Below are 71,471 nucleotides of genomic sequence, written 5' to 3'. Positions count from 1 at the left end.
TGTGTTACTGGAGACATCTGAGTGGTGGCTACGTGTGCTCCAGAGGGAAGGCCTTTGTTCAGTGAGGACCTCCAGTGAGGACCTCGGCTTGTAAGTGCAGACACATCTCCTGACAGCCTTTGGAGTGTCTCCATGGAGCCCAGAGGACCTACCTGCTACCTATTCCTCAGTATCCTAAGCATCGGAGCCCACCGTCAGCTCCCCCTGCATATTTGTGAAGTTAAGAAGGTGGCTTGGAACTTTCTTCTCTCCTGAAAACTACACGTCCCTTTTATAAAGTTCACTTTTCCTGTTTTCTCCCCAGGTCCGAGTGACCTAAGTCTCTTGGTCCCTCTATCGGGCTCATAGAAACTCTCAGACCAGCCCTCCTTCCAGTGTCTAAACACAAGGGAAAATTAAAGCCAAGAGTGGAAAATGCAGCGCCTGGTGTGGAGGGGGGAGAGAATCTCCGATAGGTGAGGGCGGAGGCACCATGAGTGCCTGGCCTGGTCCGGATATTGTTTTTGCCAACCCTGCTGGACCCTAGACCAGGCAAGCCCCAGGGATGGGCTTCTGTTTCGGCAAGGTGGGAGGTGATTTCAGTGTTTTCAAAAGGCACTTGCTTCTGGCAAATAGGAAAAAATGAGTCAGACATAGCTCTTTGAACCTAGAGCCCCTGGCTTGAACTTCCAGGAGACAGGAAGGCACTCTGATTGTGTGGGGCTATGCTGCGAGGCAAGACCTGCTCATGTGTGTTAGCACCACAGGCCTCTCCATGGGCAGGTACCAGCACGCTCAGGAGCCATAGCATCCCAGAATGCTCTTCAAGCCCTCCGAAGACCATGGCTACCCACAATTATGGATAATAGAGGAGAATGGAGAGAATGGGAAGAGGTTGTGGGGGTTATTTAGCTGGTCTAGGACAAAGGGACAAGAGTTTTGTGAGCAGAGGACTCTCCCTATCCCTCTGCGTACATGGGAGGTGGAATCCTAAGGTCAGCTTTTCCCATGGGAGATGAAGAACCCAGAAGTGTTCATGTCCTTTGATATAACAGCTCCACTCTGGGAACTGACCCTAAAGAATTAAAGTTGATTTAATTGTTAAAAACTAAAATACCCAAACACCAAAGAAATACAAACAATTATAAGAACATACTATGAGCAACTCTATGCCAACAAATTTGACAATCTGGAAGAAATGGATGCATTCCTAGAGACATATAAACTACCACAACTGAACCAGGAAGAAATAGAAAACCTGAACAGACCCATAACCAGTAAGGAGATTGAAACAGCCATCAAAAATCTCCAAACAAACAAAAGCCCAGGGCCAGATGGCTTCCCAGGGGAATTCTACCAAACATTTAAAGAATAATCAATTCCTATTCTCCTGAAACTGTTCCAAAAATAGAAATGGAAGAAAAACCTCCAAACTCATTTTATGAGGCCAGCATCACCTTGATCCCCAAACCAGACAAGGATCCCATCAAAACAAAGAATTACAGACCAATATCCTTGATGAACACAGATGCAAAAATTCTCACCAAATTACTAGCCAATAGGATTCAACAGTATATTAAAAGGATTATTCACCACGACCAAGTAGAATTTATTCCAGGGCTGCAAGGTTAGTTCCACATGTGCAAACCAATCAATGTGATACAATACATTAATAAAAGAAAGATCAAGAACCATATGATACTCTCAATAGATGCTGAAAAAGCATTTGACAAAGTACAGCATCCCTTCCTGATCAAAATTCTTCGAAGTGTAGGGATAGAGTGCCCATACCTCAATATTATCAAAGCCATCTATGAAAAACACACTGCAAATATCATTCTCAATGGAGAAAAACTGTGAGCTTTTCTGCTAAGGCCAGGAACACGGTAGGGATGTCCATTATCATCACTGCTATTCAACATAGTACTAGAAGTCCTAGCCTCAGCAATCAGACAACAGAAAGAAATTAAAGGCATCCAAATCAGTGAAGAAGAAGTCAAACTATCACTCTTTGTAGATGATTTGATACTCTATGTGGAAAACCCAAAAGACTCCATTCCAAAACTGGTAGAACTTGTACAGGAATTCACTAAAGTGTCAGGATATAAAATCAATGGACAGAAATCAGTTGCATTTCCTTACTCCAACAACAAGACAGAAGAAAGAGAAATTAAGGAGTCAATCCCATTTACAATTGCACCCAAAACCATAAGATACCTAGGAATAAACCTAACCAAAGAGGCTAAGAATCTATACTCAGAAAACTATGAAGTACTCATGAAAGAAACTGAGGGAGACACAAAGAAATGGAAAAATGTTCCATGCTCCTGGATTGCAAGAACAAATATTGTGAAAGTGTCTATGCTACCTAAAGCAATCCACACATTTAATGCAATCCCTATCAAAATACCATCCATTTTTTTCCCAAATAAATGGGGCAAATAATCTTAAAATTTATATGGAACCAGAAAAGACCTCATATAGCCCAAGAAATATTGAAAAGGAAAGCCATAGTTGGTGGCATCACAATTTCGGACTTCAAGCTCTATTACAAAGCTGTCATCATCAAGACAGTATGGTACTGGCACAAAAACAGACACATAGATGAATGGAACAGAATAGAGAGCCCAGAAATAGACCCTCAACTCTATGGTCAATTAATCTTTGACAAAGCAGGAAAGAATGTCCAATGGAAAAAAGACAGCCTCTTCAACAAATGGTGTTGGGAAAATTGGACAGCCACATGCAGAAAAATGAAATTGGAGCATTTCCTTATACCACACACGAAAATAGACTCAAAATGGATGAAGGACCTCAATGTGAGAAAGGAATCCATCAAAATCCTTGAGAATAACACAGGCAGCAACCTCTCTGACCTCAGCTGCAGCAACTTCTTCCTAGGAACCTCACCAAAGGCAAGGGAAGCAAAGGCAAAAATGAACTATTGGGATTTCATCAAGATCAAAACTTTTGCACAGCAAAGGAAACAGTTAACAAAACCAAAAGACAACTGACAGAATGGGAGAAGATATTTGCAAACAACATATCAGATAAAGGGCTAGTATCCAAAATCTATAAAGAGCTTAGCAAACTCTATACCCAAAGAACAAAGAATCCAATCAAGAAATGGGCAGAGGACATGAATAGACATTTCTGCAAAGAAGACATCCAGATGGCCAACAGACACATCAAAAAATGCTCAATATCACTGATCATCAGGGAAATACAAGTCAAAACCACAATGAGATACCACCTCACACCAGTCAGAATGGCTAAAATTAACAAGTCAGGAAATGACAGATGCTGGCAAGAAAGGAGAACCCTCCTACACTGTTGGTGGGAATGCAAGCTGGTGCAACCACTCTGGAAAACAGCATGGAGGTTTCTCAAAAAGTTGAAAATAGAGCTACCTTACAACCCAGCAATTGCACTACTGGGTATTTACCCTAAAGATACAAACATAGTGATCTGAATGAGCACGTGCACCCAAATGTTTATAGAAGCAATGTCCACAATAACCAAACTATGGAAAGAACCTAGATGTCCATCAATGGATGAATGGATAAAGAAGATGTGATACACACACACACACACACACACACACAGACACACACACACACATACACACACTGGAATACTATGCAGCCATCAAAAGAAATGAAATCTTGCCATTTGCGATGATGTGGATGGAACTAGAGGGTATTATGCTTAGTAAAACAAGTCAATCGGAGAAAGACAACTATCATATGATCTCCCTGATATGAGGAAGTGGAGATGCCATGTAGGGGCTATGGGAGTAGGTAAAGAATAAATAAAACAAGATGGGATTGGGAGGGAGACAAACCATAAGAGGCTTTTAATCTCACAAAACAAACTGAGGGTTGCTGGGTGGAGGGGGTTTGGGAAAGGGTGGTGGGGTTATGGACATTGGGGAGGGTATGTGCTATGGTGAGTGCTGTGAAGTGTGTAAACCTGCAAATTCACAGACCTGGACACCTGGGGCTAATAATACATTATACATTTATAAAAAAATTAAAAATAAATTAAAATACCCAAAGATGGTCACTACATTATTATTTATAGCAGCCAAAGTTTGAAATGGATTAGTTAACCAACAATCAGGATTGGCTAAACTACTACATGTCCCCATCCACTGCCTGTGATATTTAGGGAACATTTGTAAAAAAAAAAAAAAATCCTGATATGAAAGTGCACAATTGCATAATTATAACTGTATAAAGAGACAAAAACACAAACAGGAAAAGTCAAGGATGGAATGCTGTCAAAATGTCATCAACACTGTGTGATAGGAATGATGATTATATTTTTTTTCTTTTTGGTATTTTCCAAACTGCCTCCAGTGAATGGATATGTCTGATAGTTTTTTGTTGTTTTGCAAGTAACTTTAGGCTTAAAGCAAGTCAGCAGCCTTTCTATGTCTCTGTAAATGGCCCCATGGAGGAGGAGCTGGTAATAGAGAAGCTTTTCAATGCAGGAATTTTGCACGTTGATGGAGTTTGATGGAACCTGAAGAGTCATAATCCATAGAAAGTTTCCTGAGGACAAAAGTGCTAGTTCCACAATATGTTCCAAGAGTCATAATCCATAGAAAGTTTCCTGAGGACAAAAGTGCTAGTTCCACAATAAGAGCTTCAGCTTGTCCTCCTGATAGGAGTCCCCTTAAGGCCCCAGAAAAAACTGACCATTCTCCAGGGGTGGTGCTCAGCCCCCATTGGCTGCCCTCCTGGGTGCCTCTGGATATAGATGGACAGACCCAGACAGTGAACTGATGTGTGTTCTTAATCCACCTGATCTCACCTCTCTGTCTTCATGTTGATGGCCTCAGAAAGAAAACTTCCTCACTCTTCCCATGGATCAGAGAGACACTATTGCCACATTGTCCCATTTACCATCCCCAGAGACCCTGACCATTGTTGGAGAGGAGTGACAAGATGACTCATGTGTGGCAGGACTTGGCACACTTCTTTGGTTTCTTCATCACCACTGTTATTTTCCTCTCATCCCCACCAAGAGAGGATGTTTTGTCCTTCAGTTGGGTGTGCTTCCGGACCCCGCAGACTTGTAAAAAAATAATATTATAGTCCCCAAAATAGGATCTGTCTCTTAAGGGATTAAGAACCATCAGCAAAGCCATTAGCTACAAAATCTCCTACTGATCAATGCAAAGACTCATTTCCAACTAGGACAGCTGGAGATCTGAGTGAGTGTGAGGCCCTTTGGGCCAGAGATCATTAGAGCTGCCTACTCGGGGCATCTTTATGCTGTGAACTTGCTTCTCTTATAGTTGGAGAAACTGAGACTTGGGAAGAGGGTAGTGGCTGGCTCAAATGCCTTAGAGAAGTAGGGCAGGGTCTAAGACGTATCCTACCCTTGCCATCCTGGGGACTGAAGGGCCACTGTTCACTTGCATGTAGTCCCGCAGGAACCCAGGGAACAGATACCTAGAACTTCATGTATCACTTCCGGATGGTGAAGTCTTTCCAGAATCATAGGCTCTTCAGAGCTCAAAGAGTTCCAGCTTTCACCCTGGAAGGTCTATCATTGGTAACCAGCCAGTGGGCCACTTACACCTTCCTTCCCTCCATGTAAGGACACATATAGGAAAGACATTCCTTATTCCTCCATCCTTATCCATAATGCTCAGACCCATGAGTTCCTGTGTGGAAACAAGCCCACCTTCTACTTGAAATCTGAAGGCCAGAGAGTTCCAACGGTGGGTCTGGAATCTGTGTCTGCCCCTGAGTAAGGGGATAGAACTGCTGGGAGAGATACCCCTAGATGCAACCCCAGCAGATGCTGCCTTGCAGTGGGTCACAGTGCCAGGACTGGGGCATGTCATAGACCTCTCCAGGATGGTGCTGAGAAGCTGGGTTATGTGTCCTTAATGGAAGGGAAAGAGCATCGCGTGAGCACCTACCTTCTGCCCCCTGGCTTGGGAAGGGGCAGTGTTACCATTTCCTTTTTTACTACTGGGAGAACTCAGGCCCAGAAAGGGTAGAGGACTTGGTCAAACTACCTAGCCTGCGTGTGGTAGGGCCAGACCCAAACCCTCCCATCCTGCCTCCCCGTAGCCAGCTGCCTCCAGGAGCGCATCACCTCCAAGTTAGGAAGAAAACGATGGGCTGTCCACTTCAATTGAACATGGTGGGTAGATGTGGCCTTGTGTCCACTTACTCCCCAAAATTCAAAAAAAAATGGCCAAAAAGAATGAAAGCCATCCACATATAAAGGAAAAAAAGAAAAAGGGATGATGATAGGTAGAGATGTCAATATAACTGGGGAAGTTAGAAAAGTGGAAAAATAAGAAATCCACTGATTTATCCCACAATAAAACATGGGGAAAGCTCTGGAACTGGGGGTCCTGGAAGAGTGAAGCTGGGGCTGAGGAGAGGGTCTTGAGGACAGGGGTACTGTGGAAACCCAGAAGGTTATATTGTCCCATCCTTGCCCCACCCAGCACAGCCAGAGGCCTTCCCTTAAAACACATGCCGTGTCCTCTCTGGGGAAACGGAGGGGAAGCAGCTCTGAATTCAGGGACAGCAGCCACGGCCACAGACTTGGGAGAGGCCCCTGACTGAAAGGGAGAAGACTTCTAGAGGTGAAGCTTTTCATCCTCAGCCCTTTCCCCCTCCACTTGCTCAGTCTTGGTGACCACCTGTGCCCATCCCCAAAGAGGGGATGAAGGCCCTCCTCATCTGTCCACGGGAAAGCGAATGGACTTTCTGGGTCCCCCAGGGTAACAGCCAGGTCTCTATGTGATCACACCACTTGGAAGGCCTTCCACTGACGAGCTCCAATCCTCACCCCCCCCACACACACCTTGTACTTAGAGTTTCTGATCGATTTTGGTGCCTCAGTCTGGGTGTTAATTTCATGTTTGGTTCTGATTTTAGAAAGACAAAGTTGAGTACATCAAACTCACCTGTCGAGAGCCCACCACGGGCCCATGCATGCCCCTCTTTGTGTCAGTCTGTTTTCCCTGCATCCACAATCCATAGTCTCTTTCCCCTACCCCATCCCCCCATAACAGCTGTTCTGATATGTTTAATATAAGTTCTATGTTTCACCCAGTCTCTGCAGGTCTCTCCTCCCCAGAGGGCCCCAGACCACCCAGCCACCGTCATGCTCCAACAGATGACCCTGATTCCAGCATTTCCTAGAGTCCACCCCACTGGAAAAGATCTTGTACTTTGTCTGCTTATCTCCACTGGAGGTCATGGGATGGGACCTTCTGCTTGTCTCAAGTTCTCAGGGCCCAGCATTGGCCATGGCCAGGGGGGTTGGAGAAATCTGGTTGAATGGCCAGATACCCTCCTGCACTAAGATGTTTGCAGCCCTGAAGCTCCCCATCTGCCTCAGGCCCCCAGAAGCCTGCCCTCTGCCTGCAGAAGAAGACAGGGCAAGTTCCCAGCTCCGGGCCTGCCCACTCCGCCTTCTCCACTCCTGGTGCTGGCTCAGAGTAGCCCTTTCATGAACAAATGGAAACAAGTATCTCAGGAGAGGAAAGCCATAGCCAGGGAGGTCTGGGAGAGCCTGGTGCCCTTATTCTGTGGCTGGGACACAGTGGGCTGGGCCTACTGGCGTGGCCCCAGGCCCTATGCTCTCTGTGCAGGCCCAGCCAGGAGTTCCAACAGAACCTGCAGCCACCCCTATGCCTTGTCAGACACAGATCCGCCTGGCCCCACCATAAAACCCTAACTAGGCACATAAGAGCCACTTGCCTGCCAGCCCACTGCTGGATGCCTCTGCTGGTTGCAGAGGCTCTGACCAGCCCTGGAGACAGGTGGTGAGGGTTGGGGACACAGTGGCACCCAGCTCTGAGGGATCCCCAGACACCTGGCATCTTGGCAAAGAAGGCTGCCAAGTTAAGGCTGCAGGGGCAGTTTTTGGGAATACCACCCAGCTGCCCTCTGTCCTGGAGGCAGAAGAGATCTGGCATCACCACAAGTGATTTCAAGAATTATGTGGCAAGCTTGGCATGCACCAGCAAGACACAGAGCTCACCAGACACACACTCACTGTGCTTGGGACGTTCAAGGTTGTCCAAAGTCACATGGGCAGCAAGCAGAGTTTTGTCCTCCAACCTTGGCTGTCTGATAGGGATGGCCATTCTCCCTACCTGCTCCCCTCCTTAGACCAGGCATCAGAGAACCTTCTGAGGGTCTGTGAGAGGCCAGACATCCTTCCCAGTGAGAGCAGAAAACTCTAGAATCCCAGTCCTTGATAAAGCTTTTGGGAGAGTGAATGGATGGCAAGACCAGACCCGAGTCCTGCTTCATGACCCCCTCAGTTCCCTGCCCTGCGGGAGGACCCCAGCTCCATGCCTCCACCCAAGAACAGTCCTTGTGTTCCTCTGAGATGTACTGCAAAGCTGCTCTCCGCTTCAGCAAATGCCGCATGCCGCCTCCTCCTTTCCCAGTGGCCCAACTTAGTGGTCCTGGTGGCTGTGATTGTTTGAAAGGTCTGCAAAGTCATGGGTACTCTTGCCTCTCACCTGACCCAGTTATTTGCCTTTCCTGGGAAGACCATGTCTATTCCCTCTGTCTCCCTGTATTCTGAACCCTTGACATGGAATGCTTTCTCTTCCTCTTTCCCTATGTTGCTTCCTTCTCAGCCCAGCCACCACCTCCTCCAGAAAGCCCTCCCAGACTTCACCTCAGCTCAGTTAGGGTCTCCCAGTGAGATAGCTATGCTTGCTCCTTACTCCACACCCACCTTTGTATCCTCACCTATGCCCCCTCCTGCTTAGAGCCTTGAGCTCCCTGCTCTTTGTTTCTGCACCCCCCGAACTGCCTGCCCCAGAGTTCAGCAGATTGCAGAACTTTGGAAAACATTGTCAAATGGATGTTAAGAAGGAAAAACCTCTAAATCCCATTGAGTGCAGTGAGAATCCAGAAGCAGGACTCCAAAGGGCCAGCCGGGGCGAGGGCAGGGCCAGCGCCAACCCAAGCTGCTCATGAGGGGCATTCTGGCACCCGCACACCAATCTCCTTTCGTCTGCTTGTGGGACCAGAGCTGATACTTTCCCCAGAACCCACACTGGCAGAGTGGCTGCCCAGGATTGAGGGGTGAGGGGACAGCCTGACTCCTCAGGGAGCTTTGGGTCCCCCAGGATGAGGCGGGGTGGAGGGAGGCAGAGAAGACAGGCTGACCACATCGGGGGAGGCCTCCTCTGCCACAAGGGTGTGTGGGCTGCCCCTTCCATGGCAGAGCTCTGCTGGAGGGCTCCATGGAGCATGGCTGCCTCTCGTCCTTCCTCACAACCCTGATAGGAAGGCCTCTGTGTCACCAGGGAGGACATGCAAAGGCTGAACGACGGGCTCAGAGGAGGGAATGTAGCTCAGGATGTCTGTTTCTGCCTGACCTCCATGGCCCAAGTAAGAGATAAGGCAGTGATCCCAGCCCACCGCCATACCTCACATGAGAAATCCCACCCAGACAGAACAGCAAGTGAAACAATATATAATAATACAAATGAAATAAAATCCACCACACAGGAAGAAAGTATAATTCAATATTTAACCCCTGTGGGGGTGAAGGGATGTGGCAGGCTTAGAAGCATCAATCGTACCAAAAGAACCAGACCTGATTTTATAAAAAATGTAAAATGTGGTACCTTAAAAAAACAAATCCTAGCAATGTCACTTTTGGGGGGGAAACATTTTAAAATATGTATAAGATCTGTAAATAATTTACTCTTTGATCAACTAATTCTACTTCTATAAATCTGTTATTTGGCATTATTGAGCAAATTACTTGCCAAAGCCACACGATTCTAAATGTGGGGAAAAATTTATTGCATAAAGATGTTCCTTTTGGTATTTTATATAGTAGGAAAAACTGCAGTAATCAATAAGGGAAGATTGGTCCACTAAACTGTGGTAAAGCTAACCAGTGAAGTACGCAGTCAACTAAAATCTGCTTTTGAAAAGTTTCTTGTGATATAAAGAATATTTAGTGACAAAGCAAAATCCGAAGACATGAATGTAGAAGGGTCTCAGCTGTGTGAAAAGGAAAACTTTCACAGAGTAAGGATGGAAGGGAATTGAACAACCCACCCACAATGACTTTGGGTGGTTCAAAAAAGGGCATTTCTTTTATCTCTGCTTTTTATATTTTCGGTGTGGTCTTCAGTGAGTTTTAAGTGTATCTACAATAAGCAAGCAAACACCATTTCTCAGCCAAGCTAAAAGGATTCTGCCCAAGTCAACATTTCTGCTTGACAGTCTGATGCTGTGCTGAGCTGGGACCAATACAGCCATGTGCTCCGGGTCCTTGGTCACACACCCCCACAAGCAGGGATGGACACACAGATTTGCGTCATGCACAAAAGCGAGCACAAGTGGGCATTAAACCACATAAAGGAATACATATTGAGAAACCCTACATCTGGTGGATTTTACTTGAAGTAGATGAAAGTATTAAATACTGGAGTTCTAGGTTGGGTAGAAACAAATGTTCACAAAGCAGACATCAGGGAAAAACTCCCAAGAGATTACCACCAATCTTGTGCGAGGTGATCCTCTCCCGTACCAAATGTTAACTTGACTAATTTGAATTTGAGTTGAGGGCACCTCTGGGCACACCAGCACCAGGATGGCCTGTGAGTCCAGTTTGCTCCAAGGGGCACTGGCTTTCACTCTGTCACACTCAGCCCTGGCAAGAGAGAAGGTGGGAGAAATTGAGGGCCTTGTAAACTGGTATAATGTGTGGAATTCGCAGCCCTCGACAGGTGCTGTGACCAGGGGAGGACAGAAGGCCTACAGTCTGAATCCTTTCCGGGGAGCAGGCAGTGGTGGTGAGGGGCAGTTCCTCATGACCTCCCTCCTGGAACCCCTGAGATCCAGGCTGTCTGCAGTCAGTCCTCCAAGCCCCTCCTAGTCAGCCCATCCCTGCTCACAAGCCTCCCATGGCTCTCACGTCCACAGAAGCTGCGGCCTGGCCTTGAGCTGCCTTGTCAGTCCAGCCCTTCCCAACCTGTTTCACCCAGGGCTCCCCATGTCAAGCCCACCAAGCCATCTCCTCTTCCCTGAAAATAGTCAGGCATCGCAGAAGAACCTAAATGGGTGTTATCAAGAACAGAAGGAATCCTGGGAGGCAGCACCTGCAGGAGAGGCAGGGGTACAGATGGAGCTTGGCTGGACAGACAGGTTGCACGATGCCTGACAATACAGTGGGATGCTGGGGAGGGAAGAGGGGTGGCTGGGAGGTGGTGGCTTCCAACAGCACATTCACCCTGTCTCCAGCAGGCAGGCCTGAGTGAGTGCCAGCATAAACACGGGGGGAGCCTGGACTTAGACTGGCCTCAGCCCCTCCAGCAGGGTGGATCCTCCTGAGACAGGCCAGACTGGAGGGAAAGCCAAGACTGAGTCTAGCACACAGAGACTACCAGACCATGGACTCTCTGGGATCTTAACTCAGCAGCCAGGGAGCCCTGGGATGGCCTGGGAAAGTCTCGAAGCTGGAAATGGGGGTGGGTGAAGACATCGGTCCCCATGAAAAGGCTACACTGGGAGAGGAGGAAACCAGAAAGGATGACTCTGTGGCATATACTGCCGTGTCCATTTGTCTGGGGCTGAAAGTTCCCCAGGGTGGGGGGGGGGGCAAGACTTTTAGTGCTAAGACTGGAAAGGTCCCGACCAATCAACATGGCACCCTCATCCTGTGATGAGCCCAGAATAGTGCATATTATCTCAATTGTTATCTCTTCACAATCACCGTGTGAGGAAAGTTCATTATTATCTACACTTATCAGAAGAGGAAAGAAACAGGGTTTGCCAAGTTCCCACACCTGTTCTGGGATGAAACCAGGGGCCTGACACTTGTCCACTGATCCCAACGTGGTCTCTGTCTTATGGGCCATGGTGCTTTCCAGGGATCAAAATTTAAGTAAAACATGCTGAGGCCTAAGCTCAGGCCAGACGTGCATGGAAGCCAGAAAAAGGGAGAGAAGGCAGCCATACCAGAGAGGTAGGCTGACCCAAGAGGTAAACTGGGCATGTGAACCTCAGGCAGCCAGGGAAGGAGACAGAGTGCAGGGTCTCCTCCTGGGACACTAAGGCACCAAGGTCTCAATAGTCTCAATCCACAGCACTGCTAGCCTGGGCCAGGACAGATGCCCACATCTGCTCTGGGCTGCTCTAGGTCCACAGGTAGGGGTGGGCGTGAGGAGTACTACCATCAGGGTCAGAAACAGGAAGGTCACAGAGCACATCTTTGGCCATCGTAGGGTCTAACTGGACAGGAGCTTGTTCATACCCCCTAGAAGCCGACCTATTAAAGACAGGAAGTGGGACTTGGAGAAAGGCTATGGGGAAAGGAAGAAAGGTCAGTAAGAGACCAAGTAGGCCCAGGAGACCAATAATATGAGTCCATCTGGATGAAAAAAATACCAACTGGAGAAACAGACTCTAGCTCGAAGTGTATTTACAAAGGTAGAAAGTGGTCAGGGGACCAACTAAACTCTTAGGAGGAAAGCATAGATGATGGGGCATGATAGGTGAAAAAATCTGGGTTTTTAAAATCACGTCATAGTAATAATCAAGACTGGTTTCACAGAAGCTGACCTATGTTCAAGGGATACAGAATATACTGAGCATTGATGATCTTATATATCTCAAACAACATTTTATATACTTTGACCTAAGGCACAGTATGTCACTCTACCACCAGGAAGCAGTCAGATAATTCCTCCTATAGGTGTCTCTTGAGATTGCTCCAGAGCTGGGCAACGGACAAGCCAAGCCAAAGTCCTCCACCAAGATTTTCAAACTGGGCTGGTAGGGAGCCATATGCCTTTCCCCACTGGCTGTGAGCTATGGAGGAGAAAGGCCATAAGCTATGCCACTGGACCCATGACCCCTCCACTCCCCGCTCCCCATTATTCTGGTATAGGAGAGAATGAGCTGATATCTGAGGCACAAAGAAAATGTCCACACCAGGAGCTGGCAAACTACAGCTTACAGACCAAGTTTGGCCCATCACTTATTTCTGTAAATAAAGTTTTATCGGCACACAGCCATGCCCATTCATTTATATATTGCCTATGTGACTGCTTTTGTGGGCAGAGTAGATCATAAGGGCCACAAAGCCTAAAATATTAACTATTTAGATGCTTATAGAAAAGAAAAATTGCCTACCCTTTGTTTAGATGGTAGCCAGAATGTTAATAGGGTTACCTTATAAATTGTTCTCATTTTTTAAATAACAAAATAGTGATCATATAACCAGTTAACATGAAAGCTGTTTTCATTTTAGAGCAGAAGGAAGGAAGGAAACAGGGGGAGGGTGCTAGCAACATAGAAGTCTGGTGTTTGAGTTTTCCCCAGGGCTGGCTGCACAGCTCACCCTGGACAGTCTGTTTATCTGAGCTGGTCAGTCCCTCTTTCTCAGCAGTGCTAGCTTAACTTAGGATTCTATCTATCTTCAGTAAATCACGGAGGCCTAGCGCCCCTTCTAGAATCAGAGGAAAGTACCAACGTGCTCAGAGCTGAGAAGCTCTGTTCCCTTACTCTTCCTCCTTTCTAGTTTATATTCAAGGGCTTAGAGGGGAGGCAAGAGGGAACCAGGGGCAAAGAGGGGTGAGTGACTGGAGAAGCATCACACCCAGGCCTCTGAGTCTCCCTTTCTGCTTCCATAGCCCTAGAGCAAAACCATCTTTGCCCCCTGGGCACCTCCATAGGACAGACTCTCGACAACCACTGTCTCCCCAGGAAGTCCCAGTGTACAGGGAAGGGTCACACACAGGAACCCCTCTTTACAGAGCCATCTAGACCAACTCCTATTCTGAGGGTAATGAAGGGCTTTAAGAAGCTTGGGAGGCTCTGGGAGGGCTTCTGGGGCAACATGAAGTGACCCTGAACCTTGAAGGTGGAGAAGACTGCACAGGTAGGTCTGGGATAGGGGAATGTTTTAGGCTAAGGGAAGTCTTGCTTGGGAGAATGAAAGGCATAGGCAGGAGTGAGAAACAAAACCAAGGTGCCAACGGGAGAGGGTGTGGAGGAAAGTCAGGGGGTGTCAGGCCTAGCCTGAAAGGGTCTGTTATGCCAGGGGTGAGGGGAACAAGTAATGCTTTATAAATAGGAGAGTGACAGGGTCAACTCTGACATGAGGAGGATTAATGTGTTGTTCAGGAGGAGGGGAATGAAAGGGATAAAGCCATGATGGGGACAAGAAGCAAGAGCTGACAAAGGCCTGGAGAAGAAGATGGCCATGTGCATGGTTGAGCTTGGTGATTAAAGAAGGGAGGACACAGCAGTGACCCTGAAGCTTCAGGTCTACATACTTGGTACCGCCCAGAAGCTGATGGGACATACTGGCCTGTGATCTGGACCTAGGTCTGGGTTGACACGTAGGACTGGGGATGGAAAGAGAAGGAGAGGAATGCCAGAGAAGCATGAGCTTGGCATCTAGCAAGAACCAGAGATGCTCAGTTCAATAGCCCGCGAGGAAATGAGTCCTGCCAGGGACCTCATTGAGGGAGTTTCGAAGAAGATCCTGCCCTACTTGAACCTCAAGATGACTGGACACAGCCAACAGCCTGACTGCAGCCTTGAGAAAGAATCTGAACTAAGCCACATTCAGATGACCGACACACAGAAACTTACGTCACTGTAAGTTTGGGGGTAATTTGTCACACAGCAGTAGATAACTATCCTGTCCTCCCCTCCTATCTTCATCTCTGCCCTCTCCACCTCCGCCTCCCTCAGCTGGCAGAGGTCTCTTCTGGTAGAGACGGGCGTCTCTGTGTTACAGCGAACGTGGCAACAACAGCTACATCTGGCCTTAATGTCATTCTACCCGAACAACCTGATAAATGGGGCTTATCCCACCAAATCCATTTGGAAACATGCTATCAACAATGACTGACCCAGCTTGGGATTCCTCCCTGGGATTCACGGTGCCCCGGACAGGTGTCGGACTGGCTTGTCGTGAACTGGACCCACTGATTCAGCCAGAGTGTGGTCTCTCAGACACACAGCCCCACTGAGCCACATATGGGCTTTGGGGGGCAGCCCTCCTCCAAAGGAAGCAGGGGGCTCTTTCGACAGGAAAGGGAGAAGCCCTACAGGGACCTCAGTGTTCTCGGGGGTGTAGATGCTGGGTTCTCCATTCAGGAATGGGAGGCTGGGCAGCTGGGGAACTGGAGGACCTGCAGAAGGGGTGAGACCTGTTGGGATGAGCAGAGAGGAGGTGCTGGGGTGGGGTTGGCGGGCTTAGGAACCAGTGGCCTGGGCCTGGTGTGGGGCTCTGAGAAACCCAGGGTGGGGACCGGCAGGGGGTCTGGGGGAGATCCAGTGCTTCTGGCTGAAGGCCAGGTAGATGGTGGAGGCTTGGACCATCCCAGAGAGGCCAGGCCATCCTGGGTGCTCAAACTGAAGGTCAAGGATGAAGGTCTAGGTGGGGATGTGAGGGAGAGGCTCTCCATCCTCAGAGGGCCCACAAGAGCGGTCGTGGCCACATTGAATTCCCAGCTCAGATCTTAAGGGGGCGGGCAGACAGGCCAGGGGGAGAGAGGGGATTGGGATGTCTTTTCCAGAATGAGCCATGGAGTGGGCACACAGGCCAGTGTCCAAGGGGCTAAGAGGGCCCCTTCTGAAATGATGGAGAGCAATGCTCAGGCCTGTTCCTCATCGACACCAAGCAAGCTCAGGGGGCAAGTCACAGGATTCTGCAGATGCTAACCTTCCCCTCTCGCTTACCCCATTTCCTGTGGTGGGAAAAGCCCACCAGTCTGATGACTGACCGGACACAGGTGAACAGAGACCTGCCCAGTTCCTCTGCTCATGCAGCCACTGTTGACCGAGGCTGCCTGCCCTGCCATCTGCTATGGCTGCGTTTCTACAAATGCAGTAGCTTAAAGTAACTCACATATATGATCGCATGGCCTTAGCAGGGGACCAGAGTCTGGCATGGCTCCTCTGGGTCCTCCCAACAGGGTCTCACAGGGGGCCACATTGCTGCTGGCCAGGCTGCAGTCCTTTCTGGAGCTTGAAGTCCTCTCCCCAACCTCCTCATGGGAGACTGAGCTCGCCGCTCTCTTGCTGGCTGTGAGCACCTCGCTCCTTGAGGCTCCCCTTGGTTCCCTCAAAGCCCTCCTCACAACAGTGCATCTTGCTTCTTCAAGGCCAGCAGAAAACGCTCTGTGTGTGTGTGTGTGTGTGTGTGTGTGTAAGGCCCAGGACTTTTAAATTGAATTTAAAAGGTTTTGTTTTATTTATTTATTTATTTATTTATTTATTTAATTTGAGAGGGAGAGAGATCACAGGAGCCATGTGGGGAAGGGGTAGCAGGAGGAGCAGAAGGAGAAGGAAAGAGACAGTCTTAAGGGGGCTCCACACTGGGCATGGAACCCAACTTGGGGCTCCATCTCAAGACCCTGAGATCATGACCTGAGCCAAAGTCAAGAGTCAGACACTTAACCCAGCCATGAGTTCCCCTGGACCCAGGCCTTTTTGAAAAGGGCTTTGCCTGATTAAGGCAGGCCCATCTGGGATAATCTCCTTCTCAATTATCTCAAAATCAAATGATTTGGGACCTTCACTACATATGCAAAATCCCTTTAGCTTTGCCATATAATGAAGGCTAATTATAGGAAATCCATGCATCCTCCAAAAGCCCTACCCCCACTCAAATGGTGAGAATGCATCATCCTTGATGTTTTAAGGAGGGTACTAAACTTTGGGATACAATACTGATTTTGATCTTTTAATCTGGCCAGGGCAGGAGTAGGGGAATAATTTCAGAGGCCTCCAGTGGGACTTCCCTACTGGAAGCTTCTGCTTGCCTCTCCACTACCATGCCATTTGCACTACAGACTAAGAAATCAATGTAGAAGTTCCGGTGGCTACCAAGGATGTTCATTCCAGCTCTGCATTTGAGTAGGGGGCTACTATATAAGACTCTGGGCCCAGTGAGCTGGGCTGGACCAGGATCCATTTCCCGCCTAGGCCCCACAAAAGTCTACTCTAACAGAGGGCCTATGATGCTTTGGGTACCCAGTATCAATGTCATCTTGGACCCAGTGTCTATCCATCCTTGAAGTGTCTTGATGCTCCCCTCCCCCCATGTACAGTTGTTCCCTGAATAAATGGCCACAGGTCCCTTTGGGGAAGGATGAGAAATCATCACACTCATCCTCGCTGTGCCATTGTCTTCTTCCTCCTGGAGACAGAGCCTTTCTTGTCAAAGTGGCCTAAAAATTGGTCTACATTCAGAAATCAGACGAGGAAGTACAAATTTATGGGGGTAGCTGCCCTCAGCCTCATTCCTCCATCCTCCATTTAGTTTTGATTGTACACATTGATTGAACAAGTAAGCAATACTGCAGTTGGCTATCCGTCTGTCTGTCTGTCCCCCAGGTCCTCCGTGTTCTTGTAAACACTTCATAGCTCTGGGTGAGTTAAGCACTCTGACAACACACCAACCATGCCTTCTATTTTGAAAATTGTGTTCACTTTGATTTGGATAGTAAAGCACTCTGTTATTTTCAGATCCTTTGGTCCCACTTCTGCTAGAGATTGCAGGTCCTTAATAGCATCTCCTGCCTTGAGCCCTAATCCACAGAGAACAGCCATCACCAAGCTTTTTAAGCTGTGATGTTTCTCTCACCACTGAATTCCTTGTCACTTCAGGAAATGGAGAGTCCTCTGAGCCCTTCTATGGGACACATAGGCTTGAGGTTTTCTGGCCTTATATACTACTTCTACTGTGACATGTTGACTTCTCTGAGCCTTTAATCTGTTCCTCCATCATTAACTGTGGCAATTTGTCACTGGTACTTCCCTTAGTGCAAGTCATCGCTTTGCCAAAGCATCCAAGAGCCAACCCAGAAGCATGTTGGCCCCAACTACTAGGGCCCTTGCCATGGTGTAAATCCTGGAGCGTGGGACAGTACTTCTGTAGTGAGAAACACTCCCCCATCCAGCTCTAAATTCCCCCTTAATTCAGCAGCCCCAGGACCCAGTCCCAATCATGTTCTGCTCATGCATGTTGACCCTGTACTAAAACACTCCAATCTATAGTACATTTCCCTGTTGGTGCTCCCAGCACTCTCCTGGCTGAGTTACATGGTGACATGATCCCAATATTCATCCGGCAGCCAGGAAGGGAGGTATGGGTAGATTGCAAGAGGGACACATGTTATATCCGCATCTTCTCCAAGCAAGGGGAGTGTGAGCTACTTCTTCAGGCCTGGAGCATGCAAGCAGGGGTAGAGTTTTAAGGTTTTTGAGAGCATTAACCAAGATGCTCCCATCCAAAATCTCAGGGTCCCACTCCTTCCCAATTAGTACCTTGACTTTAGCATAACAGACTTGCTGGGATTGAAAATTTGACTGTCTCTTGAGCTCTGCTACTTTCATATTGAAGTCCTGGGCCTGATCCTCAGCCACACCAGCTGTAAGGGGTTCTTTATATGCCGTTGGAAAGGCTCTCAGATTTACACACTTAGGCTTAAATTAATGACTGGTCACCCTCAACCTTTCATGATCTATCTCCCAGGAGCCCTTCTCACTCAGCAAGAACCAAACCTCTCCATTGTCTTTATAATGATCACTTTTCCTGAACCTTTCATATCTGAGCTGCTGAACACTCAGGTTCACTACTACGCACACCAAGGGCTATCTGGACTCTAGCCACACCAGTCAGAGAGAGTCCTCTTTGCCATCATCAGAGTAGATGACCCTGTCCCCAGGTCCCATGTTAGAGCCCACTTCTTCAGATCTGTCCTGGCACCAAGGACCATGGGTCAGGTGTCTTGGGAAACAGACTCTGAGATGAAACTGTGTCTGAAGTTCATGGGAATGTGCTCATGGAAACCGGGATTCATCACACTAGGAAGGCAAATGTGATATGGCTAGGACAGGGGTCCCGGCAGAGCCCAAGGCAAATCCTGGAGCCAAGAAGCCTTCAGAGCTGACCTGCTTCAGGGCTAGCAGGTCGAGTCTTCACACCCATCTGTGCCCAGTGGTTGCACTGGGGCTGTCGGGGGGAAGGGGACAGGTTTGGGTGAGACAGTTGCTTGGGAGGTTTTCAGCGGTGGGCCAGCAGCAGACCACCGCCCTGGCAGCCTGGGGAATGAGCACCCAGGTCGTGGAAGGGGTGCTGGGTGGTTAGCACACCAGGAAAGCACTGGCAGAGAAGGCTAACAGTTGTATCAAGAGGATGCGTGTCCTTCTGAACTCAGGACATAAGACAACCGGTAGGAAGAGAGACTGGAGAGACATCCACCAAGACAGAGTGGGTATGCCGGCCTGACCAGAGGGGCTCAGTGCCAGGATAAGGACATAAGTCTCTGTCCCTCCTGCGAAGGTTCTAAGAAGGATTATTCTGGGGTTGTCAGGAGCATAGCCAGCCTTGAAGGGGGAGCTAACTCTCAAGTGTCTCTTTGGCTGCGTCTCCCGCAGCCTCACTCTGGCCCCCTCACACACCCCACCACCCCCTCCCCCAAATCGGCTGCCTTCAGATTGTCACTCCCCACAGTGCAGCATTCATGCGTCAGTTCTAAATAGTCCCACTGTTCAGCCTTAACGAGAAGTCATACCAATTCCCATGTTTGCTCAGAGAGCACCATATTTCATCTAACCAGAGCCCATGCCGGCTCAGATTACGGACCGAGACAATGTTCTGTAATCCTGCTTTATTCACATGTCACGGCTATTTTAGCAAAACAGAAATGAATGGCCCGAGCCACCCTAGGAAGTAACGGGAGGGTTGGGTTCCCGCCCAGGGGAAGTCATGCTTTCTCCTGCCGCAGTTCTCCGAGGAGCTGACTTTGATTCTCTGAGCTTTTCCCGACTTTAAGAAAGAGAATATGGGCCGAGGAGGAGTCACAAAGTGGGTAGTTATTTCCCTATAAAACCTTAGCTCCACGGATGGATTTTGCCAGAGCAAAAATAAAATCTGTCATTGATTATAAAGTCCTTTGTGCTTGTTATTTCACAGATTTATTACACTCGGGCCCGGCGGCCTGGGGAGGCCCTGGGATTCTTGTCTCCAGCGCCCCTGCAAACTCTTCAGCTGCTTTTTCACAGCTCATACCCCAAAAGGGAACAGGGACTCACTCACAACTCTTTTGTCCTGGAGGGCCAAGAGCTTTGGAAGTCTAGATGAAGAGCCATCAGTCATTCCCCCCAACTGCTGGACAGGGACCCACAGATACCACCGGTAGAGGTCTGTGACTTCCTAATCGTGGAAACATTCTCCTTCTTTTCCTTTTCTTTTTAGCTCTTGGCACTGTGCACTAAGAAATGCATTTCCTCTGCAGAGCAAGCCTGGGCTGAACCTCTCACCAAATCTCCCAGAGTCTGGGTCCACTTCAGATAGGCTACAATCTCTTTCGAATGCACAAGAAATACAAAGAGTAGTAACAGGATTAATGTTATTTAGTTCTATCTTGTGCTAAACCCTTACTAATGATCCTCAGAATACCTTGCTCCTGTCCCCATTTTAGAGCTGGAGAAACTGAGGCCCAGAGAGCTCAAGCAACTTGCTGAGGGCCATACAGCTAGGTGGTGGTGAAAACAGGCACACAGACCTAGTCACGTTGACTCTCTCACTTCCAAGAAAGGGTTGGCATGAGGCCACAGACCCAGGAATACAGCACTAGAGCTGAAACAGAGCCCAGAGCTCAGGCTTCTCAAGTAAACGGGAACCTCTAGGGTTCCAAAGAGGCAATGGGGCTAGTGGCAGAGCTAGCAAGAGCTGAAAACTGACTCCACCCCACGTTAACTGGACAATATCAAGAAACAGTTGCTCAGGAACATTTCATGGGGTGTTTATTTGGGGAGAGATTCAGAGGAAAACAAATGAGCTTGCTTCTTAGAACTGTCCCAGGCATGGGGCTTCCTAACCATTGAGCCTCTTCACTTCCTCCTCGGGGTTTTCTGAGTGTAAGGAACCCAGAGAGTTTGGCAGACAGATCTGAGAGACTAAGGGCCCCCAAGCAACCTCTTATCTCTCCTGGAAGAGCCCTTTCTGTCCCAGCAGGCAAGTCCAAGACCTCAGTGCTCTAGGTAAGAATAGTGTATGATACTCCCAAGACCCCAATCCTTTTAGGAAGAAGCTGTCAGAAATCACAGCTCTTGGAACTTGAATCCATAGTCCGCCATCTCAACTCTTATTTTGAGCTATAGCCTGAGCTATTAAAAACAAAACATTCTCATTGGCAACTCCACAATTAGCCTCATTTCCACACTAGAAACCCTGTTCTGCATGAGCTGAATTGCACAGCGATTGTTTCTTGTCTCAGTGATGCTGTTTGCAGGCCGTTCTGAGAGCCAGCGAGGATGTGACCCGGTGGTAATCTGAATTGCTTCACCAAACACATTTTTATCCCATCATCTCGGCTACATGAAAGGGATCCATAGTGCTCCAGTGTTCAAGACTTTACAGTCCCGCTGTTCAGCAATAAAATGAGGCAAGAAATATTAGCCGTCCCTGGCTGATGCCTTAATTCTTTCCTAACAATTCAGAGAATCTGTACCCTACAGGTTTTAGGGCTGGCTAAAGCCTGACCCTCAGGCTAGCTTGAATGGAGGGGGAATGAGTTAAGGAGAGCAAGAAGGCTTTAATGGACACAGATCCCGAATAGCCCAGCTTGTCCCGACCTCCTGCAGACTAACCCTCCTTTTCACAGGCCTCGATTGTGTATGGCCCCAGCAGAGACAAAACTACCCATGAGCAGAGGTTACCCCCAGCCGGTACAGGTCAGAGGCATTCTGGGGGAGAAGGGGAGAGGAGGGGAGAGGGGAAGTGAGGGGCACATGGAGAAGGAGGGAAGTGGGGGTGGGGATGGGGGAAAGGGAGAACTGAAAGTCGGTGCAGATCATTTGTAAGGACAGATTCATCAGGTCTAAGACTGTGACTCTGATCATCTCACCTCCAGGGAAGCAGTTTTGGAAAGCTGTTTCACAGAACAAACGGGAGCTACATTGATGGGAAGTTGAATGCCATGTGAGATAATTATCAAAATAAATAAAATGCTTCTCTATAGTTTTCCAAAAGCTATAGGCTTGAGGTTCAGAGGCTTTCAATAGGATAGCCTCTAATTGGACACTGCAAGATTTAAAAAGAATTACAAATAGGTTGTATTTCACACACCAACAGAAGCTTTTTCCAGCAATTTTTCAATTATTGCATTGTGAGCCCTCCAAGAAAAGTAACGATTCTGGCTCACAGAGCCCAAAGTTACCAAGTAAAGGGAACAGGGTGTTCACAAGTTTGCAAACAGTCCTTTGAAATGTAGCATAGGCAGTATCCTAGATAGTTCTGAAAGAACATGGGTTTGAAGAGGTCCTTTCCTTCCCTCACAAGAATTTGTAAATATTTTGTGTGGCCCTTGGATCCTTTTCTCAGTCTGATTAAACCTGTGGACCCCTTTTCAAAAGAACGCTTTTAATATACAATACTACCAAGGAAGCCAATTACATTAAAATATACTTACCCAAATATTATGAAAAATAACTTTGCAACATAGCAATATATCTGCCTTTTTATTAATTCATGGAAGTCACAGGCATAGTTAATACCATTGTGGTTGGTTGCTTGCATTTATAATATTAGGAAATGCTAAGTTTCAGTTACAGGTTATTGAAAATAAAAATGTAAATTTTCCCCCATCCAAGCTCGCAGGCCCCCTGAAATTTTATCCATGGACAAGAAACCGCACTGAAAGCATGATGAAGTTCAGGACCTCCTGCTCCAGGGCTAAGAGGAGGAGATGTGGGGCAGGGATTCACTGTACCCTCACTTTATTGTGAAACCTTGGAAAAGCTACTGCTTTCTCTTCTCCTATCCTGACGCTATGACGTTTTGAAAGGCAATTTGTAAAACCACGACCTTTTCCAGGACAATCCTGATGACTACGTGTCCAAAGATTAATAAAGACCTTTGATGTGCTTCTTCAGCAACTGGAATCATTGTTGCTAAAACCAGAGTCAGTTAATGGACTAATTCCGAATTTTAATGTGGATCTTCTTCCAATTGCCCTGGGTTGGCTGAATTTTGGGGTTAGGATTGCTCTTTTCAGAGGCTGCCCAGAGAGGGTCTGTGTTCATTCTTTCATTTTGGATACCCTGCTCAGTGCCAGCCGGGCGCACACACATCCCCTTTCGGGTCCTCACGGGGGACCTGTCATCTTGCAACCACATAGTCATCACATGCCATTACAGGGGCAACCCGGCAGGCGGGCCCCCCTCCCAAGGCCGCCGTAGCCCCCGCGCAACCCTGCCCAGCTGCGGCGCCAACAAACAGGAGCCGGTCGGGTCCTGGGTTTCTGTCTCTTCGCAGGAGAGCGGGGAGCGCGCTCGCCCACGCCAACGCCCCCCACACTCCTGGGCGCACACTCGGGCGCACACCCCTGCGCGCGCACGCCGCCACACACGGGCGCACGCACACCGCAGCCCGCCTAGGGACTACCTTGTCGGCGGCGGCCCCGCGTGGTCTGGGGCGCACAGCCGGTCCCCCCGAGGGCGCCGCCGGCCGCCCCGCCCCGCCCCGCCCCTCGAACCCGCCGAGCCGGGCGCGCTGTGGGCTGCAAAGTTTCGCGGCGCTAGTCCGCAGGGGCGTCGCGTCGGCTCGGGCTTGGCTCGGCTCCACGGGGCTCCGGACGGCCGTGACCGCTGGCCCGGGGCTCGCGCGGCTCGGACAGACCCGAGCGCTCGGCTCCCACCCCGCTCCACTCCGCGCCCCGCGCGGATCTCGGCACCCAGCGCCCCTCGCGCCTTCTCGCCACAGGGTTGGTCCGCAGCCTCTCGTGCGCCCGCGCGTTCTCTCCTCCTCCCCGGCTTCGACCTTCGCCGCCGCCACCCACCATGGCCCGTGGCCCTGCTCAGACGACCCAACTGCTGCCGCTGCTGCCTCTGCTTCTGCTGCTGCTCCGGGACGCAGGCGGCAGCCACCAGGCGCCCGCCTGGTCCGCCCCGCCTGCAGCCGCTGATGGCCAGGCTGGAATCAAGGACCCCTGGCGGTCCCCGGGGGACGCTGCCACCACTCTGGGCCCTGGCGCCCAAGACATGGTCGCTGTCCACATGCTCCGGCTTTATGAGAAATACAGTCGGAGGGGCGCGAAGCCGGGAGGGGGCAACACGGTTCGAAGCTTCCGGTCCCGGCTAGGTAAGTAGAGGGGTCCCGGACACCCTCTCCTCTCCTTCTCCCCCTTCCTCACTTGTTCATCTTCCCCACCACTACACTCACTTCTCTTCCTTCTTTTTATAGATTCATTCATTCATTCTTCATTCATTCATCATTCACCAAGCACTCTATGTCAGGCCCTGAGCCTCCAGTGGGGACACCAGAGTGGCAGTGACACAGAGTTCCTGCCCCTAGGGTGCTGCCAAGACTGGGAGGATGTCCCCCTTGCTGGTGTAGAATACCCCATACACAAGGCTTTAAGCACAGTGTGGAGATGGTTCTGGGCTGGGGAAGCTCATAGGGCTCAGTTGTATTGGCACTTGGCGCATGAGAAGGGCACACAGTGGGGCCAGTCAGGTGGGCATAAGGCAGCTGGCCTGAAAGTGCCTGGCCCGGGCTCAGGCAGGGAGCGTGCAACTCTAGCTGGGGGCACTTAATGGGTTCTGTTTGCCCAGAGTGAATGGAGAAGGGCCTTGGGTTCTGGTCTTGGGTACACACACTGAGGCCTGCAAGACACTAACATGAAATGTTTAGACCACGGGGGTTTGAGGAAGGGTCCAGAAACTTGGGCAGTGGGGGGGGGGGTTGCAGTCCCCTCCCATCCTTGCTCCACCTGGGAAGATCCTTTCCCCTGTACTCACACCTTGGATGGAGCTGGACAGAGGTCACTTACAGAGTCCTCCCTGCCCTGCTCTGAGAGCACTTCCAGCTTGTGGCCTCAGTCGTCTGCCAGCCCAGCTGGCCTACGCCTGCGGGCCCTGGGCAAGCAGAGAGGAGGTTCAGCCTGATGGCAAGGGTGGCTGGAAAACACTGGTTACCATAGAGACTACCCATGGTCACAGAAAGCCATTCCAGAAAGTGTGGGTAGGGGTCCGCAGCAGCCCTTGTGGGGGAAAAGGCCACTCATCCGGAGGGGAAAAAAAAAAAAAAAACTGTTTGTCTCGAGGGACCGATCCCTCCTGAGGTGGAGAGGAGGAAGCCCAACATTGGGGCCACACAATCTGGGATCAGGTCGGCCACCTCTCGACTGCAGGTTGTGGGACTCAAGGTGACACCTGTTGCCTGGGAAGTTTGGCCTTGCATGATGGTGTCCTGGGGAATACCTGCCACAGAGAGGTGCCCCCATCCTCCACTGAGCAGACCACTAAGTATGGTTCCTGGACTGCGTCCCCCTGGTACTTTTTCTTCATCACCTGGGGTCCATTTCCAGAGCATCATTATTAAATTAAGCCACTCAGGAATCATCTAGCATGAACATGACCTTGGGCAAATTATTAAACCTCTGTGGACTTTACTGTACTCATCAACAAAATAGGCAAGTCATGCCAGTGCCTTTCCTGTGGCCAGAGCCTAGCACTGGCCCAATTAGGTGTCCGTGCATGTTGTTCCTATGGAATTACAAAGCATTTGTGTTCAGATAGGTGTACACCTGACCTTGCATCCATTACTCAGTCCTCAGAGCCTTGTAGTTGAGGAAAGCAAGGTCAGCGAGGTCCGTCAGTGCACTCATGTGCACTGAGTACATTCACTGCTGCAGCCCCCCGCCCCCCTGCCCCCGCATGGAGGTGCTCGATCTTGTCTTTCTGTTTGCACAGAACAGGGGTAACACAAGTAACACTGACACATAGACGTTAACCCTGAAAAGGACCTGAGGACAGTGCTTTACATCCAACCCTCCCATTTTACAGATAAGAAAACTGAGGCTGGGCTAGGGGGCCATTCGCAGCAGCAGGGGCTGGCATCTCCCATGTGCCAAGCCAATGCCATTCCCACTGCTAGCCTCCTCTTCCCACCTCCATCAGAACTCAGCCCAGGACTTAGGACACAGAGGGTACAGCAGACTACTCTCTGGGAGATCAGGAGTATTGTGGACCAGTCTGCGACTGTCTGACAAATCCAGCATGCTCATCTGGAACCATCTGACAGCCATGGGTACAAGTCCCAGCTCTACCAGCTTTCTCTCTCTGAGTGTGGGTTTCTGTGCACACAGTGCAGAGGGGAAGGGTCAGCAGCATGAGGGGGATTTGTGCTGACCGCATAGATGCAGGCAGTTTGGTTTCTCGCCTCCTTCCTTGATTCACATTATCGAGTGGTTCACACCCCGCCCCCCTTAGAGATGCCTGCTTTGTGAGCCACTCCCCGGGGGGCTGTGAGGAACAGTGAGCCTGGGCAGGGACCCCTCATCTTCTGAATGAGGCACCAATGTGGGGGGGCGGTTTAGCTCCAGTCCTGGAACATTCCAGCACCATCCTGTGGCATGACAGTGGCCTTTGCAGCCTCGGTGTGGTAGGCCCTGCGGCCCTGGAGGCAGTGGAGCCAGTTGCTCGCTGGCCACTAGGCAGCATGGCTCAAGTTCAGAGTGCCGGCCGTGAGCTGGGCTGTGAGCTGGACTGCAGAGCTCCAGATGTTGAGTCTGTGACTAGGGCAAGGGGCTAACCTTGGCCATGACTCAGTTATTTTTTGTGTTTTGTGTTTTGTGTTTTTTCACTTCTAAAATGGGGCTAGCAATGCTCCTTCCTTATAGGGTTTTTTTTTTCCAATTTATTTATTTTCAGAAAAACAGTATTCATTATTTTTTCACCACACCCAGTGCTCCATGCAAGCCGTGCTCTCTATAAACCCACCACCTGGTACCCCAACCTCCCACCAGGGTTTTTAAAATGAACTGAGGTATGTCAAGTACTTAAGACAGTGCCTTGAGTATGGGTTCAGTAATTTATTAGATGCTATTACTATTACTTTAGCCACCCCTTCCTCCCTCCCTTCCATTGCTCCCTAAAATGTGTCTTGTTCCCTATTAAGCCTACAGCAGTGGAGAGCGCTTCAGAGCCTGACCCATGGCTTAAGGTTAGACCTTCCCCCCCACCGTCCTAAACAAATGTGTTTAACTCTAAGCTTTTCCACTGACCTGTGTGAAATTGGGCAATTTACTTAACCTCTCTGAGTTTGATGTCTTCATCTTTAAATGAGAATAATAATACATACCTATCTACCCACAATGCCAAAGGTCACATTTGTTCAGTTCCCCAAGTATTTCCTGAGCATCTCATTAGGCAGCAGGTGCTGTGAGCTCAAGAGGACATAAAGATGCACAGACCCTTGGCCTTGCCCAGAAAAGTTCACAAGCTGGGGGAAAGTCAGAAGTAAGCGGGAGAGTATGGGCGGCAGAACTGGGGACAGTGCCCGTCGGGAGCGGCTGTCGGTCTGCTTGGGAGCCAAGGGAGGAGGGCTGGCAGGGAGGGGCCGGCGATACCTTCACACAGCATTAGGGCTCCAGATAGACTCTGAAGGGCAGATGGTGCTTGGCCGGGTGTAGAAGTGAAGCAGACTACTGTGTGCTGGGGACCGTAAGAAATTCCGTTTCCGTGAAGAAACAGTGAGAGCAGAGAAGCAGGAGCTGGAGGTGGACCCGAAGGCCCAAACAGGCCATTAAGAGTCTTGATGGGCCTGAGTTTGGCTGCAGCAGTGGGACAGTGTACGGTGTGGAAACAGAGGTGGGGGAAGAAGGGCAGGGAAGGGGAAGAGGGAGGGGAGAGAAAGAGGGAAAGAGAGATGCAGGAGGTGGTAAGAGAAGAGTATGAAATCAATTCACACTGACCTGGAAACCATAGAAAATCACCGTAAAGAAAAGAAGTCATTCCTAATCACAAACCCAAATATGACCAGAGTTAATAGTTTAGTGGAAAATAAATAATAAATATTATATGTGACATAAATATATTGCCATATTCTATACATTACATATTATATATGCATCCTATTTTACCTTAGTAGGATTGTATCTTTAACATGTAGGTAAAACTTGCTATATCCTAATTTACTTATTTTTTTTTAAAGATTTTACTTACTTATTTGTCAGAGAGAGAGAGAGAGAAACCGCACAAACAAGGGAGAGCAGCAGGCTTCCCTCTGAGCAGGGAACCCGATGCGGGACTTGATCCCAGAACACTGGGATCATGACCTGAGCCCAAGGCTGATGCTTAACCAACTGAGCCACCCAGGCATCCTGCTATATCCTCATTTAAAGTCACTTCTTTTTTTCCATTACTGGTCATCCTGAACTGTTTTTCATGCCTTTCAGCCATTGTAATTATTCCATTGGAAATGGCTTCCTCCTATGGTCTTGACTTTTTCTTACTGACAAATAGAGGGTTTTTTGTATAGTAAGGATGCTGACCTTTCATCTATAATAGATGATTTCCTTGTGAAGCATGTGGGTGACATGAGTGGTGACAGGGATCTGGGGTTGTGGTGGCAGTGGAGGTAGGGTCATAGGTGAAGACAGTGGTGGAAGTACGCAGAGTTCAGGGTAGTTGTGGAGAAATAGGACGCCAAGCCAGCAGGGGCTGGGATTGGTTAGATGCAAGAAGGGAGAGCCCATGGGACTCTGGCTCCTGCTGGAGGGGTGGACAAAGTGGCAATGGGACAAGTCCCATTGGGCATGAGGACAGGGAGCAAGGACGTGGTGTCCTGAGAGCAGTAGCAGCTGGTGACACCACAAGGCCAGTATGCTCTGAGCATGTGTTGGGTACCAGGCACCACGGTGTGAGCTCAGCAAAGATGATCTTACAACTTTAGGAAGTGCCTACAAACCCTCTGCCCAGTTTACAGATGTGGAAACTGAGACCCAGAGAGGCACCATGATTTGCCTAAGGCTCCACAGCTAGTAAGTGATGTAAGCAGGATTTCCTCTGAGGCCTGCCTGAAAATAGACACTTAATACTTAGTCATTTTAAGTATCTAAGTCTTCTGTGCCGCACCCCTGGTGACCCATGGCTCCCTTCTTCCAGCTTACATTGGCGATTCCCCACATTCTCACTCTGGTCACCCTGATGGCTGTTTCCAGGACAGTGAATGAAGGGACAAATCTCCACATGGCTTAGATTCTTTTCCTGTAAGACAGAGCAGATGGAGAGTCCTCGTGGCCTGAAGGTTTACCAGGAGGGTGCCTGGAGCGACCCATGGATTGGAGCCACCTCTTCCCACCTCAGATTCCCTGCTACTCTTAGGAAGAAGACTGCATGCCCACAGAGTGGGCCCAGTTAGGATTCTAAGATTTCTGAAAGTCCAAAGAGAGAATAGCTCATCTAAATAAAGTTAGTCCTTTCTTTCTCAGAGAGTTAGAACTCCAAAACATCCACATAATGACTTGTGTTTGCAAAATGTTTTGTACTTCACAACACCCGGTCTTTGTACATTCACTGTTAGGTAGATCACCATTTTGACCTGAGTAAACAGGGGAGCATGGCCTTGGGATCAGACACGGCCTGGCCTGCCCCTCTGCAGCTGGGTGACTTTCAGCAAGTTAGATATCCTTCCTGAAGCTCCATCTTTTTCCAGAGAATGAATGACCCAGCTGCTCTCCTCTTAGTGAAAATGGGGAATCAAGCATGCATACACACTTGGAGCTTGGACCTCTATAACTGGTAAACGATATTATTCCCATTTTAAAGACAAGAAAAACGAGGCTTAAGCGGAAGTCACTGGACAAAGATCCTGCTGCCCAATGTCTCCAGTTGATTTTGTATCATTAGTTCCATCTTCCTATAGAATGAAGCTTTCTGGACTTCTTTTAGAGTGTGTTTGCTAAGCCCTGAGGGCAGCAGGCCAGGGATTCCCCTTTGTTAACTGAAGCAGATCTAGCAAAGACTCCATGCTTCCCCTCCATTCACCACTCACTTGTAGGCACCGCCTCTCACTCAGTCTTGGGGCTAGGATCTGGGGATGCAGCTGCACACAGAGCTGGCAAAGCTCCACTCCCTTGGAGTTTGTGTTCCATGGTGGAAGAGAAATAACAACAAAGAGATACGTATCAGGATGCTGAGAAGTGACATGAAGATAAATGGAGCAGGGAACAGAGTGATGGGTTTCTCTTTGGGCCACTGGAGCCAAAGGTGCCCTTTAATAGAGATGCCCTTTGAGTGGAGAGCTGAAGGCGAGGTAGCGGCCCGGAGGAGGAGGGGTGGGGCAATGGCAAAGGGAACAACCTAGGCAGAGCCCCTAGTGGGGAAGCTTTCTGTTGGAGGGACCAGAAGCCAGGGTGACTGAGGCAGAGATGGGGGTGGGGAAGGAGGAAGGCCAGGTCAAGCAGGGCCTAGGCAAGGGGTTCCATTTTACTTTCTGGGCAATGGAGGATTGTGAGCAGGGCAGTGGCCTGTGAGTGAATGCATCCAGCATTCCTGGGGCCTCACTTGGATAGTGCTCTGTAAAGCTGTGACATGACAGCAGAAGGGCATCATCACGATGGCCCATCTGTCTCCTCCTTGGGCTGAGCCCCTCTGGTCAACTTTTCCAGGACCCCAGTCTGTGCAACACTGAACCCAAAGTAGGAGTTTCCTAAATGTTTAGTGAGAAAGGGAGGAAGGCTGGGAGAGAAGGGGAAGAAAAAGAGAAGGAAAAGGACAGGAGGGAGGGCGGGGAAAGAGAGGACCTTTTCTTGCTGACCATGAGACATGGCACCAGCACACTTCACAGGGAATAGGGACAGCTCTTAGGGGCTTCTCCTTTGAGGCCGGGGCTTATGCGAGCTGGAGACTTCATGTAGGTTCCTCTTCTCTCGTCCCAGCCCAGAGACCCCTGCATGGCGGGCATGCAGACACAGAAAGCAGAGCCAGTCTTTGGCCCTTCACACGCTGGAGAATGGACATGACCCGTCTCCTCCTCCTTCCCACAGAGAGTGTCTCCAGGCAGCATGCTACCTCATGAGGGACAAGCCCCCTATGGCAAAAGGTGTTCAAGCCACACAGGAGAAGGACTCCTATCCTGAGTAGGATTGATCAGGCTGGGTGACCTCAAAGGCCCCTCCCCCACCAGTCTCAGCACACTCTCCATGGTTCTCTGGCTGAAGAGGAGCTGTATCTGCTGCCCCTCCCCCACATCCTGTGCAGGAATAACCATCAGGGAAGGCCAATCCCCCTTCAGGCACTTCTTGCTCCTCAGGGGCAGGCCTCCCAGCACCGTCCTTGGGCTACACCTGCCTCAGGCCAAAGCTGCTGTTCCTGGTATGGTGGTCACAGTCGACTTTCTTCATAGACCTTCCAGTCGGTTAGCTCATCACTGGGAGGGTGGCTGAGCTGCCTTTCCACTGTGGAGGCCTATCCCTGTTGCCCCAGTCTGCTGTGCCCTTCCTCACCAAAGGCTGGACGTTCCTAGGCCAGAGATGCTTGCCTCCTGCTGCAATGGGCCAGCTCTTTGGAAAGTGTCCAAAATGTCTGTCCTAGAGCCACCTAACGCATTTCCTAGCAAGGAATCTGTAGCAGACAATAGACTTCAACTAGATGAAAGACAAAAAGCACTATCTGCCTTGTTAGTTGGGTTACAACTCAGATAATTTGGATCACTGGAGGGATACCAAGTTGGTGGAGGGAGAGCTGGCTTGTTTTGCCGGCCTTGGCCTTTTAGATGGAAGTGGCAGAGAACCATACTTAGGAGCTCTTCCTTGGTGCCCAGCATACTATCTGTGCTATTTATTTAATCCCGCAATCAATCATGTGACACAGAGATCCCACTATCCATCTGAGGCAGATGAGCTTGGTGTGGTCCGGATGTGGCCTGGAGACCTGGTTCCTAGGGCCCTATCTAGCTTGGAGGATGAGGATGTTGCCCTCTTAGCGACCTTTCACCCCACCCACACATCAACCCTAGATACATGACCTTGCCTGATGGTTAGAGTCCTCTGGGATGCTGGCTAAAACACAAATCCCTTGGCCTCATTGTCCCAAACCCTTTGAATCAGCATCTCCAGGGGAGGAAGGCAGAGAGCAGAATGTTTGGGAAAGCGCAGATCTGGAGCCCGAGACACCGAAGGTTGTAGCATCTGGAAAGGCCAAGTTTAATCGGCCGTCAAGGCCCTGCGCTGCTCCTTATGTGTGGAGCACGATGAGGGACTGCCACTCTTGTCCCATGGGTTTGCTCCGAGGGTCAGGTTAGGCAGGGTCTTTAGAGCGTCATCTGAATCTTGACTAACATTTATCAGGTCCTCTGTGGATATGCTATTTCCTTCCTTCCTCTCTTTTATGGTCCCTCAAGAGTACATGACAGTTCCTAATCACAATAGAAGGAAACAGCCTTAAAAGGAAGATTTTGATTAAAAAAACAAACCCCAAAACAAAAAACAAATCTCAGCTCGTTCTGTGGGTGCAGGTGTCTGGGAACCGGGGCCTTTGGGCCCGGCATCCCTGCACACATACACAGTCCTGTGCTTCGGAGCTCTGTACGTGGGGCAGCTTTACCCAGCAGTCTGTACCCGCAGACGGACACTCGACAGCAGGAAGTAGAGCAGTGAGGGAGGCAGCTACCCTGGCAGCTCTGGTCTCCCGCCAGCTTGCAAGATCACAGCGAGGCCTGGGAACAACTCCTCCCTCCTACCCGAATCCTCCAGAGGACATGGCCATTCAGAGAACTCATGCGGCTGGAGCTCGGCGCAGCTCCCGGGGCCACAGATGAGGGTGCTGTGCCTCCTGGCCCTGGGGTACACCTGGGAGAACCAGGCTAGAAGGAAAAGGTGCTTGACAGCCCCAGGGATGTCGGGCCTGGAGCTTTCTCAAGCTGCACACTTGATATTTGAGGAATGCCAGGCCTTCTCATGACATGGGCCTCTTGAGAGCAAAGCTGGTCTTTGTAGACTTTGTCGAGTGGCCTTGTGCAACCCTGAAATTGCTCTTCCTTTGTCAAACAAGTTTGACAAGCCCTTGGGCAGACCATGTAGCAGAAACTCAGACCACTGCGCCCTCAAGCCCAGTGTCCCTCAGAAGGCACTCGGCACATGGGGGAGTCAGGGGCGCTCGGCCTCACTCATCTCGTTTGGAAGAATGACCGCATTTAATATTTGTGAACTAGAGGGCTGGGTACATACGGTGGGCGAGGGGGCGCTCTCACAGGGCTTGCACCTGACTCAGAGCACCCCAAAAACCTGACACCACCTTCTCTCCTCCCCAGAAGCATCAGTGGCATTTGTGCATTTGTGCATTGAGGTCGCTGAAGTGTGGGAAGAGGACGCATAGAGGTGTCTGAGCACCCCCACCCCCTATCTGCTACCTTTTCCTTTTTGTAATGGGATAGTAATAAACCCCAACCCCTCTGACCTCAATTCCTCATCTGTTCCTTGAGGATCAGTAAGGGCACCCTCCTCAGTTTACTGTGAGGATGACCTGAGACAGGAAGGCTTGGCTGGCCTGGAGGGGCTCCCTAAATGGACACACTTCCTCCATCCCAGCCCTGGGTGGGAGACCCCATGAATACTGGGACGGACCTATCTAAGAAAGAACCTAACCTGTTGTGGTCTGTCCTGCCCTCACAGAAATGGTCGACCAGAAGGCTGTGTATTTCTTCAACCTGACTTCCTTGCAGGAATCAGAAATGATCCTTTCAGCCACATTCCATTTCTATTCGGAACCTCGGTGGCCCCGGGCACGAGAGGTACCCTGCAAGCAGCGGGCCAAGAACGTGTCATGCCGCCTCCTGCCCCCGGGCCTGCCCGCACGCCAGCACCTGGTCTTCCGCAGTGTCCCTCAGAACACGGCCACACAGGGGCTGCTCCGTGGGGCCATGGCCCTGGCGCCCCCGCCACGGGGCCTGTGGCAGGCCAAGGACATCTCCCCTATCGTCAAGGCAGCCCGCCAGGATGGCGAGCTGCTCCTCTCTGCCCAGCTGGATTCTGGGGAGAAGGCCCCAGGGGTGTCCAGGCCAAGCCCCCATGCACCTTACATCCTCATTTATGCTGATGACCTGGCCATCTCAGAGCCCAACAGTGTGGCAGTGACGCTGCAGAGATATGACCCCTTCCAGGCTGGAGACCCGGAGCCTGGCACAGCCCCCAACAGCTCGGCGGACCCCCGTGTGCGCCGGGCCACTGAGGCCACTGGACCCCTCCAGGACAATGAGCTGCCAGGACTGGATGAGAGGCCGGCGCCCTCCCCCCACGCCCAGCACTACCATAGGCACGAACTGTGGCCCGGCCCTTTCAGGGCCCTGAAACCACGGCCAGGGCGCAAGGACCGAAGGAAGAAGGGCCAGGATGTGTTCATGGCCTCCTCACGGGAGCTGGACTTCGACGAGAAGACGATGCAGAAAGCCCGGAGGAAGCAGTGGGCCGAGCCAAGGGTCTGCTCCCGCAGGTATCTGAAGGTGGACTTCGCAGACATCGGGTGGAATGAGTGGATCGTCCTGCCCAAATCCTTCGATGCCTACTACTGTGCGGGGGTGTGCGAGTTCCCCATGCCCAAGGTAGGCTGTCTGAGCAACACCGCTGTGTCCAGCCCCTTGCCTGGCTGTGCCTCCCAGCTCTGCCCCTCCTGGCAAGTCTCGCTGCCTTGTGACCTATTTCCCAGCTGTGAACTGGGCATTAGAAGACCTCCCATCTCTATTCAAGGTGGGAATGGTTAGGCAGAGGTCCTCGGGAGTCAGCCTGTCAGGAAAACACAGCCCACATGGATATAGTTCGGCTGGCTTTTGAAAGGGCTGACTTACTGAGTTTGAATTTTAAATCTGAGCATGTCTTCTTTCGAAAAGCAGAGAATCCATCCCCACAGGTGTGTGGTCCCACATAGCAATGGCCTTACAGAGCTTGATTACATGCTGCCCAACCCCCACTCCCTATACCGTAGGCAAGACAGGCCTCTGAAGCCCCTTCCTCCGTAAGGCTCTCATTTCTTTTTTTTTTTTTCTTTTTTTTGTTATTTGAGAAGGTAATTTTCAGAGTTAATTTATTAAGATACATTTTCCTTGAAAATTTTTTTCTCTTTTTTTTTAAATTTATTTATTTTCAGAAAAACAGTATTCATTATTTTTTCACCACACCCAGTGCTCCATGCAATCCGTGCCCTCTATAATACCCACCACCTGGTACCCCAACTGTTCCTGGCCTGGACCTCAGGGCGTTGGGGTCTGTGACCAGCAGAGTTGGCCTCAGTGGCTTCCTAGGGACTCCTCCCCACCCCTACCTACCCTTGCCTCCCACAGAGGAATGGAGACCCAGGGGGCAACTAGCTCTCACTGCACACAAGTCTGCAGGCAACACAGCACGCGGCTGTTTTATCCACCGTGCTGGCCCTGGGTTTGCAGAGTCTCCCCTTCCCTGCAGGCTGCGTTGCGGCTCTGTCCATCCATCTCCTCACGATCAGAGCTGGGTGGGCTGGCTGCCAGCTGAGGTCGGCCCTCCCCACGGAGTGCACACTTTCCTCCTGCTTAGCTCCTCTGCTGAGTTCCAGGTCATTCTTTCCCCTTCCAGAAAGGAAGTCCGTGCATAAATCCAATTTGAATGTAAATAAATCAGTCGCTGGGATTTCCAGCCGCAGACATGGGTCAGCATTAACCTGCTTGGGAATTCAGGGGCTTTTCTTGCATGTGCAAGGGAGAGGAAGGGAGGTGATGGACAGAGAGGCAGGTGTGGGCTGGCAGAACCTAGCACAGGCCTGGGTAGCTGCCGGATGAGCAGTGAGCAGGTTCCAGCTGGCTGACCCAGCACTCACCTTATCAGTCTGGCTGGCTGCCTGCCACCTTCCCTGACAGCGGCCAGAGCCCACAACTCAGACATCCCTACCTTGCTGTCCTCCCTGCCTCCCCACGCAAGGGGCCTTTCTCATCAACGCACTACATATAAAACTTCCTTTGGTCCGCAGTGAGCTGAAACTCCCATGGCTTGGTCCTGTTTCTCTTGTTGGAAGTGCTTGAGAACAGCCTTCTCTGTGTTGTGGCTGGGCCCCTGACTCCTCTGGGTATGCGAGGCTGCCCGGGGAGGGAAAGAAAGGCTGCACGGCACATGCGAGCATGGTTTCCAACTTTCTATGACTTTTGGATGCTTCCTAGCTGAGGGCTCTTGGTCAAGCTACTTAGACATTTCTTTTTTTAAAGATTTTATTTATTTGACAGAGATCACAAGTAGGCAAAGAGGCAGGTAGAGAGAGAGAGGAAGGGAAGCAGGCTCCCCGCTGAGCAGAGAGCCCGATGCAGGGCTCGATCCCAGGACCCTGAGATCAGGACCTGAGCCGAAGGCAGAGGCTTTAACCCACTGAGCCACCCAGGCGCCCCTTCTACTTAGACATTTTAAACCTCCCCTTATTCACAGTTAAAATTAAGGTAATGCCACCCCATAGAGTGGATACTAGGACAAGACGGGGTGGTGAGGTGGGGCAGCCACTGACACCCCACAGGTAGAGCCATCTGGGAAATGCGCACTCCAGCCCCCTCGTGCTGGTGCACACATGCCTGGGGGCCTTCCCCTGCAGGACTAAGAACACGCTCCCACGGGAAGTGTGTCGGAACTGCTGGGACTGTGAAATGTGGGAGGCTGCTGCCCGGGGAAAGTAGCTGGGCATCACCATCTGGACAGTTCCTGCCCAGGTCTAAGGGCTCCTTGGGGATGTGTGATACACAGGTGCCCCCAAGTGGTCATTCAGGTAGGGATGTGACTACCCTCCGGGAGACCCAAGGGGCAGGAAGGCCTGAGGCTTTGGCACACCTCCCTGAGACTTCAGTCTGTGGCTGACTTCAGAGGAAATCTGTGCCCCTGGAATCTTACCTTTTCTTCTAGGTGGACACCTTTTCTGTGACCTCTATCGGGGATGTGCCGGTGGCAGAGCGGGTGGGTGAGGGCTGAGCGCCTAGGTAACTGTGCTCCTTTCCTGCCTGGCAGATTGTCCGCCCGTCCAACCACGCCACCATCCAGAGCATCGTCAGGGCTGTGGGCATCGTCCCGGGCATCCCAGAGCCTTGCTGTGTTCCTGACAAGATGAACTCTCTTGGGGTCCTCTTCCTGGATGAGAACCGGAACATGGTTCTGAAGGTGTACCCTAACATGTCTGTGGAGACCTGTGCCTGTCGGTAAGACCAGCCACTCTGGGGTGGAAGGAAACTGCCCTGCCCCGCTTCCAGCAGGGCAGCATCCTCAGGGCCTTCCGGGGTAAGGGCTTCATGAGGGATACAGCTGCATATGCAGGGAAGAGCTCACAGGCACCCTCACCGGATTCCAGAAAGATCTGTCCCCCGAGGCCCATTCTGGAGTCTCTCATTGCTGATGACTTAGCTCTCCACGTGCCAGTCTGAATCCCCTGAAGGGAATTAGCCCTTGCCTGAAGGCTGCTCATGGTTCATCCCCTCTGCTCTGAAGACCCAAAAGTCAAATGTGGCCACCATGTTGGCTTTTGTGACCATCATCTCATAACCAGGGAAGAAGGCTGAAAATGTGAGGACACCTGCTCTCATCACAAGGAATGAACCTCTGTTCAGACAGTCAGTTGAAAACACTTTGGGCCACATACTGATATGAGACGAAGCGCCTCAATAATGATATGAACTTTGAAATTCTACTACAAAAGCTTTCACACATACAGTATGCACGTATAACCCATTGTGGTTCTTTTTTCTTAATATATATTTTATTTTAAAATGAAGAGGAGGGAGTGGACACCATTCCCCACAGAGGTAATCAGGCTGGTTAAGGGTACATTGTTTAAACCTGTTTATTGAAATAACATGTGCAGTAATATGTTGGAATACTAAAAAATAACCAAGATTTTTATATTTTTGTAAGTTATACTTTGTATACTGTAGATTGTTTATGTTATGTGTTTTTATGGAAAGCTAATAAATTGAAGGTACAGTGGTATCTTGAAAAACTGAATGTCACCCATTTTAGAATATGGATAGATCCCCACCTACAAATATGTCATCTTGGTGGCCCCCGGGCCTTGGTTAGGAGCAGAGACACCCTAGGCCTCTCTATACCTTCTTGTCTCTATCCTAAGCTCTGGAAACCAGCTGCCCCATGCCTTCCAGCATCCTTCCCGCCCACTTTGCTGCACAGATGCCATCCTGGACTAATCTAGGCAGGACAGGGCCCCAGAGAGGCACAGTGGCCCCACAGAACTTCCTCACCTCCTTAGTTTCAGAGGGGACCCTGAGCAAAGGAAAGATGTCTAAGACATTTAAAGAAATATTTGAGGTGTCCTGTATAGAGAATTCTTACTTGGGGTAGTTCAAGCAAGAGATTTAATCGGAAGCAGTCAGGAGTATCTCCTAAGGTCCAGGGGCTTCTACTTCCCCATCAGTAGCCCCATCCCAAAACAGCTTCCCATAAATGGTTTTCTTACCCCCGAGCTGACATCACCCCAAGCAGACATCAACTCTAGTGCCCAAAGCTGACTGACCAGCATTTCTGAAGGAGAATCTGGGTCTGACTTGGGGCAGGTGTATAATAGCCCTTCAGGTGGGACCTGAGGCGGTGATGCAGCCCCAAGTGTTACTCGGAGGAATCTGAGAAGCCATGAGCAGTGCCCTGAGGGGACACTTAGGAGCAGAAAAGAATCTATCTTAAGTCAGGCTCCTGAGCTGAGCATGTCTGGGCAAGGGATAGATGAGGAAATGCTCCCAAGAGAAACAGGCAAGGATCGGGGGAAGCTGGTCAGGAGGCCAAGAAGCCAAGCATCCAAGATCCTGGCTCTTGTGGGAAGCTCTGGAACTTAATTATAACTTAGGGTTCACCCAGCCTTGAAGCAAGGGAGCTGGACATTCAGACCTCTTCTCTGGATGGCGCCCAGTGGGGAGACGGAAGCTTCCAGCTCTCTGGCCCTCTTCGTGGTAGCTCTAGAAGCCCATGTGGCCTCTGAAGAAGGCTGTGGCGGCTGCAGCTGAGGGCAGAGCAGCAGACCCTGGAAGGAGCGCCCAGAAACAGGTAGGTGGGGGAGGGAGGGGGTTGTGGGTCCCCCAGCAGAGCCCAGCAGAGTCTGCCTAGGGTCTCCTCTGAAGCACTCCAACTGGCCGTGTGGGGACAGCAGCCCTGGACACGAAGCAAACCCCCACTCCCCGCCCTGCAGGCAGAGATCAGGTGGTCCTTAGCACACACGCTGCCTGATTCCTGCAGGGACTGCACTGGGCCTACAGGACCCGTGCCCTGGGTGCTGGGCTGTCTCAAGCTGATCTGCACACGGAGCGTCTGGCTCGCCACATCTAATCCTTTTTGGAACAGAACAGGATATACATTATTAGCAAAATGACTAAAAATATTGCAACTTAATAAGGGTCCCAAGGCCCTTCTTCTCAATATAGATTCTTGTTTATTCCTTGTGCCCCTCAGTTTTTTCTCATACACTGCTCCCCTTCCATTTCATGATGAAGCTGGGGTGTCCTGTAAGAGTTCTGTCTTATGCTTTCTGGCCTTCACAGTTCCTGGGAGATCTGGGTCACTCCAAGGCCCTACAGCTTCTGTATGCCTTCATGTCCAGTTTGCAAGGCTGGGGGGCAGGCTGGGAGGATCACTCCTGTGTCCAGCCATGCAGGGGCTCTATGTTTGTGCCAGGATGGATGTTCCCCAGCGGTGATGACTTTGGAGTGTGCTGGAAGGAACTGGTGTCTTCGGTAGCTGCTAACCTTTATAAAGACCACACAGTTCAGATACAGCGTCTTGTAGGTTCACAGCAACTTAACTTCCTAATTGGTGGGACAGAAAAACAGTCTCAGGACAGATAAATCATATGGCCACCAACTCCATCTTAACTAGACCTTGGACAATGTAGGCTTTCACACCCAAGGCTGCCTGATTTAAGGCCTCTGTGGCTGGTGCTGCTTTCCAGCTTCCCAGAGAGTGATCCGCCCCCCCACCCCAAGCTGATTAGGGTTTTCCCAATGGCACTGAATGACCTTACAGTAAAGCAAAGTTTAGAAAGAAATGTTTGTATGAAACAGTTTTATCTTCCTCTTAAAAGCCAAATATCAGCATCACATTGTCACAAAAGTAAAAGGCTCCAGCACTCAACCTAGATGTGCATGGATCCCTGAGGTCATGCATCTTCATCGGTGTCAGCTTGGAGGGAGCAGTGTGGTGGCCTGCCACTGAGCCCTGTTCCTGAAGGTTTATATCCTCTGAAAGGATGGGGCCTCATAGATTAATTCATGTGACAGGTAAAGACAGTACAACTGAAAGGTAGAAACTTTAAGGCAGCCAGGGTTGGGTGGGGAGACTTTGGAAAACTTCTGATGTAACCTTTTTTCGTAACAAATGGGGAAACTGAGTCCAGGTGTCACTGAGTGTTTAGCCTTGGTTTAGCACCAGCAGTTGCCTCTGTATGTCTCAGTCACTTATAAAATGCCACATGTGCTGTGGCCTATCACTAATGCTTCTGTGGCCAGGACACATGCAGGGCCAGACTGGAAGAGTCTGCAGAAGTCTAGGGTAAGGGTGGGAAGGTCTGAGGAGGGGGATCCCAAGGGAGAGGAATGGAGTTGATTCCACCAGGATGGAAGAGCTGGATTGGCTGGGGCATAGTGCATTGTGCATTGTGCAAACTGCATTTAGGGGCGGGGCAGGACTCTGGGGGAAAGACCAGCAGGGCAGGACCAGCTTGCCAGCCCTATCTCGTCAAGGTTATTTCCTTCTACCAAAAGCTGGAAACATAAAATCCTTCACTGATAAACTGATGTCCCTGAGATTTTTATTCTGTCCTCTTTTCTACTCTCGGAGAGAATGATGCTCGTTCCAGCTTTGCAATATTTTTCTTCCCTCTCCATTCTAATCCCACCCTAAATCCCTCAGTCTGTGCCAGCAATCCTGTCTGTATGAGTAGGGATGATCAGAGGAATGCACCTGTTTGTTCAATTATTTAGCTGCTACTGTGTGCCCAATCCCATAGTAGGCAATATTGACATGCTTTATCTCTTGGATTTCCTCTTTTATCAAACCCAATGTGTAGATTTGAATGTGCATCAAAATCAGATGGAGGCTTGACTAGGTTGCTGGGCCCTACCTCTAGAGTTGCCAATCCAAGGCAAGATTTTACATTTCTACATTTTACATTTCTAACCAGTTTTCAGGTGCTGCTGTTGGAGGTCCAGGAACCACACTTCAAGAACCACTCTTCCAAAACAATGCAATGACCAGCTGAGCACGGTCCTGAGATAGGCTGTTCACATTGGTTGAGTACGTACCATGTGCCAGATGCAAGCAGGGTCTCACAGAGGCTAGGCCCAGAGCTGGGAAGAGGCATAGGCTCTGCTCAACCCGACTCATTCTCTCTCCTCACAGCCTCAGGGTGGGTCCAGTTTTCATTTGCTGGATAGTGTGTGGGTAAGTGTAGAGTTTGAGAAGCTCACAGAGAGAGGTGTCTTCATGGCATACTTTCTGGGACAGAGGGGTTCCTGACCCCTTGGAGGCAGCTGTGTCACAGAAATACAGGCAGATCTTGTCCCACCTCCATAAATGAAGGCTGAAGTCTGTTTGTTAGAGAGATGAACTTCAACGGTCCTTGAAATAAATAGCTGAGTCACATATGCCTCTCTTATTCATTAAACTATACTTCTCCCATAGCAATTGCATGTGCTGACTCTATTTCTGTAATTCACAAGTCCTGGGAGGGATGGTAATACACGGGCTTTGGTTAAATACCACCATAGCATAGTAATGCCAAACTGTCTGTCTGGGCATCAAGGACAGACAGGGGGACAAGGCTTTGTCAGCATCCACCAGGGCAGAGCCAGACTGACCTACACAGGGCCAGGAGTACCCAGAAGTGTTCAAGGACATGTGCAGAGACAAGCATGGAGGTCTGCCCAGAGGAGGTGTCCGATCCACCATGAACACTCTGGCCATGTCAAATTGCTGGAAGGATGTGCCACCTCAAGCCAACAGCAGAAAGTGGTCCTAGGGTCCGTCGCAGTGGTTGTCAGATGAATCCAGATGTCTGAGTACTGTCACTCAGAACACAGAGGCTAAGCAGTGGAGGACAGTCCTAAGCAGGCACTAAAAGGCAGGGGGTACTGGCCCAGGTGAAGGGCAGTGAGGAAGAGTATGAGGCATTCTAAACTGAAAGCACAGCTAAGGCAGGGGCTTTGAGGAAGGGAAGGGCAGAGCCGCTCCAGGGGTAACCAAAACGGGGACGGAAAGATTGGACATTGTACAGACAAGAGCAAGAACAAGTACTTGATGAATGTTTACCGTGTGTCAGGCTCTGTACTCATGGCACTCAGTGTTCCTTAGGAGCATGCAGGCCTCTGTGGATCACTCCGGTCCTCTCCCTGGACACACAACATGGAACCAAACAAGATTCCTGAGCATAGCCCTGGACCAGTGTGGGTACGGGGCAGCTACCGCTGTACCTTCTAGAAAGTTAAGTCCAGACCCTGTGGAGTGGCTTATCAAAACATAGAGAAAATAGGGTCCTGTTAGCTAGCAAGGCAAGTTAACACATTTTTTCATCAAATTACTAAAGACTAGAAAGAGCTACCTCTGAGGGGTGGTAAGACGGGTCCTTAGGCTCTGCTAATGGAAGTTACTAGTAAAGGAACATTTCTGGAAAGCAACTTGCGATGTTTACCAAGAGCTTTGAAGTTGTTTGCATACACCTTGACTTGGACATCCCTCTTATGATGAACTGTCTCCAGAAAGTAATATAAAATTTAGCCTATAACAATGTGCCTTGCAACATTATCTTTAAGAAATACCCCAATTGTCCTATGGCTGGAGAATGTTGGATATATTAGGATAGGTCCACACTGTTGGATATTATTCAGTCACTAAAAGTGAAGTATATGGAAATTTTTCATGGCATGCGAAGACACTGACACCATCTTACCATCTTTTAGTAGTGGCTTCCTCCTGGGACCAGATCTACAAGTCTCTCAGGGATTATCCCAATCCGATTCTCATTCCTCGACCTCAGCAGCATCACCCCCATCTAAGCCAATCAGCACATTGCATTCCCCTCGTTCACTGTGATTGGCTAGGGCATGGACAGATGACCCAAACAGGACACTGAGACTAATGGGGACTTCCTAGACAAGAGACTTTTGCCCTCACTCCACCCCCACCCCAGGGCGCACTGGATGCAGTGTGGACCTGCTGCAGCCATCTCGCTAAAACAGGGAGGCAGAGGGTGAAGACCACGCAGTGGAAGGCCGCTTTGGGCGTGAAGAAAACACCACTACAACTTGGCCTGTACTCTGGACAAGGCTGGGCTACAGCCAAACCTTCCCTGGACTTCGCAACTTTCGTTAGTTAGCTGTAATCCACTTTGCTTACAACTGTTTGGATTCTGCTTTTCTGCAGTCTACCACAAAAAGAACTCTAAATGATATACTTTTTAAAAATTCTTTTTTTAATTGTGGTAAAATATACATATCATAAAATTTACCATCGGCAGCTCAGTGGCATTGGGTACACTGACATTGTTCTGTAACCATCACTGCCATCCCTCTGCAGAATCCTTTCATCCTGCGAACCTAGAACTCTGTTCCCACCCCCCCCTCCTAATAGGGTCTCTGAAATCACACCACCTTGAGGAGACTGGGAGTCTGAGCTAGTAGCGCAGGCTCCCCACAAGAACCTAGAGGTTTGTGAGAGAGGGCAGAATGGGATCACAATATGGCCATAGATGGCTTCTTCTCTTGGTCCAGATAACTGCCTTTGAAGAAGGGTAAGCCTGGGCGTGTGCATAAGAAACCAGATATCTCAGTACCCAAAGGGGGGACATTATGGAGACCTGGGAAGAAACCTGAACCAGTCAGGGCATCCCAGCACCTGTGCTCAAGCCGCTGTTAGGTATGTGGGACCCATCTCCAGCAGCAAAACTAGGTGTTTTCCATTTTCAATGGAAAATGACAGCAGGTGGGACCTGCTGGAACCCCTTTCTCCCTCGCCACTTCTAGCACCAGGATGCTGGACTGATACCATCCCACCTCTACCTCTTTGGGCTAAACAAACCTGTAGGGCATTTGCACAGTGTAAGAAATGGATCAGACTTCCTGGTGATATGGATCAAGAGGCCTGATGTCATTAGTTGAAAACAGTAAAGGAAGGACCCATGGACGTAGTGATACCCTGAGCTCACTGGGCAGATAATTCCAGAAGTACACAGCTCTGGGAGCATCACCCACATTACAGGCAGGGCTCCTGAGCAGCCTCCATGGCCAGATGTGGTGACCCCACATGTAAACAGGTCCACAGTCCTTTATTTGAGATCCCAAACCCAAAACTATCAGAAAACCTGAAGTTCCTTTTGACTCCTTTTGTGGCGAAATCTGATCTGAATGGGTATGTGTGTTTTTATTTGTTTCACTGCAGAAATGCTAATGTACTTGATTATAAGGTACTGACCCCACCCCCATTGGGAATATTACAGTTTTTATGCCATACCAAATTTCCCAGATCTGAACATTTCTGAATCTCAAAACACTCCTGGCCCAAAGGGTTGTAAATTGGGGATTGTGGAGCTCATATACTGGATTTCAAAATATTAACTATGGGCATCACTGGTGAGTGAGACTGTAGGTTATTTTTATTTCCTTCTTCACAATGTTTTGCATTTCCCAAATCATCTGCACTATATACTACTGTTACAACCAGAAAATAAGATCTACCATGTTTTTAAGAAAACATCAGGTAGCAGACCCTTATGCTTCCCTGACCACATTCAGGCCACTCCCATGTGTCCCTTGGCTCTGCCTCTTGAATGTGGCCTTTTTCTGGGCTGCCCCCAGGAACTGGAGCACCATAAGGTATGCCTGCCTGGCTCTCCAGCTCCTCCCAGACCCTCCTTGTTGCATACTGCAGCTCCATTTCTAGGCTCTGCACCCCTTCCTCCTTTCCCTGCCCTAGCGAATTCTTGCACTGAGCTGGCTCAAGGCCCAGTGTGCTTCCTGCCCCCTCTCCAAGCAGCACTTCTGAAGCTGCACCCTTTCCCGTCTACCCTCCCTTGACAGTGTCCCCAAAGGATGGGGACAGCAAGTTCTGGCCAGGCCCGGGAAGTCTGAGGCCCCTGGTTTCACCCTGCCCCCACTAAGGGTGGAAAGAATGCTGGGCACACACTGGGATCCTTGACCTCCGCCTGCTGGCCAGCGTTGCCCCTCCTCCAACTTCCTGAAGCTGCTCAGCTCAGTGCTCCCTCTCCCTGGGAGGCCTGCCAGCACAGAAAGACTTCATGTTCAAATCCCCCTCTGAGCAGACCCCTGAGATGTGCAACTACTCCTATTTTTTTTTTTTTTTTTTTTTTTAGCTTAGTCAAACCCACACATAATGGGAATGGACGGTCTACTCATGGGCATGATGGTTTTACCATAACGCAGACCCCAGGACCTCACAGACCCCTACTGGGCTGCAGCTTGTTGGCCTCCTGGGGCCAGCGGGACAGTTCCTGGGCACGTGCTGTCCTCAGGATTTCCCTGTTCTCTTTCCTTCCTTTCCCCAGACTGCTTGCTTCTCCTGGCTGACAAGTGTGGCCCAAGCAATCACCCAGCTGACACAAGCAAGGACCGTCCCCAGCCCCAAGCCAGGGACAGAGCTCTTCTGAGGGCTGGGCAGCCAGTGTCGGGATGGGTATGGTGTCCTCTGGAGAGCAGGCTGGGGAGGTGCAGGGAAGTGGCAGCCAGAATGTGCCCACCGGCTGACCTGAGCTTGCAGACACTGCCGTGAAGTTTTGTATGTGATCATCTTTGATCTCTCACATGTCTTTTCTAAACCTGAGGCTCAGGGAGGTCAAGTGACACTTGTGGGAAGTCAGTAAGGGAGCCAGGATTTGAGTCCTCCTCTTGGGGACTCCAAAGCCTCCCTCACCTGGTGCTGCATTCCTCCATGATCCCTAGGTTCAGGACTCCCTCGACAGATGAGAAAGCATGCAGGGTGCTCTCCAACCACACACTCAGGCAAACCAGTGTGCTCCCCAGGGAGCAGGCCTCCTGTTCACCCAGGGAGACCCTGCCTGGCATCGACCCTACCAAGGTCTTCTGAGAGTTTTGGATCCGTTCTGTATTTGGAGGACTTTCTGGTCCTGTTTCCTGGATTCTCTGTGTGGCCCAGGAGATGGAGCATGTGTCACCCTGTCTCAAGATTCTTCGGACCAGAGCTGGCAAGGAAATGAGAAAGGATCCTAATTAGGGGGTGATAACCCCACGGAGAAATTTGGGCTCTCTGCAGCAGGCCGTGTCCTTCCCACAAGCCCTGCGTGTTTGTCAGATGTTTATAGAGCCTTCATTAACAGAGAGCTCCCTTAGATAAGAGGTGGGAGCACGGCATCGAGGGCCAGATAAGAGCAAGCGGAGGCCACTCTGGGGAACTGCGGGTGAGAGCCTGTGAATTGGCCCTGGGGCTCGGTGCTGAGCCGTGGGCAGGAAAATGCCGGCCCGCTCCTTCCGGGCCTCTCCCTGCGCCCGCTAACACACCCGCGGCCACCGCCCGCAGTTTCCCGTTCAGGGCGACAGCGCCGTCCCAAGATGTGCTGTGGGGCGCTCTGGGTGGCCCTGCCTGTGCTCTCCCTGTTGGCGGGCTGCGCGCCCGGGAAGCCCCTGGAGAGCCGGGGAAGGGCGTCAGCCGGGGGAGATGTCCACCGCTTGCTCCCGGGGCCTGGAGAGGAGCGGGAGGGGGGCGCCTTCGACCTGAGGATGTTTCTGGAGAACATGAAGGTGGACTTCCTGCGCAGCCTCAACCTCAGCGGCATCCCTTCCCAGGACAGAACCCGAGCGGAACCACCCCAGTACATGATCGACCTGTACAACAGATACACCACCGACAAGTCCACCACCCCCGCGTCCAACATCGTGCGCAGCTTCAGTGTGGAAGGTAGAGTCGGCTCCTCCGGGGCCCTCCCCCTGGTTGGGGGGGACGCAGGGATCAGGGCTGCACTGCCCGGTCCTGCAGCCACTGGACATAGGATGCTCTTTAAGTTTTAAATTTAAATGAATTAAAATGAGATAAAATTAATAACTTAGTTCACTGGTTTGGGATCTGTCGCTCCATGGTCATGTGTAGTTAATGGATACCTTATAGTATAGGGCAGAGTATAGTACATTTCCATCCTGGCACCAAGTTCTACTGGACAGCTCTGCTGTAGATGGTTCTCCTTTTCTGGGCCCAGGGCCAATTTTACACATTCGGTGCCTACGGGAATGCCAGCTCCCTTTCTTCCATCCCTTCCTTCTCTTCTTCCCCTTCCCTGCTTTGAAACAGACAACCTATTTAGCCTTCAACCGATGGGTGTATTTTTTTAGCTTTGAAAGGATGTCTGCTTCTCTCCCACCAAAAGGTATTTACAAGTCCAATAAATTTTTTTGAGAGGACAACTTATTTTCTAAATAGAAAATGATTTACCTGATTTGAAAGGGCTGGAAGGTAACAAACCCTTGTTTCACCCTGCCCCCACTAATACACCCAACGTAAGTGAAATGAATTTGTGAGCATGGAAGCCTAGGCTTGCAGATGCTGGGGGAACTTGCCCAAGTCACGTAGTGGTCCGGCAGCTGGATTCTGACACAGATCCCATGTGCCTACAAATCTTAGGTTTTTCCTGCTGCCGCTGTCTCTGAACACCCATGCACATGGGACCTTTCTCTTCCCAGGTTTGACGCCTGCAAACCCCTAAAAGGCCTGGCTCAGTGCCATGGCAGGTCACCCCTGCCCAGCCTGCAGAGCATACGTCCTATCTGAAGGATGCTACAACACGCAGATCACCAAGCCGCTGCCAGTATCTCACCATGCCCCTGGGGCATGTCTGTTGCCTGTGCTTTAGGAAAAGGCTGAGTTTCATTGGCTGGACCTAATCACCAAATCCCATAGTCTCGGAGTCCAGCGTTTGGCACCATCTCGATGATCAGCCCCTCCCCTGTCCAGCATTTTCCATGTACCCAAAACAAGTTTTCTGACTCAGTCCCAGCTGTGCTTATGGCCAGCACTCCTGTGAAGGCCAGTTAGGCTTCCCTCCATGGACGGTCCAAGGGAAGCTCAGGTAGAGAGGCTGTTTGTTTTCTAGATGTGTGATACGGTCCCATAGTGATTTCAAAGCATGGCACAGTAAGAGCACAGTAGGCCATTAATGCTCATACACACCATTCACTATTCACAAAAGTTCTGCAGGGGCCAGAATGTCAGGCACATCAAGACTGGGTGAGGGGCCATGTGCTTTGAGGGGGACATGCATTTTGGGGAGGAGGGCCTGGGAAGGACACAGAAATATTGACTGAGCATCTGCTATGAGCCAGGGAAAGTGACAGTAAGTTCTGTGTGCCATCTTGTGGAAGTCTCACACCAACCCTGAAAGACCATTAGGATGAGCCCCATGCTACAGATGAGGAGACTGAGGCACAGAGAGACTCAGGACTTCTCCAAGGTCATAAGCCTAGGAAGGGGTTGAGTCCAGATTAGCAAGGCAGTCTGTCAGACACTGCTGGATTTCATGGCACCACACAGACTCCCCTCGTGTCATGACTTCATATTGGTGACCGAGCCATGGCACAATAGAGATGTCCTGACGACTGTGTGCCAGCCAGGAGAAGTTGGAAACTGAGACAATTGTAGAGCTCAAAGCTAAACCTCATTTTTACCTAACATGACAAAGCAATTGAGACTGATCTGTTTTCTTTCTTTATTCTCGTCAAACGTTAAAAAAAAAAATCCACTTTTGCTTTGCTCAGAATAACAATTCTGTTTCTATGCCATTAAGTTACTGAGATTTTTCACATTGTCTTAATGTTGGAAATTCACCATCCCCTCCCAGGGTATCTGCTTGAATATCGCACACTCGGGATTTGCCCTCTGAGGCTGACAATATGCTTTGCTATGTCATTTATTTGACTTTTTTTTTTTTACGTGAAGAGCTTTACAGGATGTGTGCACTTGGCAGTTAAACAGCCTAAATCCAGTCTCCACATCTGTGAAAGTGGAATACTAATTAGATCCTCCCAGGCCCACTGTGAAGAGTATAGAATGCAAAGTATAGGGCAGTATAGAATGCAAAGTGCCCAGTGCAATGCTGGGCAGAGTAGATGCTTACTAGAAAATTGGATCTGACCACTCCAATGCAAGGTTTCTCTTGTCTCTGTTTTGCTTTGGAGGGTCCCACATGTACCTTTTGAAATTCTCTTCTACATTAAGGGCTTGAGTGAAACCAAATGAAGACTTGACAGAGTCAGTCAGAGTCGTCCTTGATGCCCTCTGACCTAAGTCATGAGTCTCAGTTTTGATGTCATGGAAGATGACCATCCCTGTGTACTTGCCTTTCAGATGCTGTCTCTATCACAGCCACAGAAGACTTCCCCTTCCAGAAGCATATCTTGCTCTTCAATATCTCCATTCCTAGGCATGAGCAGATCACCAGGGCCGAGCTCCGACTCTATGTCTCCTGTCAAAGTTATGCAGACACTTCTCATGAGCTGAGAGGCAACATGGCTATTTATGATGTTCTGGATGGAGTAGATGCTTGGGAAGCTTCTGCAGACACCAAGACATTCCTTGTGTCCCAGGACATTTTGGATGAGGGTTGGGAGACCTTTGAGGTCTCCAGTGCTGTGAAGCGGTGGGTCAGAGCAGACTCTACCAAGAGCAAAAATAAACTGGAAGTGACTGTGGAGAGTCACAGGAAGGGCTGTGACAAGCTGGATATCAGTGTCCCCCCAGGCTCCAAAAACCTGCCCTTCTTTGTTGTCTTCTCCAATGACCGCAGCAATGGGACCAAGGAGACCAGGCTGGAGCTCAGGGAGATGATTGGCCATGAACAGGACAGTATGTTCAAGAAAGTGTCCAAGAATGGTCTGGCAGAGGCAGGTGACCACAGGGATGAGGAGGACGGGGAAGCTCACACAGCCGCAGCGTCCTCTTTAGCCAGACGGAAGAGGAGTGCCGGTGCCAACAACCACTGTCAGAAGACCTCCCTACGCGTGAACTTCGAGGACATTGGCTGGGACAGCTGGATCATTGCACCCAAGGAGTATGATGCTTACGAATGTAAAGGTGGCTGCTTCTTCCCCCTAGCCGATGACGTCACACCGACAAAGCATGCCATTGTGCAGACCCTGGTGCATCTCAAGTTCCCCAAGAAGGTGGGCAAGGCCTGCTGCGTGCCCACCAAACTGAGCCCCATCTCCATCCTCTACAAGGATGACATGGGAGTCCCCACCCTCAAATACCATTACGAAGGAATGAGCGTGGCAGAGTGTGGGTGCAGGTAGTGCTGGCCTGAGGGAGAGGGTGAAGCAGGGTGGAGGGCTCCTGTGTCCCTCTGGGCATCATGGGGACTAAGTCAGCCTGCATGGCAGCCTGAGGGAGGAAAGGGAGCTGCCATGTCCTGAAGGTAAATGCCAGCCCACACCAAGCATACACCACTGGGTCTAACCGCAGGGGAAGGCAATGGCCAGGGATGAAGAGTGGGGATTGGGGAGAAGAGGAAAGCCTAGGAGGATTGTTGGGGGGCAAGAGGTGACAATGGAAAGAGGACAAGAGAAAAATAACCCGGAGTCAGCAGAAAATAGCACAAATGAGGCAGGGGAGTATAAACAGTTGAGGTATAGAGATTTACAGGGATTAAAGGAGGCGAGAAGGTTGGGACACATTCCAATAACCCCAGGGGGTGAAGGGGACAGGGACAGCATGTGCTCGACACCATCATTTTACGGATTCCCAGAACTCCGTGAGATGGGTGTTATGAGTCCCAGTTTACACATGCAGGAGCCAAAATGCAGGAAGTTGAAGTAACACCGGTCGATGCCGTGATTTCAACCCGCAGGTCTGCATAGGTCTGTCCACCACCAAAGCCCTGGGGCTTCGCAAATACCCATCCAAGTTTATCGGGTCACCTTGCAGCGAAAGAATAATTAGATTCTGGGAGGCAGGGAGCGTGGGGCAAGCTGGATTCAGCCCTGGCCAGTACCACCAGTATGACTGGGCTGTTTGGAGGTCCCAGGGCCCATTCCAACTGCTTGGTGCCTATGCTGTTTCAATGGCGCAATGATTTTTAAGATGACCCTCAAGCCACTGAGGAACACTCCCCAAACCAACTACAGGATGGAGAGAGTACGTGCCAGAGCCCTTGGGTTGCAGTATGCACTGGGGTTGGAGGGACATGGGCCCTTTCCCACCAGCATCTCACATGTGACCACCAGCTGCCTGTGGCTTCGAACCTTGAGATGGTTTGGAAGGAGCAGGTATGATCTACCCTGAGGGACAGGGCAGCCTACAGCTCACGTGGCTGCTGTTAATTTACTCAGCATAACTGGCTCACCAGCATAACACAACTGTGGGCTTCCCTCCCACCAGGACTCTGTGGGAGACCGAACCTGGATTTGAATTTGCTGGAATAAATGTGTTCTTGCTTTGGTATTTGCGATGTCCCTATTTTTACTTCTTGGTGACAGGTGCTCAAGTAATGACATCCAGCCTTCCTAGGTGAGGGCTCCCAGCCATTGGAGAACTCAGGTCCTTATTAGCCATGGCCAGCTCTGCCTGCACCTGCTGGCTTTCTTGAGCTGTGTGTCCTGACCTTGGACCCCTGGACTGGACTCAGCACCCACTGATCCTGAAAAAAGACAGAGTTTTCATTTCCTCTGAGTTCCATTCTCTCCTCTGACTCTAGAGGTCACGCATGGAATGGGGTGGAGTGAAGAAGAGTCTAGAAGTGGTGAAGATTCCAGTCCATGGCCTTTCTGGTCACTGGCCAGAGCAAAGCCTATAAAAGGCCTGAAGAGACCCAGGCCTTTCCCACTGGTTGAAGCTCCCAGTGTATTTAAAAAAAAAAAAAAAGTTTGTGTTAAATGTTTACGTGGAACCAATGAAGAGCTTTAACATAGTTAATACAAATTAATTAATTTAAATATAATTAATTACTGGAATTGCAGAAAATACTAATTCCTGGTACGACAGTGTTGCTGAATCATAAAGAAGGACGAGGAATGTCTTTTAGTCCTGGTGGTGTACTTCTGTGCCTGCATCAAAGTTTCACTTTGAAATAAAATCAAACATCTAAACTGTGGACTTTCCTGAATGTGAGACCTGGGCAGGATGGTCCCTCCATGCTGTCCCCTGCCCACCCCTCCCCATAGGCCCTTCTTTCTCTGGGGGGCAGGGAGAAAGTGTTGCCATAGCCGTGGGCGGACTCATGGGGACAGTGTCTCTGTAGGCTGGGAGAGTGGAAATGTCCATATAAGGGCATGTATGTGGTTCTGTGAGAGAGTAGACATTTGCAAGTGGGCAACAGTTAGCCCCGTGTTTTCCCTGATCTCCCCCATGCCAGGGGAGGGAGGTCTGGGCCATGAGTCTTCCCCTGCCCTGCGACATGCCCCACTATTCCAGCATCAGCTCCTACTATGTCCCTGCTCAACACCCAGCTCCAGCCACTTTTCCTCAGGGCCACACCCTCAGTCTCGGGGGCAACTTCCCTGGTCATCCCACTCCCAGCTGCACAGCCCAAGTCACCATCTGTGCAGACCCAACTCTAGTGGCACCCCCTCTGGCCCCTCTCCTGATGCCTCGGCTCTGATATTCCTACTCTGAGGAGCACTACAATGCTTCTGTCTTGTGGCTGTTATGGGCTGGGCATGGGGACCTGCTCACCTCTTATCCTAAGCCATCTATGGCACAACATCTGCTGGGGACAAGGCCTGAGAGCCTCTGGCCTGGGTCACTCTCAGAAGGCTGTCATGGGCTGTGACTCAAGGCAGCCTGACTTGGACAGATGTGCTGGGAAGAGAACTTCCAAGGAGCGCCCCCAAGAAATGCTTTCTGGCTTCCCTTTCACGGGTTATTCTTCCCACTGGATTCCCCAAAGGGTTTTCACCCCCAGCCAGAGAATGAAATGCAACAGCGCCATCCTCTGGACACTCTGTTACATGGCTATTTAGCCCTCTGCCTAATGTCTGCTTTTATTGTTGCATGCCTAACATTTCCTAAAGTCTGTTCGTTTTTGTCATATCGTGGGGGGAGGAGTATGATATTATCACTACCGTGAAGAAGCTGAAGCCCAACAAAGTGACCATTTGGTAGGGCTGACGGGCTGTCCCCTGTTCTGCCGAACAGAAAGCCACAGGGAGACACAGTGAATTGAGCGGTGGTGTGGATAGATCATAAGAAGAGCCGGGGATGAGGTCTGGGGGGGTTCCCTGTGCAGCGGGCCATGCTGGGAACTTGCACTTGGTAGCTCAAACAACAACCACAGGATAAAAGACCTTTTTATCCAGACTTTTGCAAATGAAGCAGAGATGGAGGCTTTTGGAGGCTTCACACTTTGCTCAGAGCCAGAGTCAGGAACTGCTGGAGTCAGGATTTGAACCCTGGTTGTGATGCTAACCCCACGTTCTCTCTGTTGCACTGGCCTCTGTCCTGATGACCTTCTTCAAGGTAAAGGTCATGGTCTCATGAGCAGGAAGAATCAAAGATAAAGCCTGTGCTCTTTTGGGCAAGTGCTGCCTTCCTGTGGGCTTGGCCCTCCTTGGTCACTGCCTCTCTTGCCTCACTCGTGTAGGCTTCCCCAGTCATCCAGGCATCCATTCGGGGAGAAGGTACAGAAGGACACCCTTTTCCCTTTGATTAACATTCGGTTGGCATGGTCATGAAGTGACAGAGCAGGCAGCTAGTTAGACCTGAGCTGAAGGCAAGGACAGTGATAGTTTATGTGTTAGATGCCTGTACATACAACATCCTCACTTTGTGGTGAAAACCCTTTGGGGAATCCAGTGGGAAGAATAAGACCCCTCAACATCCTGACATTGTGGCTCCCAGGACTCTGGAGCCAACAGACCAAGAGCCACGGGTGCAAAATACGCGCTCTTCTCTTCCACCTCTGCTATAGGGTAACCCCTAGACTCATTATTATACATTTGCATTGCAGTTTTGCTCTCTCCCACCATGGGGGAAGGCCGCCATGATAGTTTGGGTACAAACTTCGTAGGGTCAAAAACAGCCACTCCCATCCTGTGGGAGAAGTTTCGCAAACGATTAGAAGCAGCCTCTATTAGAGACCACCTTGTCTGTCCATGACACAAGACCCAGATCACGTAAAAAGGAAGGACCCCTGCAGCCAGGAGAGTCACCACCTCTGGGCCTGCCCACTGTCCCACCTCTAGAGTGTATCGCCCTTAATTAACTCTTTCGTGCGTGCTCCTTTCCTTCTGGCTGTCCTTACTGGAGTGCGGATCCTCACGTAAATCTTTCTTGGCGAATCCAAGAACTGAGACCTCCATTCACACAACACAGACCTTCCTACTGGTAAAAGAAACACTGTGGCTTCTACTTCTTCCAAAATTCTATCAAAATTGGGAGAAAGCAGGAATCCCTGGGTCAGTCCTTCCTTGCAGCTTGCTCTTTCCAAGCTCAACTGAATTGGTAGGGCCAATACAGGCAGGTGTGGGAGGTCACATCTCTCTGAACTCAGAAACCCTTCCTCTCCCATGTTCAAAGGCTGGGATTCCATCTAGCTCGTCTGACCTATGCCCTCTGTCCTGGACATCAATTCCTCCCCACGGTGTAGTGAGGAGTCTGGCGCAAACCCATCCCTGTGGGTGCTGCCCTCAGTGGACTCCAGCCTGTAGCTATGATGGCACTGAGCCACATGAGCAGAGGCCCCTGTTGGCCTCTTCTCCACAGGGAATCCACACTGTTCACACTCTAGAAGGCATAACAGCGCACGGTGTGTCCTGGGTGGTAGCATGGGGCCTTCTGGTTTCATGATCTGCTGTCGCCATCTTGAAATCCATAGTTACTTTTGATCAAGGGTCTCATATTTTTATTCAGCATTTGACCTCACGCATCGGTGTAGCTGGCACAATGCATTATGCAGTCAGCATCTTGGTTTCCCAAATCCCAGGGACACCCTGAAGGCTACTGCAGGCCTCAACATCGACGTGATTCCTATGTGCCAAGGAGTCTGAGCTTTGCTGCTGAGAGCTTGCCATGGGGTCTGAGTGGAAGGGCCGGCCTTCCCCCCTTCTCCCACGTGCATGCTGAGGAGGCCCAGAGGATTCTCCAGTGTATGAGCAAAGCCTGTCATATCTATACGGCAGCTCCTGGGGGAGCTGAGGTTGCTGAGAAAGTTTGGAGCATGGGGTGCCTAGGTGGCTCAGTCGTTAAGTGTCTGCCTTCGGTTCAGGTCATGATTCCAGGGCCCTGGATTGAGCCCCACATCGGGGTCCCTGCTCACTAGGAAGCCCGCTTCTCCCTCTCCCAGTACCCCCACTTGTGCTCCCTCTCTCGCTGTGAAATAAATAAATAAAATAAATAAAGTCTAAAAAAAAAAAAAAAAAGAAAGAAAGAAAGTTTGGAGTAGCCTGACATGAAGAGGTCTGAATTTTCCCAGACTTGCCTTAACGTGCGGAGACTGGAAACTGCACAAAACAGACAGACAGCAGCACCATACACAGGTGGGTTACATTGGATCAGACTGAATAAAACTTCCAGAAATTCTTTCCTTCCCAAATCAAGAAGAAAACTCATACCTCGGGCCTCAGCTTCCCAGAACACTTCTTACTCAGATAACTGGCCCTCCTCCAGGGAGCCCGTTGCATTAGTGGGCAGCTATGCTCATCGGAAGGATACACCCGTGTGGGGGCCCAAGTCGACCTCTCCGTAGCTCCCTCCCGCAAAGCTTTTGTTCCTTCTCATGGGTCCAGTAGCTGCAGAGAGCGCTGACATGCCAGCTGTCTGTATGGGGATGCTGGGTCTCTGCCACGGCACATATGGACAGCATGGGCCTGTGAGGGGTCCGGGGCCTTCTCTAGTCTGGATCCAGTAAACAAACTAAGGGCAAACAAACATTGTTTGTAACAGCCAAATGCAGCTCAACTATCTCCCCCTTTTTACAAAATGATAGAGATCAGAGGTAATGGCCTCTTCTCTTTTATAATGTCCATACTTGACAAAATGCATACGGACAAGTCTACATTGTTCAAAATGATTTTGAACCTTCCTAGGTTTGGTTCCCACCCATGTACATACCTAAGAGCTCTCGATAGAAGCCACTCAGCCAGGCATGCCTACTGATGCTGGTTCCCTTGGGGAACCAGCCTTGCCAACCTCTACGTGGGGCCTGTCAACCTCAGCCCTATTGCAGTCTTGGTCTCCAGAATCTGGGCAGACCACCCTGGTGCCTCCATCGTGCCTCCCCTGGTCCTCCTCTTTCCTGCTTTGCAAACTCTGGACTTTGTACACCAGCTTCTAGCAACTATGCACCACAGACCCACGGGAGATGTTTATTCCTCTCTGATTTTGACACTGATCCTCACTCTCAGATATGATTTGGATCATGTTCTATGTCTCCTCCTATGACTGGTGATGCCCTGCCTGCTGCCTGGTCTGTTGGACCCACACCCGCAGTCCTTCTCACTCCTTGCCCGGAAAGCACCTCGCATCAATGAGATGCAGAAGCCAGGACCAGCCTAGCAAATAGCAGGCACACACCTACCCACCTGGGAAGAAACACAGCCTGAGAAGCACTGAAGGGGTCATCTGCAGAAGGAACCCAAGAAATAGCTGTGTTTCTGAGTCCCCAACCTGGGGTCTCTAGGCCTCCTCATGCAGGTCTGTCTGAGCCAACTGCAGTGCCAAAATGGACCCCAAATCACCTAAGTGTTCACTGTCTTCTTCCTTTCCCCACTTTTTTGGGGAGAAAGTGCCCTTAAGGCTGGTCTGGGTTGCTCTGTGCTAATGCATGTAATGGGTAGAGCTAAAAACATGGAAGGAGCTGGGAAAGCCTGGTTGGTTCCCACTAGAAAAGACACAAAGTTGCACATGAAGAAAGAATGGACCAGACAGAAGAAAATAGGATCTGAGAAGGCAGGGGTGCAGAGAGGGGGAAAGGGAGCAGGAGCTAGAACGGGGTCAGAAATGCATCTAGCCTCACGCCTAGCACTCTCTGAGGCCCCGGTGAAAGGTGGCTGTTACTATGAATCAGCAGAATTCAGATCACAACAAGAAAGTTTTGTTAAAGAGCCTCACAATGCTCATACTCTTTGACATAGCAATCCCGACTCTGAGTTTACACCTTAAAAAATATTAAATATGGAGAAATCTTGATGTTTGTGGAACATTGCTCTTCACAGTGAAAAACAGAAAACTATCTAAAATGAACAACAATAGGAGAATAATGTAACAAACTGTGGTTAGTTCCCTTTCTCTTTCTTCCTGGACCTGGTTCATGGTGAGAATAGGCAGCATCAGATTTTTCTCCAGAAGTAACTGGAGCAACAACTGAGAGCCAGCGGGAGATCTGCCTGTCTGCTGAGCTTGGAAAGAAAGATTTTGCAGACTGTGTAGTCTCAGGTCACTCCTGAGTGCCAGTCTCTGGTTATGCTCCAAATTACTCAGGTTTTTTGTTTTTGTTTTTGTTTTTGGAAGATTTTGTTGATTTATTTATTTGAGAGAGAGAAGAGAGAGCATGAGCGGGGGAGGGGCAGAAGGAGAAGCAGGCTCCCCACCCACCAAGGAGACTGATGGGGGACATGATCCCAAGACCCTGGGACCATGACCTGAGCCAAAGGTAGATGCTTAACCAGTGACTGAGACACCCAGATGTCCCTCAGGGTTGTTTTTTTTTTTTTTAAGATTTTATTTATTTATTTGCAAGAGATACAGAGAGCACGAGCAGGGGGAGAGGCAGCGAGAAAGGGACAAGTAGACTCCCCAATGCGGGGCTCCATCCCAAGACCCTAAGATCATGATCTGAGCTGAAGGTAGACACTTAACTGAATAAGGCACCCAGGCATACCATAGGGTTTGAATTCAAGAAGGGTCAAAGCAGGAGGGGCAGCCCCCTCACCCACACCTGCACTGCGCCCACGAATGGATACCCTATGCACACATACATACACACCACACATAACATACCACACATGTGTACATCTTATACAGTTATGCACATAGGTGCAAGCATGCACGCGCGCGCGCACACACACACACACACACACACACATGCCTTTAACCCAAAGGTCAGCAAAATCTCCAGGACTTCCTGACACATTGGCAACTTGTGAACTGTAAGAAATCTCAGAGGAGGGCCCCTCTTCCTGGACAAACTGAAAAAGTCCGGGGGAGCAGAAAAGAGGCATGAGGACAGGGTAGTGCATCTTCTCTTCGGAGCCAAAGTACAGTATCGAAGAGAGAATTAACCACCTGCAAGTTTTTGTGTTTGGTCTCATTTATTATCACAGCAAAACAAACGGAAATGATCATGAGATTCCATCCTATACTCATTAGGCTTGCCAGCGTGAAGCCCTGTGACTCAAGAGCACACAGGCCATGGTGAGGGGGAGGTGAGCACTGTCACAGGACACAGGAGTCAGGAGGGACAACCAGTGGTTTGTCACCTTGGAGGACAGTTCAGCTATATCCTTGAGAGTAAAGAGATCCAGAAATTCCTTTTCTTTATACCTACTCTAGGGACAGCTGTGCACATGGGCACAGAGGCAGCCTCAGAGACAAGTGCTGTGCACTGTAACTGTAAGTCACTGCAGATGGCCTGGTGCTGGGTGCCGACCAGACCCCCCTTCAGGACCGTCAGCCAACAAGTCACTTCTTCCCAGGATTTGTTCTTGGCTGCCTACAAGGAATAACTCACCCAGATTATGTTCCCTCCTCAGGGACAACCTTCATCCAATGACTGATTGTGCTGGGTATGAAGGCCTGGCCCCTGGCTTTAATTTGGGACAACACTTATTTTTTTTTTTAAGTAGGTTCCACGCCCAGCATGGAGCTCAAACTCAATGCCCTGAGATCAAAACCTGAGCTGAGATCAAGAGTTGGACCCTCAACCATCTGAGCCACCCAGATATCCCCAATTTGGGGTAACTCTTAAAGGGCCATCCCCACTCCAGAGTCCTTCAAAGTTGGCTGAGGTCCCCATGAGACCTGTATCACATTCAACTTCTCTCTCTGCCCAGTCCAACACTCTCCTCTCCCTGGCAGGCACGGCTCCTGCAGTGCTGTTACCCGTGTGCCTCCTGCAGCCAGGCCTGGCTCACTCTGTTTCTCCAGGAACCTGACCTGCGAGAGAGGAAGTCTCCATCAGTGGGGAATCGTCAGCAAAGGGATGCCACATGCTTATGGTGACATGAGGTCAGGCAATTAAAAGGCCAACTAGCTGATGTGCACCACCAGTATGGCTAGATATCAAACATACCAAGCAAGGGAAAAGAGCAAAGTGCAGAACGAGATGTGCAGTGTGATCCTAGTTATGTCAATAAAAACCCACCGAGGGACATGCAGACACACACGGAAGTAGTTTGTGAAAGAATGAGGAGGACATACGGCAAATAGCAGGAAGGTAAGGAATATCGAAAAGACAGCTTGGTTTATCCATAAGGGTTTTTTTTTTTTCTTACTTCTGTGATTAAAAAAAAAAAAAGATACAAGAAAAGCAGTGATAAACAGGTGTCAAGAGTGTTGGTTTGGGGTGGTTAGCATTGCTGGGTCTGCAGAGCTAGACGGTGAGTATGTGAGCTTGGCTGTCTCAGGACTCCAGTGTCGTGTTCACATTCTGGAAGCCGTGCTGGGCCCCACCTCCCAGAGCCTTCAGGGTCTTCTGTGTCAATGCTGGACTCTCCTTCCTTTGCTGGACAAGGCTCCAGCCAGGCAGCAGCTCAGGGGGCTGGCATGTGGACGCAGGAGGGTCTGCACAGGAACTCAGGACTGAGCAGGGCAGTGTCCCAATGCCACTGGGAGTAGCTGTCACACACACACACATACACACACAACACACAACACACAACATGGCAGGATAACCTTCCACAGAAGATTCCAGGATCCAGAAGAAGAGATATTGAAAAGACATGGCAAGACTCCAACAACATATATGACCAAGACCTCCCTTCTTGGAAATTGTGAACTAGGATCAGTGAACAGTATTCTACAAGGGAAACTACTGACAGATATTTGCCACACAAATAGTGAGAAATGGCAGAAGCTAAGAATAAACTGAGACAAGTGTATGTCCCAACATACCAGCTAAATGCCAAACACATGTCCAACAGCAACAGCCCTGCTGGCCCCAAGGGTGGGGTCCCAGGGCCACCCACCAACCCAGAATCCCAGTGGCAAGTGGCCTGTGAGAGTTACTACCCTATGCAGTCTGCCCAAGGGCAATCCTGGGGACCTCCTAGGAGGCAGGATGGATTATGCACAGCATGTTGGCTACACTGGGAAAAAATCTGTTGGTCTGAAATTGCATACACAGGCAGAGGAGCCAGCTCCCAGACCCTGGGGGGGATCCCACGATAGAAGTTTCTTATCCTGCCAGACCACCCAGGGAATGCACGTCCATAACACTGGAAGTCAGTCTCCATGAAGATCCATCAAGCATTCTTTCTTTGGACTATGGATTTGCTCATCAGATCTGGAAAATCATCCTTAAGCTGCAGGCGATGATGACCAACATTCTTGTTAACTGTGTTGCCATTAAGGTAGAGTGTGAGCTGCTTTTAAATTCTCCACTTCCCATGTTCTGCCTCTGACCATTTTTGCCTTTCCCTCTCTCTTTGTTTTACAATAAGCAGCATTTGTTTGGAGAGATTTAAATTAAATGTAAAGAGACAGGGGACTTGGAGGTTGCAAGTGATATCAGCCCGGAGACAGCAGCAGCCAGGGCTGATAGAGGATGGAAGGCAGAGGGGTCCTTTAGAGAAACAGACCCAGGACTTCAGGAAGACACCCTGTCGGGACCCAGAGGACACAGAGCACAAGGGTTGTTGGCATCATTTAACAGGATCTCAATCCTGGCTCTGCCCTGGGGTGGGTATGGGCCTCGAAACATGGCCAAGACCTAGTCCCCAGAACCCATGAGTGTAGCCTTATATGGCACAAAGAATGGCTATCATCTTAGTGGCAAGAGATGTGAGGAAGGATTTTGAGAGGAGGTCCATTCTCTGGATTATCCAGGTGGGCCCTAGACGCCATCATGTGGATCCTAATGAGATAAGGAAGAGGATTGACAAAAGAGGGGGAGGCTGAGTGACCACAGAGAGAGAGATTGGAATGGTGCCACCACCAGAGGCTGGAAAAAGTAAAGGTCACGTTGTCCCCTAGAGGCCCCAGAGGGAATGAATCCCTCTCAACACCTTTATCTCAGACTTCTGGCCTCCACAACGGAGAGGGAATACATTTTGTTTGTTTTAAGCCATCCAGTTTGTGGTCATTTGTGACAGGAGCCACAGAAAACCATTACAGTGCATGGCCCTATCCTGGTGGCCCTGGGACTGGACTTGGGTGGACCAGCTCTGTGTTTGTTTCTCAGCCAAGCAGTCTGCAGAGCTGAGCATGTTCTTAAGCATGGAGTGTAGACTCAAAAGCACAGTTTGATCCTAACTGCACACAAATGTGAATCACAAATGTACACACATATCTGTGTGCAAACACATGTGTATCCATGTACACCCACACATGCACAATGCCCAGCAGAGATGGGCCATCCCCACTAGTCAGCATAGCCCATGCTCTGGGCCAAACCCCTGGACTGCTTAGTCCTGGGAAAGAGGACAGCACAGTCCATTATTTAAAGTTGAGGATAGAAGATAATGAAGCAAACTCTCAAACTCTCACAGGATCACCGAAGAGGAGAGGCTGTGCTAACCCAAGCACAATTCTTGGAGGCCATGGTAGAGCAGATAGACGAGTGAGCCCCAGCCGTTCTGGAAATCTGGAGAACATGGGCTGAGAAAGTCTATATCTGACTTCATGTTTGGTGAGACATAGGACACTATTGGGGCTAAAAATCCAGGGACAATGGGATGAGGAATATATGCTTTAGAGAAATTCAGGTCATTTGCAGCATGAATTTGTGGCCAATGAAACTATTTTTTCTGAAACCCATTTGCAGACTACTCAAGGGTTCTCTGAGCTTATACTGTTTTTGGAACAATCAGAACACCTCATGTGAGTGTAAAGACTGAATAATTTTTTGGAGCTAGTTTTCAGTTCAAGTTTTCACCTGGCTACTTACTGTGTGCTTGGGGAAGAATTCTGACCTCTCCAGGATTCAGTTTCTCCACCTATAAAATGGGAACAATACCACCTGTGATGGTTAATTTTTATGTCAAGGAAGCTTGGTGCCACGTTGTTTGGTCAAACACTAGTTTAGATGTTGCTGTGAAGGTATTTGTGAATGTGACTAACATTTACTCTCAGTTGATTCAAGGTGAAGCAGATTATCCTCTATAATGTGAATGTGCCTCATCCAATAAGTTGAAGGCCTTAAGAGGAAAGACTGAGGAGAAAGTGCTGGGACTACTGGATTTTCACAAGCGAAAGAATGAAATTGTACCCCTATCTCACATCATATACAAATATCAACTCAGAATGGATCAAAGACCTAAACATAGGACCTAAAACTATAAAAATCTTAAAGAAAATATAAAGATGGGGAGCCTGGGTGTCTTAATGGGTTAATCCTCTGCCTTTGGCTTGGGTCATGGTCCCAGGGTCTTGGGATTGAGCCCCACATCGGGCTCTCTGCTCAGCGGGGAGCCTGCTTCCCCCTCTCTTTCTGCCTGCCTCTCTGCCTACTTGTTATCTCTCTCTCTCTCTCTCTCTCCCACTGTCAAATTAAAAAAAAAAAAAGATCTTTAAAAAAAGAAAATATAAAGATAAGTCATCATGACCTTGGATTTGGCAAAGGAGTCTTAGGTATGACATCAAAAGCAACAGCAACAAGAGCAACAACAAAAAAACTAGATAAACTGGTGATCATCAAAATTTTTAAAAAAAATTAAGAGATCGTGCACGTGTGTGAGCAGGGAGGCAGAAAGGGGCTTAGGGAGCATCTTAAGCAGGTTCCATGCAGAGCTTGACATGGGGCCCAATCTCAAGATCCTGAGATCATGACCTGAGCTGAAACCGAGAACTGGACACTTAACTGCACCCAGACACCCCCAAATTTGTTTTTAATGTGGACTTCAAAGGACACCAGCAAGAAAGTGAGAAGATAACCCATGGAATAGAAGGGGACTTTTGCAAATCACGTATCTGATAAGGGAATGTTTATAACTTAGTAATAAACGGGAAAGTGACCTAATTTAAAAATGGGACAAAGAACCTGAATAGACAGTTCACTAGGGAGGATATGCAAATAGCCAATAAGCACATGAAAAAATTGTTGGCATTGCGAGTCATTAGGGAAATGCAAATCAAAGCTACTTCACACTCGCTAGGATGGCTAATATCAAAAAGCCAGAGGATAATGAGTGTTGACAAGGATGTGGAGGAATCAAACATTCAGACGTGCTGGCAGCAATGCAAACTGGTGCAGCTGCAAGGGGAAAATGGTTTGGCGGTTCCTCAAAAAGTTAAACAGACGATTACTACATGACCCAGCAATTCCACTCCACGACATCCCCATCAGCCCCAACAAATATGCAAAAGATCTAAACAGATACTTCATCTTGGAATATATACAAATGGCCAATAAATATATTAAAAGATTCTCAACACTATTAGTAATCAAGGAAATGTTAACTCAAATCATAATGGGAAGTCACTCCATAGCCATTAAAATAGCTAAAATTAAAGTCGGACCATACATACCAATTGTTGGCATTGATGTGGAGGAATTGGAAATCTCATACACTGCTGGTATAAATTTAAATTTTGGAAAACCAGTTATTTCTTAAAATGCTAAACATGCATTCCTGCCCTGGTGAAAATAAAACCATATATCCTATACTTAAACACACACTGCAGCTGCATTTGTAAAGTTACATGTGGAAGCAAGCTGCAGGTCAGTCAACCCAAGAGTGGATAACAGATGACAGTAGATCCATACCATGGAATACCACTCAGCAATTAAATAAATAAACTAATGGTGCCCTCAACAACATAGGTGTGTCTCAAACTCATGACGCTGAGTGAAGGAAGACAGGAAGGGGAAAAAAAAACAGTACACATGTTATAATTCCATTTAAGGTCTGGACAATGAGAATAAATCCACAGTGGTGAGAGAAGGCAGATCAGTGTCTGCTTGGAGATGGAGATGTAAGGAAGGGTTGCATAACAATGAGGCATAAGAAAAATTTGAGGATGAGGGCAATGTACATGATCTTGAGCTGGGTGATAGTTCCATAGGAGAATACACATGTCAAAACTCACCGGACTGTACACTTCAAATATGGTCAGTTCCATGGGTGTCAGTCATACATTAATTAAGTTGTTTTAAGAAAAACAAACAAACAAACAAACAAAAAACAGGGGGAGGAGTCAAGATGGTGGAGAAGTAGCAGGCTGAGACTACCTCAGCTAGCAGGAGATCAGCTAGAGAGCTTATCTAAAGATTGCAAACACCTGCAAATCCATCGCCAGATCGAGGAGAAGAAGAACAGCAATTCTAGAAACAGAAAAACAACCACTTTCTGAAAGGTAGGACTGGCGGAGAAGTGAATCCAAAGCGACGGGAAGATAGACCCCGGGGGGAGGGGCCGGCTCCCGGCAAGCGGCGGAGCAATGGAGCACAAAATCAGGACTTTTAAAAGTCTGTTCCGCTGAGGGACATCGCTCCGGAGGCTATACTGGGGCGAAGCCCACACGGGGTCGGTGTGACCTCAGGTCCTGCGGGGTCACAGAAGGATCGGGGGTGTCCGAGTGTCGCAGAGCTTGCGGATATTGGAACGGGAAAGCCGGCTGCAGAGACAGAGCCGACAGTAAGCTCGCAGCTCGGAGTTGCCTTGAACCGGTCGCAAGCTCAGTGAGCTCGGAGCGCGGCCGGAGGTTGGGCAGACGCGAGTTATTGGGAGCTGTTCGCTGAGGGCGCACAGGGGAGCGGGGCCCCGGGCTCTCGGCTCCTCCGGGCCGGAGACCAGGAGGCCGCCATTTGTATTCCCGTCCTCCAGAACTCTACAGAAAGCGCTCAGGGAACAAAAGCTCCTGAAAGCAAAGCCGAGCAGATCACTCAGCCCGGCCCCTGGTAAGGGCGGTGTAATTCCACCTGGGGCAAAGACACTTGAGAATCACTACACCAGGCCCCTCCCCCAGAAGACCAACAAGAAATCCAGGCAAGACCAAGTTCACCTACCAAGGAGTGCAGTTTCAATACCAAGGAGAGAGCAGCAGAATTCCAGAGGAGGAGAAAACAAACCACAGAACTCAAGGCTTTCTGCCTGTGATTTGTCAGTCTTGCAGTTAATTTAATTTTTTTCTTTTTCATTTTTTTTCTCTTCTTCTGCTAAAATTTTTTATAACTTTTACCCTTTTCTCTTTTAACGTTTTTTAACTAGATTATCTAATATATATATTTTTCTTTTTTATACTTTTGTTTATTCATTTTCTTTTTTTTAATTCTTTTTTTTTCTTTTTTTCTTTCTTTCTTTTTGAACCTTTTTTTATCCCCAAATCAGAAGAGATCCTAATCTCTTCAATCTTTTTTTTCTTAATTCTTTTTTAAATTCTTGATTGAATTTTTAATTCAATCTCTTTTTTTTAATTCTTTTTTTCTTTCTTTCTTTTTGAACCTCTTTTTATCCCCGAATCAGAAGAGATCCCAATCAGAAGAGATTGGGAGATCCCAATCAGAAGAGATTGGGAGATCCCAATCAAAGGAGATCCCAATCAGAGGAGATCCCTCACCCAATCGTAAGGGGGGAGAAATCCCCCCTCACGATTTGGGATCTCTTCTGATTTGGTTAAAGCATATTTTCCTGGGATTGTTGCCACCCTTTTAGTATTTTACTTGCTCCTTCATATACTCTTAGCTGGACAAAATGACAAGACGGAAAAATTCACAATAAAAAAAAGAACAAGAGGCAGTACTGAAGGCTAGGGACCTAATCAATACAGACATTGGTAATATGTCAGATCTAGAGTTCAAAATGACAATTCTCAAGGTTATAGCCGGGCTTGAAAAAGGCATGGAAGATATTAGAGAAACCCTCTCCAGAGATATAAAAGCCCTTTCTGGAGAAATAAAAGAACTAAAATCTAACCAAGTTGAAATCAAAAAAGCTATTAATGAAGTTCAATCAAAAATGGAGGCTCTCACTGCTAGGATAAATGAGGCAGAAGAAAGAATTAGCGATATAGAAGACCAAATGACAGAGAATAAAGAAGCTGAGCAAAAGAGGGACAAACAGCTACTGGACCATGAGGGGAGAATTCGAGAGATAAGTGACACCATAAGACGAAACAACATTAGATTAATTGGGATTCCAGAAGAAGAAGAAAGAGAGAGGGGAGCAGAAGGTATACTGGACAGAATTATTGGGGAGAATTTCCCCAATATGGCAAAGGGAACGAGTATCAAAATTCAGGAGGTTCAGAGAACACCCCTCAAAATCAATAAGAGTAGGCCCACACCCCGTCACCTAATAGTAAAATTTACAAGCCTTAGTGACAAAGAGAAAATCCTGAAAGCAGCCCGGGAAAAGAAATCTGTAACATACAATGGTAAAAGTATTAGATTGGCAGCTGACTTATCCACAGAGACCTGGCAGGCCAGAAAGAGCTGGCATGACATTTTCAGAGCACTAAACGAGAAAAACATGCAGCCAAGAATACTATATCCAGCTAGGCTATCATTGAAAATAGAAGGAGAGATTAAAAGCTTCCAGGACAAACAAAAACTGAAAGAATTTGCAAACACCAAACCAGCGCTACAGGAAATACTGAAAGGGGTCCTCTAAGCAAAGAGAGAGCCTACAAGTGGTAGATCAGAAAGGAACAGAGACAATATACAGTAACAGTCACCTTACAGGCAATACAGTGGCACTAAGATCATATCTCTCAATAGTTACCCTGAATGTTAATGGGCTAAATGCCCCAATCAAAAGACACAGGGTATCAGAATGGATAAAAAAACAAAACCCATCTATATGTTGCCTCCAAGAAACTCATTTTAAACCCGAAGACACCTCCAGACTTAAAGTGAGGGGGTGGAAAAGAATTTACCATGCTAATGGACATCAGAAAAAAGCAGGAGTGGCAATCCTTATATCAGATCAATTAGATTTTAAGCCAAAGACTATAATAAGAGATGAGGAAGGACACTATATCATACTCAAAGGCTCTGTCCAACAAGAAGATCTAACAATTTTAAATATCTATGCCCCCAACGTGGGCGCAGCAAACTATATAAACCAATGAATAACAAAATCAAAGAAACACATCAACAATAATACAATAATAGTAGGGGACTTTAACACTCCCCTCACTGAAATGGACATATCATCCAAGCAAAAGATCAATAGGGAAATAAAGGCCTTAAATGATACACTGGATGAGATGGACATCACAGATATATTCAGAACATTTCATCCCAAAGCAACAGAATACACATTCTTCTCTAGTGCACATGGAACATTCTCCAGAATAGATCACATCCTCGGTCCTAAATCAGGACTCAACCGGTATCAAAAGATTGGGATCATTCCCTGCATATTTTCAGACCACAATGCTCTGAAGCTAGAACTCAACCACAAGAGGAAGTTTGGAAAGAACACAAATACATGGAGACTAAACAGCATCCTTCTAAAGAATGAATGGGTCAACCGGGAAATTAAAGAAGAATTGAAAAAAATCATGGAAACAAATGATAATGAAAATACAACGGTTCAAAATCTGTGGGACACAACAAAGGCAGTCCTGAGAGGAAAATATATAGCGGTACAAGCTTTTCTCAAGAAACAAGAAAGGTCTCAGGTACACAACCTAACCCTACACCTAAAGGAGCTGGAGAAAGAACAAGAAAGAAACCCTAAGCCCAGCAGGAGAAGAGAAATCATAAAGATCAGAGCAGAAATCAATGAAATAGAAACCAAAAAAGCAATAGAACAAATCAACCAAACTAGGAGCTGGTTCTTTGAAAGAATTAATAAAATTGATAAACCCTTGGCCAGACTTATCAAAAAGAAAAGAGAAAGGACCCAAATAAATAAAATCATGAATGAAAGAGGAGAGATCACAACTAACACCAAAGAAATACAAACTATTATAAGAACATACTATGAGCAACTCTACGCCAACAAATTTGACAATCTGGAAGAAATGGATGCATTCCTAGAAACATATAAACTACCAAAATTGAACCAGGAAGAAATAGAAAGCCTGAACAGACCCATAACTAGTAAGGAGATTGAAACAGTCATTAAAAATCTCCAAACAAACAAAAGCCCAGGGCCAGATGGCTTCCCGGGGGAATTCTACCAAACGTTTAAAGAGGAACTAATTCCTATTCTCCTGAAACTGTTCCAAAAAATAGAAATGGAAGGAAAACTCCCAAACTCATTTTATGAGGCCAGCATCACCTTGATCCCAAAACCAGACAAGGATCCCATCAAAAAAGAGAGCTATAGACCAATATCCTTGATGAACACAGATGCAAAAATTCTCACCAAAATACTAGCCAATAGGATTCAACAGTACATTAAAAGGATTATTCACCACGACCAAGTGGGATTTATCCCAGGGCTGCAAGGTTGGTTCAACATCCGCAAATCAGTCAATGTGATACAACACATCAATAAAAGAAAGAACAAGAACCATATGATACTCTCAATAGATGCTGAAAAAGCATTTGACAAAGTACAGCATCCCTTCCTGATCAAAACCCTTCAAAGTGTAGGGATAGAGGGCACATACCTCAATATCATCAAAGCCATCTATGAAAAACCCACTGCAAATATCATTCTCAATGGAGAAAAACTGAAAGCTTTTGCGCTAAGGTCAGGAACACGGCAGGGATGTCCATTATCACCACTGCTATTCAACATAGTACTAGAAGTCCTAGCCTCAGCAATCAGACAACAAAAGGAAATTAAAGGCATCCAAATCGGCAAAGAAGAAGTCAAATTATCACTCTTCGCAGATGATATGATACTCTATGTGGAAAACCCAAAAGACTCCACTCCAAAACTGCTAGAACTTATACAGGAATTCAGTAAAGTGTCAGGATATAAGATCAATGCACAGAAATCAGTTGCACTTCTCTACACCAACAACAAGACAGAAGAAAGAGAAATTAAGGAGTCAATCCCATTTACAATTGCACCCCAAACCATAAGATACCTAGGAATAAACCTAACCAAAGAGGCTAAGAATCTATACTCAGAAAACTATAAAGTACTCATGAAAGAAATTGAGGAAGACACAAAGAAATGGAAAAATGTTCCATGCTCCTGGATTGGAAGAATAAATATTGTGAAAATGTCTATGCTACCTAAAGCAATCTACACATTTAATGCAATTCCTATCAAAGTACCATCCATCTTCTTCAAAGAAATGGAACAAATAATTTTAAAATTTATATGGAACCAGAAAAGACCTCGAATAGCCAAAGGGATATTGAAAAACAAAGCCAAAGTTGGTGGCATCACAATTCCGGACTTCAAGCTCTATTACAAAGCTGTCATCATCAAGACAGCATGGTACTGGCACAAAAACAGACACATAGACCAATGGAACAGAATAGAGAGCCCAGAAATAGACCCTCAACTCTATGGTCAACTAATCTTCGACAAAGCAGGAAAGAATGTCCAATGGAAAAAAGACAGCCTCTTCAATAAATGGTGTTGGGGAAATTGGACAGCCACGTGCAGAAAAATGAAATTGGACCATTTCCTTACACCACACACAAAAATAGATTCAAAATGGATGAAGGACCTCAATGTGAGAAAGGAATCCATCAAAATCCTTGAGGAGAACACAGGCAGCAACCTCTTCGACCTCAGCCGCAGCAACATCTTCCTAGGAACATCGCCAAAGGCAAGGGAAGCAAGGGCAAAAATGAACTTTTGGGATTTCATCAAAATCAAAAGCTTTTGCACAGCAAAGGAAACAGTTAACAAAACCAAAAGACAACTGACAGAATGGGAGAAGATATTTGCAAACGACATATCAGATAAAGGACTAGTGTCCAAAATCTATAAAGAACTTAACAAACTCAACACCCAAAGAACAAATAATCCAATCAAGAAATGGGCAGAGGACATGAACAGACGTTTCTGCCAAGAAGACATCCAGATGGCCAACAGACACATGAAAAAGTGCTCCATATCACTCGGCATCAGGGAAATACAAATCAAAACCACAATGAGATATCACCTCACACCAGTCAGAATGGCTAAAATCAACAAGTCAGGAAATGACAGATGCTGGCGAGGATGCGGAGAAAGGGGAACCCTCCTACACTGTTGGTGGGAATGCAAGCTGGTGCAACCCCTCTGGAAAACAGCATGGAGATTCCTCAAAATGTTGAAAATAGAACTGCCCTATGACCCAGCAATTGCACTACTGGGAATTTACCCTAAAGATACAAACGTAGTGATCCAAAGGGGCACGTGCACCCGAATGTTTATAGCAGCAATGTCCACAATAGCCAAACTATGGAAAGAAGCTAGATGTCCATCAACAGATGAATGGATCAAGAAGATGTGGTATATATACACAATGGAATACTATGCAGCCATCAAAAGAAACGAAATCTTGCCATTTGCGACAACATGGATGGAACTAGAGCGTATCATGCTTAGCGAAATAAGTCAAGCGGAGAAAGACAACTATCATATGATCTCCCTGATATGAGGGAGTGGTGATGCAACATGGGGGCTTAAGTGGGTAGGAGAAGAATCCATGAAACAAGATGGGATAGGGAGGGAGACAAACCATAAGTGACTCTTAATCTCACGAAACAAACTGTGGGTTGCTGGGGGGAGGGGGGTTGGGAGAAGGGGGAAGGTTATGGACATTGGGGAGGGTATGTGCTTTTGGGTAAATTGGAAGGGGAGATGAACCATGAGAGACTATGGACTCTGAAAAACAGTCTGAGGGGTTTGAAGTGGCGGGGGGGTGGGAGGTTGGGGTACCAGGTCGTGGGTATTATAGAGGGCACAGCTTGCATGGAGCACTGGGTGTGGTGAAAAAATAATGAATACTGTTTTTCTGAAAATAAATAAATTTGAAAAAAAAATTCAAAAAAAAAAAACAAACAAACAAACAAAAAACAGGAAAAATACACATTTACAGATAACTTAAAAGTTACCATCCCAATGTTCATAGCAGCAATGGTCACAGTTGTCAAACTGTGGAAAGAGCCAAGATGCCCTTCAACAGACAAATGGATAAAGAAGATATGGTTCGTATACACTATGGAGTATTATGCCTCCATCAGAAAGGACGAATACCCAACTTTTGTAGCAACATGAACAGTACTGGTAGAGATTATGCTGAGTAAAATAAGTCAAACAGAGAGAGTCATTTATCATATGGTTTCACTTACTTGTGGAGCATAAGGAATAACACGGAAGACACTAGGAGATGGAGAGAAGTGAGTTGGGGGAAATCGGAGCGGGAGACGAACCGAAAGACTGTAACTCTGAGAAACAAACTGAGGGTTTTGGAGGGGAGGAGAGTGGGAGTTTGGATGAGCCTGGTGGTGGGTATTATGGAGGGCACATACTGCATGGAGCACTGGGTGTGGTGCATAAACAATGAACTCTGAAACACTGAAAAGAAATTTTTTAAAAAGTTACTAAAAATATGATAAAGGAAACAAGTGAATAAATACACATACTCTTGGATTCAGTGAGCCCAGTTTTGGGAATTTACAGAAACAAGAAACACTAGTCCTTAAGAACACATCTTTGAGAACATTTATAATGATACTGTTTATAGAAATAAAAACAGAAACAACTTAAAATCTCTC

General features: G+C 48.7%; 2 protein-coding genes across 2 annotated transcripts; both read left to right on the top strand.

Moving 5' to 3' along the window:
* The first annotated feature begins 23,813 nt into the window (after nucleotides 1-23,813).
* GDF10 (growth differentiation factor 10) lies at nucleotides 23,814-37,732 on the top strand. The gene is made up of 3 exons (XM_044236602.1): nucleotides 23,814-24,114; nucleotides 33,431-34,356; nucleotides 36,764-37,732. The coding sequence occupies exons 1-3, from the start codon at nucleotides 23,814-23,816 to the stop codon at nucleotides 36,953-36,955; spliced, it is 1,419 nt and encodes a 472-aa protein (XP_044092537.1). The 3' UTR covers nucleotides 36,956-37,732.
* Nucleotides 37,733-46,314: 8,582 nt separating this feature from the next.
* On the top strand, nucleotides 46,315-50,116 carry GDF2 (growth differentiation factor 2). The gene is made up of 2 exons (XM_044236601.1): nucleotides 46,315-46,669; nucleotides 49,106-50,116. Exons 1-2 carry the CDS (start codon nucleotides 46,324-46,326, stop codon nucleotides 50,047-50,049), a joined length of 1,290 nt encoding a protein of 429 aa, XP_044092536.1. The 5' UTR covers nucleotides 46,315-46,323; the 3' UTR covers nucleotides 50,050-50,116.
* The last annotated feature ends 21,355 nt before the right edge of the window (nucleotides 50,117-71,471 follow it).

Source organism: Neovison vison, chromosome 2 (genome assembly GCF_020171115.1).
Source record: "Neovison vison isolate M4711 chromosome 2, ASM_NN_V1, whole genome shotgun sequence".
Lineage (NCBI taxonomy): Eukaryota > Metazoa > Chordata > Mammalia > Carnivora > Mustelidae > Neogale > Neogale vison.
This window is presented reverse-complemented; position numbering and strand designations above follow the sequence as displayed.

Coding starts and splice junctions, on each gene's coding strand:
- GDF10 (XM_044236602.1), top strand. CDS start 23,814: ATGGCCCGTGGCCCTGCTCAGACGACCCAACTGCTGCCGCTGCTGCCT. Junction 24,115..33,430: donor AAGCTTCCGGTCCCGGCTAG/GTAAGTAGAGGG, acceptor CTGCCCTCACAG/AAATGGTCGACCAGAAGGCT. Junction 34,357..36,763: donor GCGAGTTCCCCATGCCCAAG/GTAGGCTGTCTG, acceptor CCTGCCTGGCAG/ATTGTCCGCCCGTCCAACCA.
- GDF2 (XM_044236601.1), top strand. CDS start 46,324: ATGTGCTGTGGGGCGCTCTGGGTGGCCCTGCCTGTGCTCTCCCTGTTG. Junction 46,670..49,105: donor GCGCAGCTTCAGTGTGGAAG/GTAGAGTCGGCT, acceptor CTTGCCTTTCAG/ATGCTGTCTCTATCACAGCC.